Here is a 71,856-nt window from a genome sequence, read left to right on the forward strand (position 1 = left end):
AAATTGCTCATGATCTGACTCCCCTCCTGGAAAGCAAACTTGGAGAGTGTCTCCGTCTTGTTTGCTGCTGAATCCCCTGCACAGAGTAGGTGCTCCGTGAATGCTGCTGAATGAATGAACATCTCATGCCTGATGGTCATCTGAAAGTTGAAACTGAACTTTGCTTTAGGGCCGTAAGTGCAATTTCAGAGATCACATGCTGGATAGTAAGATAACTTTGTCCTGGGCTTGATTGCATCAAGGAAAGTTCAAGAAATGTTCAAGGAAGGACCCAAGCCCGGAGAATCAGAGGGCCTGGGATTCCACACCCACATGCTTCTTGACTCTGTTCCAGTCAAGGTCAGCTGCTGCTTTCCCACGCCTTCCTTTCTGCCTCTGGGATTTTGTTCATGCTGTTCCCCCACTTCTCTCTGTCTCTGTCTCCATCTCGTGTCTGTGTCTCTTTCTCTCGGCATTCTTAGGAATCCACCCCATTGTTGTGAAACCTTTCCCGACCCCTCAAAGCATACACTCATCCTTCATCCTTTCCTGAACTCCTTTGGCAGAATTAATTTCACCACACTTTTAGGCCCTTGCCTTGGGATTTAACCATTTCATTGCCCATTTCCCCAACCAGATGCCACCTTTCCTGAAGGCCATGTGTCACACCTAGTTCAGAGTACAGCACAGGACTGAGGACACTGGAGCTGAGCATGGTCATTCTCAGGACTGCTGATGGAATGCTTGCTGTGTGCTAGGGATGTGCCAAATGGCCTCATGCATCACCTGCTCCAGCCAGCAGTTCTCTTACCACCGCATCTTAGAGATGAGGACACTGGGGATGACAGAAGCTCGCATGGTTCGTAGAGCTGGGACACAGCCCAGGACTTCTGGAGTCTGGACACTTAACTCCTCACGCTCAATGAGTTTAATCCACAGGGACTAGCGGGATGAGGCCTGACCTCTAGTTTTTTCATTTCTCAGATGAAGTGGACCAAGGTCAGGGTCACTAAATGGAAAATGCATCTATTGGAAAGAGTAAGGGCTTTGGAGAGAGATGGTCCTGATTCCAGACTTGGCTGCATCACTTACTGTCCTTTGGCCTCTCTAAAAACATGGTTCCTCTTCTGGAGAGTGAAGACCAACCCCTCAAGGCCACAGAGATGCTTTGTGGGAGGCGTTGCACCCAGTGCCCGGCTCACGGGGAACACCTGACACGTGTTATTCTTCCCGCCTCCTCCCCTTTAATGCTTTTAGCACTTCTTAAATCTTTATCTGATTTTTTGATTATGATCATTGCAAATTTGAGGAGTTAAACAAATCTCCAACTCCTAGCATATGGCAAGCATCCCACAATGGTTTGTGAATTGATCCAATTTATGTTCAGGAGAAACGTCTCGTGGGATTTCATCCAAATGTAGGGTGATGGAGGCTGAGAGATCCAGGTTCAACTCCTGCCCTGCATCTCCCTCACACTGACTCTGTGCCCCAGGGCAATTCATCAGCCTCAGGGAGCCTCAGTTACCTGCACAGTGGAGGTAAGAGAATGCACCCCTTTGGGTTATTTTTACCCTTTCTTTTCTCCTCCCAGCTTTATTGAGTTATAATTGACATATAACATTGTGTACGCTTGAGGTGTACAACGTGACGATTTGACACGTATATTGCAAGATGATTGCCACAATAAGGTTAGTTACCACTTCCATCACTTCACGTAATTACCACCTTTTTTCTCATGGTGGGAACATTCAAGATTTACTCTCTTACTGAATTTCAGTCTGTAATACAGTATTGCTAACTATAGTCACCATGCTGTACATCAGATTCCCCAGAGCTTATTTATCTTATAATTTGTACCCTTTGAACAATGTCTCCCCAATTCCTTCATCCCCAGCTCTTAGCAACCACCATTCTACTCTCTGTTTCTCTGAATTCGACTTTAGATTCCACCTATGAGTCAGAACATATGGTATTTGTCTTTCTCTGTCTGACTTACTTCTCTTAGCATTCGTTGGGTTATTTTAAGACTTAAAGGAGACAATGTATATGATGTCACTTATGGCTAGAATCTGAAAAAAATGATACAAAGGAACTTATTTACAAAACAGAAAGAGACTCACAGACATAGAAAACAAACTTACAGTTACCAAAGGGGAAAGCAGATGGGGAGGATAAATTGGGAATTTGGGATCAACGGATACACACTGCCATACAGAAAAAAGATAAACATGGTCCTACTGTATAGCACAGGGAACTATATTCAGTTATCTTGTAATAACCTATAATGGAAAAGAATCTGAAAAAGGATATACATATATATATATATAAAACTAAATCACTTTGCTATACATCTGAAACAGTAAATCAACTATACTTCAATTAAAAACGACTTAAATGAGATAATGATGATAAAGTAATTTATATAATGCCTAGCACATACTAAGTGATAAAAATAGTTTTGAGAATAATAGTTACTCTCATTTGCATGCTAATTAGTCAACGTGGAAGAAACCAATGTCCGAGAGGTCAGGCTATTTGCCCCTGATCACCCGGAAAAGTCTAGGAAGGGTAGACATCGGGAGCTGGGGCAGAGCTCAGTGGTAGAGCGCATGCTTAGAATGCATGAGGTCCTGGTTTCAATCCCCAGTACCTCTATTTAAAAAAAAAAAAAGGTTGGCATCAAGTGCATTGTCCTTATTTGCACACGCACCACCCAAAGGCAAAAGGGAATGCCTCAGTGAGTGTTATCATTCATTCAACAAACATTTGTCAAGTGCCCACTGTGCACCAGGCACTGTGGTGTGAGCTAGAGGCACACAGTCCACCAGGGCTTAGTCCTTCCCTCAGGGGGCCTCCTGCATTCCCTGGCTCTGTTGCTGGAGGGCCCCCGGACATCTTGTCTTCGTGGAAGGTGTCCTTCCCATGGCAGAAGGCCATGGACTCTGGGGCCTGAATAGGGCTACCTGTCTGACCAAGCAAAGCCAGAGATGAGGCCAGGTTGTGGGCAGCACCTCACTGGGGCATCGCTCATTGAGTGACGTTGATGTGATCCCCAAGGCTGTGGTACCCGAGAGGGATTATCCACTCCTCCCTTCTCATTCAACAGATGCGGACACTGAGATCCAGGGGTGTGGTGGCCACTGTCCAGATGCATCCAGCAGGTGAGGAGAGCATGGCTGTGAATCCAGAACCTTCCTTTTGCTAGCCCAGGACCCTCTTTCCTCTGCCCAGGGCTGCATCTTCCCAGAGGGCTTTGGAAACACCCCGGAGAATGAGCCCAGCTGTGAGAGTAGTGACACAGAGAACAAAATCATTAAGTGGTTGCCTGCCGCCCCCTCCCCTAATCTGGGACTTGTGACCCTCCAGTCCCAAGTGAGCATCAAGGTGATGAAATCATCACACCTGTTCCCTGGAGAGCAGTGTGCTCTAAGCTCTGGGTCAGGTGGCTCAAGGAGGGAAGATTTCCTCGCCTGTGATGGAACAAACTCATTCTGGGTTTAACCTCACTGGAAGTGCTCTCGGGCAGCATTTCCTACCGCTGTGGAAGGGAATATGAGCCCGTCTACAGAAAACAGTTTGCATCGGTGGGAGTTTGTGAGCTGTGGGCCCAGGGACTCTGCGGTTGAAGTCTGATCTTCGCTTGGGGTGTAAAATTCCAGTTTATCAGCCTCCCTTTGAAAAAGTCACAGAGGTGGGCATTTTCCTTGCTCTTCAAAAAGGTAAATGGACAGAGCAAGTCTGATTGGGGAAAATTGGTTGGGAGATGCTGGCCCTCCCGTTAACCTGAAGAATCACAAAAGGCTTCTGTGGTCCCCACGGTGGGAGGCCTGCGGTGGGGGGTGGGGGATGGTTCTTAGCTTTTTTGAACCATAGACTCTTTTGGCTGCCTGGCGAAACTCCTGGCCCTTCCTCTGAATGATGCTTTTAAAACTGATGAAATAAAATATAGCTTTTAATGGAAATTAATTATACTGAAATCCAGCCATTAAGATAGTAAAACATTTGTGATACTCTATTTTCTTTATTAATCCATTGGATATTTTGAGGCACCTGCAGGTCAGAGGTACTGCGAATACACCATGCTGTAATTTGCTGTCTGCAGTCTTAATGGAAGGAAATGCTTCATTTTAGTTAGAGGTTCATGAAAATACAGGTGCACACGCCTACGGGATGTGGATGAATAATAAGAAAGTAGTCTGAGCCAAAGGCTCAAAACAGGTTGGTGTTTTGAATAAATTGATTGCAGTAAGGTTAAATGGAAAAGGACTAGATAATACCCTTGCTTGCTTTACGAGATCATTTTTTCTCACTCTTTTAAAAACTTTTTAACATGGTAAAATGTGTTAAATATGTATTTTGTAATAAAAATACCCTTTTTTTCGAGCTTAAGAGGGAATTTATACTTATTTTTCCCTCTGTGAAGCCACAGCTAAGGTGTAAGTGTTTTCTTTAGTTCTCATGTCTGGGAATATATTATATCCTGGGGTGGGGGGAGAGAACCCCCTATAAGGAAATGATCTCTTGAAGGCTAGATGCTCCCCCCGCCTGCCCCCTGGGAGATGGTGTGGGTCAGAGGGAAGCCCTTTGGAGTCTGAAGCTCAACTATTTACTATGAGTGACCATAGATTTTGCTTGAGCCTCATTTTCCACAACCCGTACAGTGGGGATTATAACCCAGACCCCACGGAGATGTGATGTGGGTAAACGCAGCAGAGGTTAAATAAATATGAGTCCCCTTGAGGTCCTATAGCGGTGCACAACCTGTCTAGCTGTGTGTGATGGCCCTCAGTACCCTCTCCTTTATCTGCAAGGCTTCCCCCCCCAATTTTACTGGGGTACAATTGACACAAAAAAATTCTATGTATTTAAGGTGTACAACGTGATGGTTTGATACACATATAGATTGTGAAGTTATTTCTGTGGTTAAATTAGCATATCTATCCCTCACATAGCTTTTTTCTTTTTTCCTGTGTGGTGAGAACACTTAGGGTCTATTCTTTTAGCAAATTTCAAGAATACAATAGAGTATTATTAACTATAGTCACCAAACTGCACACAACGTCCCCAGAACTTACTCATCTTAGAACTGAAAGCTTGTACCCTTTGACCAAGGTCTTTCCAATCTCAACCTCCAGCCCCTGGTAATTATGGTTTTAGTCTCTGGTTTTATGAAATGAACTATTTTTTTAAAATGGAGTTACTGGGGATTGAACCCAGGACCTCACGCATGCTAAGCACGCACTCTACCACTAAGCTATACCTTCACTCCCTTGAGTCCAACCTTGTTATATTTCATTTCACACGTAAGTGAGAGCATACAGAATTTGTCTTTCTCTATCTGGCTAGTTTCACTTAGCCTAATGTCCTCCAGGTTCATCCAGTTTGTTCCAAATGGCAGGTAATCCTTCTTTTTCATGGCTGAATAATATTCCATTATATATGTATATATGTGTGTGTATACATACATACACACACACACACACACCCCCCATATCTTCTTTATCCATTCATCTGTAGAGAGACACTTAGGTTGTCCCATCTCTTGGCTATTGTGAATGATGCTGCCATAAACATGGAGTGCAGATATCTGTGTGAGATACTGATTTCATCATTTGGATATCTACCTGGTAATGGGATTGCTGCATCACATGGTAGTTCTATTTTTAGTTTTTTGAGGAACTCTTCTAATGTTTTCCACAATGGTTATGCCCAATGTACATTCTTACCAATAGTGCACAAGGGTTCCCTTTTCCCCACACCCTTGCCGATGCTTATCTGTCGTCATTTTGGTAATAGCCATCCTAGCAGGTGTGAGGTGATATCTCATTGTGGTTTTGATTTGCATTCCCTAATGATTAATGGTGTTAAGTAGCTTTTCATGTACTTGTGGATCATTTGTGTGTCATTTTGGAAAAATATCTTTTGAGAACATTTGTCCATGTTTTAAATGGGTTATTTGATTTGTTTTTGTTTTTGTTTTGGTATTGAGTTGTAAGAATTCCTTGTATATTTTGAATATTAACCCTTTATTGGATATATGGTTTACAAATGTTTTCTCCCATTCTGCAGGTTGCCTTTTAGTTTTGTTGATGGTTTCCTTTGCCATGCAGAAGCTTTTTAGTTTGATGTAATCCCATTTGTTTATTTTTGCTTTTGTTGCCTGTGCTTTTGGTGTCATACCCACCCCCCCAAAAAAAATTACCATTGCCAAGACCAATGTCAAGGAGCTTTCCCGCTATATTTTCTTCTAGGAGTTTTATGGTTTCAGGACTTACATTTGTCTTTAATCTGTTTTGGGTTGATTTTTGTGAGTGGTGTAAGAGAAGAGTTCAACTTCACTCAAGTTTCCAAACACCATTTATTGAAGAGACTATCCTTTCCCCTTTGTGTGTTCTTGGCATCCTTGTCATAGATTAGTTGACCATATATGTGTGGATTTATTTCTGGGCTCTCTATTTTATTCCATTGGTCTAAATGTCTGTTTCTATACCAGTACTATGCTCTTTTGATTACCGTAGCTTTGTGATATAGTTTGAAACCAAGAAGTATGATGCCTCCAGCTTTGTTCTTCTTTCTCAAGATTTTTTTTGGCTACTTGGGTCTTTTGTGGTTTTATATGAATTTTTGGATTTTTTTTAAATTTCTTTGAAATATGCCATTGGAATTTTGATAGAGATGACTGCAGGATTCCTGGTTATCCAAGGCTCTGGTAGTAGGTTGTATTTATTGGTGCTACATGATTCAACTGAGTAAGTCCTTACTGAGACTCTATGAGGAAATGTAGATGCACCAAATTGGGAGCTCTGAATGTGGGGGTAGGGGAGTACAAAGATCGTAGAGAATATTTTATTTACGTCTCCTGGAAACTTTTAAAGTTTTTAAATCTAAGCCTACAGTAGCTATGATGTTCTATGATGTACTATGTATTAGATATTCCAGGGGCCTCTCTGTGCCTCAGGGATAAGACACTATTAGTATTTCTATTGATAAAATAGGGATTTTATCAATAATAGTGTCTACCTTCTAGGGCTCTTAGGAGAGTTCGATGAGTAATATTATAACATGTTTAGAATGGTACATAGTGCTGTATCAGAGCTTGCTAGGTAAATATATAGTCACTTATCTGTGTAGCATTTTTGCAAAGTAGGTTTATGACTTCCAGTTGCCAGATGAGGAGACTGAAGCTTGCGCCTGAGATTGTGGATGTGATTTTAGGGAGAGAGACTCTGCGATCTCATTTTGATCAGTCAGGGGAGCCATCGCGAGTCTCAGAACCTGCAGGGTGCGTGGGGTTGTCTGTGCCACTGGGTGCTCGCCTGTGCCGTACCTCTCTGCCCTCATCCAGTGTTCTCCCACCCCCACTCACCATGTCCACCATGCCAGCCTTCCTTTCATTCTTCAAAAATGCTCAAATGTTTTCCACTGCAGAGCCTCTGGACGTGCTGAACTGTACACTCGGTTCACTGCTCCAGGTCTTCTCAGGCTGTCTTCTTCTGTTCACTTGGCTCTTGGCTCAGATACCTAGGTCCCATGGAGGCTTTGCCTGGCCATCACAACTTAACTAGCCTCTCTCCCACTGCTCTCACACCACCCTTTTAAGATCTTATAGTTCTCCATAAATTACATTTATTTTTCTTTGCTTGGCTCTTATCTGTTTCTCCCCATCCAAATGTAAAGTTTCAGTTCAGCAGAGAATTTGCTCATCACAGTTTTCCTACCTTCAACCGGTGCTTTGAATAGTGTAGATTCTCAAATATTTGCTAGTTGACTGAGCACTCCTCTCCTAAGGGGCTGTTACAGCTTCAGCTTCCATGCACATATTGTCAGGGAGCTCATTCCTTCCTGAGCCCATCTGTTCTGCTGTCAGTGGCTTTGACTGTTAGACAGTTCCTTCTTTAACTGGATCAATTCTGCCCTCTTGATATCCAGAGACTGTCTCTTCCTATCACCTTTGGAGGTGGATTTCAGTTGGTGGCCTGATTTTCGGTTTGTCAAAAGATTCTCCCTTTCCTTCCTTTTTCCCTTTCCCATGGCCTCTCATTTAAGACGTAACAATGGAGGTTGTCCCCTAGGATCTTCCAAAGGTCTCTGCAGATGACTGTCTGCACACAGTTGAGCGCAAATAAGTACCTGTCTTAACCAGAGGCATGTAGCCGAACAGAAAGCCTCTCAGTTTAACTTCAGCCCAAGAATGAGAAGAAAACGTAGGTAAAAGATCGATATTTCTAGAGGCTTCTTGTGCCATTAGTAGATTTCCTGTGGGGGTGAAAATGTTCAGTGGTCAAAGTCTGAACACACTGAGTTTCACTGATTTAAGCTTTCCTGTAGATCCTGGTTTCCTTCCTAGAGATCTTGCCAGAAACTTTGAGATGCAGTGGGCTCTGTGATTCTCTATGAGGAAGTCACAGTTTATGAATTTCCCAAACCCATTCATCCCAGGAGTATGTTCATTCCATACCCATAACATCTCACAAACCATGGATATCCACGGCTTCTGATTTGGGAAATACTTTCCTAGATGTTTCTTTAGCTTTTCTAGCTAAGATTTCATGGTTCTGGAGAGGAACCTTCTGAGGATAGAACACTTTTCTCCTACAAAATCCACAAGGACAGGCCTGCTTTGCCCACATCTGATGAAGGACCAGGTACCTGGATGGAGCTTTAAAATTTTTCCTCTTTGCCCATCGCCGTGGGCAGCCATCTTCCTTCCTTGTCCTCTCTCATCATCCCCTCCCCCAACCATGTTCTCAGTTTATGATCCCCTCTAAATAACATCTCAGGATTCTTGGGGAGATAAGGATCACCAGGTAATTGTTTGAAAGCTGTAAATGACTTAAATTGGTTAGGATTCTAATTACCATGAAATGGCTTTATTGCCTTTTGGTGATAAAGGGGCTGTAACCTTCCTCCCCTGGGGAGTACAGGTCCCCACCCCGAGGGTCACACAGCGGTCAGAGCCCTGGCAGCTGGGAAAGAAGAGAGAGGCCTTCCTCTCCCAGCCTCCCAGCCCCATATTCTGGCAACACCTAGGAGCCTCCTGGACTGGGGGTGGCCACTGCATTGGGGCCTCGTGGGCAACTCTCCACCCTCTGTCACCCCATGGACTTCCTGGGGACCTTGGCAAGGCCCTGCCACTCTCTGCCACTTGTCTGCAAGGACTACTCTTCTGGCCCACGTGGAGTCATGGAACCCAGTCCTGTTTATTTATTCTATTGCCCAGAAGTTTCCCATGGTTGTGGGGTACTGTGGGGAGAAGTCTATACATCACTAATTATAATGCTGGATTTATTCATTCATCTATCCCTCCATGATCAAGTATTTATTGAGCATTTACCATATGCTTGGCAGTGTGCTAGAAAGGAAAACAGACTCAATGAATAAGGGGAGGAGTGTATACACACACACACACACACACACACACACACACGCCATTTATACATTCATAGTATAAAGAAAAGTATATATATGTTTAAATTTTGGTATCGCAAATCTGAGTTGAAGTTGGACCGTTGCTGTGTGACACTGAGTAAACTGCATCCCCTTGGACACTCAAGTTGCATAGATTCTGGAACTGGGGTGAGAATGAAAGCCTTTGGCACACAGTAGGCCCTCAACTCCTGGGGGCCACGATTATCATAATAAAGGCACACAGTGCTGTGGGAGGGAAAAGGAGGAATCATGATAAAAGGTAATCTGTAACTCATCTTTGATACCTATCCATAAAGATACGCATGGAACAGCCGCCAGCAGATTCAGAGCAATTCGAGGATGCTATTACTTCGAGGAGAGATCAAGGCCGAGGAGGAGTGGAGCCTTGAAGCCTGAGCAGAAATCCAATCCTCGGGGAGAGGGGAGGGCATTCCTAACCAAGGAAAATGCGGGACAAAGGGCGTGAGATAGGAAGGTGCTCTGTGTGTGTCAGGAGTCTCAAGTGACATGGAGTGGTTGGAACGTAGGGCTCGTGGAGGGCTGTAGGAAAGAGGCTGGAGAGATGCAAGGGGAAGAAGGGACTTGGGGAAAACCTAGCCCTAAAGTTCTTTGCCTTGACCTTAAACTTCTCTCCCCCTAACTTCTGTGTTGGTCCTGATGCTGCCCTCTGGGGCACTGGCACAGCGCAAGTCTTTCCTCTTCTTCCAGACAAGCCCTTCAAACATTGGAACGTGGGGCTAGATCGCTTGGGATCCCCGTCTGTGTCTCAAACATCCCTGGTTCTTTCACGTGAGCCTCCGGAGACCTGGTTTCAAGAACCTGTCCCCCTATGCCTCCCAGATCTGTAGGTGAGTTTGTTTGCTGGAGTAGTATAAAGCAAATCCCAAACATCACGTCTTTTCATCCATAAGATTTTAGTACGCTTCCCTAACAAAAAAAGACGTAAAAAAAAAACCTGACCATGTTATTTTGACAATTAACAAAATAAAAAAAAGTTTCAATATCCTCTATTACTCCATCCATATTCAGAGTTCCCTGAGATTTTATTATTTAAAACAAATCAGGATGCAAAAAAAGATTCATATATATATATTTTATTATTATTATTTAAACTTTTTATTGAGTTATAGTCATTTTACAAAAGATTCATATATTGCATTGGCTTGTGGGATCTCCTAAATTTCTCTTACTCTGTAACTGTTCCTCCCCGCATCTTTTCCATGCTATAGATTTGTTGGAGAAACATAATCGCGTTTCCTGTTGACTCTCCCATAGTCTGAGTATGGTTGATTGCTTCGTGGTATTTAATTTGTTCTATCTTTTATACTTCCTGAAATAGGTAGTTCAGTCTGGAGCATGACTGGAGTCAAGTTCAATTTTTTTTGTTTTAAGGGACGAACAATTCACAGATGGTGTCGTGTACTTCCTACCGCCTTACGCCAGGATTCACACAACAGAGGACTGCTTCACTCTTAGTGACATGGAGGCTGATGGGTGTTCAGATAGTATTAGCCTAATCTTCCTAGAGATCATCTCTTCTGAACAGAGTCCAGTTTGTCTATGAAGCACCGAGAAAGGAATGCACTGCTCCAGCTGTTGCTGGATTATAGAGGAGTATCACCTCCCTCAGTCTGTACCTCATACTTCTATTCATGCAGCCAAAGGCTCCATTAACTCATTCCAGGGCTGCAGCACATTGCTAACGTCCACTGAGCTCACTTTGAATAAAGCACCCAAGCCTTTTTCTCACGGGCTATTGCTAAGCTGTCTCTCTTTCTTCATGAACTTTCCTGTTTATTTTCTTGGTCCGAAGTGAACCTCATATTTATACAGGTAAACCTCATATATCTTATACATATATAATATTTATCTATATACTATATTATTCAAAGTGAGTTTTCATTTTGTCTCAGCCAACTCTTCAAGGTTCATTTCCATTGTGATTTTGTCATTATAGGAAGGCTGATAGGAGAAGGGATGGCTGAGAGCCTTGATTTTCAGCTCTATCTCTTTATAGATGAAGAAAATGAAGTACAGAGCAATTTCCTTTCTTGAATTAAGTTGCTCATGGTCATGCGTGGTGGGGTAGACTGTTACCCTGGTGACCCCCGGTGAACCACACTTCCGGATGTTCACTCTATTATGTAGTCCCCGCCCACAAAAGGGATTGGCCATGAGATTCTATTTGGCCAATGAGACATTAGCAATGTCAGCAGAGGTGCCATGAGCACTTAGGTACTCCTCCAATGGCTGGGAGCACAGAGTGATGCAGTTAGAGAGAGACCAGAACAGCTGTCCACACTACCTGCTGCTCCATGAGCAAGGACAGCAAAGGGCCGACCTTCTTTGGAGCATCGGGAAGCTTCAGAGTCTTCTATTGAAATCCATTGGTTTAAATATAAACTCAAGTCTTCAACCTCAACTTCAAGCAAGTGAACTAACAAAGATCAAGACGTGCTTTTGAGGGCCTGGAAGCAAAGACAGAGATCCCAGATGTGATAGCATGTTTTGAGCATGGCTTGGGACACACAGGGTGATCTAAACCACACCAGATCCATTCTGTGGTCACAGTGCTGGAAGATCCTCATTAGGACTTTAGTATAAATAGCTGGACATCACTCCTAGGAAGCGCATCCTGCCCTTGGGAGTTGGCTGAGTCTAAGTTTGCAGAGAAAGCTTCATTGAGTTCTCCTTCCAGGAGAAGGAGTTCTGTGAATTCTGCCATCTGCAGCCAACCCTTTTGTTGTCTTCCTGCAACAATGCTTGGGTTGCAGAACCCACCCAGGTACTGGCTGAATAGGTGCCTGGATTGGGTAGATGCCTCCTGTCTAATTACCCCAAGGAAGATTTTGGGATCTAGCTTGGCAAAGAAGAAAAACGCAGCTCCCAACATCCTTATTCCTGTGTTCGTGTGGCATTCCTTAGATTTGGGGGCAGATTCGGGTTTTATGGAGTCTGAGGTTTCTGCAGTTCAGAGACCTTTCCAAAGCAAGAGAATGTAACCTTACGAATATTAAATTCAGTCCTCCATCTCAGAAGAAGCCCGTGCAGAGGAGGAGCCCTGAAACTTAACCTTCATAGCTTTTCAGTAAATCCATCTCTACTCCCATTTATGCAACCATTTCTTTAGCCAGAGTGTTCTTTCTCCTACTTCTTTGCCTCTTAAACTCCTACTCCTACTTCAAGGTCCATGTCGAATGCTCCCTCCTCTAGAAGTCTTCTCTGGCTTCCCTGGGCAGATTGAGTCACCTCAGTATGGTGCTCCCACCTGGCTCCATTTAACCCATATCCTCCCAGATCTAATGTTCTGCTTAAATGTCTGTCCGCTTCTGTTGGACTGTCCACTCTTGAGGTTGGTGACTGTGTCTTCTAGGTTTTGCTTCTCTGGGACCCAGAGGAGGACTCTGTGTTTCTGGGGTGGATAAACCCTTGTTGAATCTTGGAGGTTAGCTATTCTTTTTTCAGGCTCAAGGTCAACTAGTAGCTTCTTAAAGCTGGAACATGCCTGATGTGGAGGAGAAATACTGAAGATAAATTGTGGTCAGAGGTCTTCCTTTACTGCACACACACACACATGCACACATGCACACACACATGCACTCCCATAGACTCACAGCTTCTCAAGATGCTACACAGCAGAGCTCTGCTATAAGAAGTAGAAAAGTCTTTTGGTTGAAGAGGTGAGTTTCTTCTGCTAGTTCACTGCATCTAACTCCAGATCAAGGGAACCAAACAATTAGCTGAAGTGACTCAGCCCTGAGGGGGACCATTCTGTTAGCCGTGACCCCAGAGAAAGATTAGTAAGTAATACCACCCATTTGGAACCTTCCTTCAAGGAGCCTGAGGCTCACAGTGAACACCCTTATTAACCCTGATCTCCATCTTTCTTGGGGGGAAAGAGGTCAGGGCTTATTTGAACCAGTTTCCGACCAGGACCCTGGGGACCAGAGAGGAAGTGAGTCAGTGTCTCTTGCTAACTCAGGCGATGAGTTGGACTCAAACCCTGGCTTTCTGAGGAACAAAGACCCTCAGAAGTGGAAGAGGCCCCAGGAACCATCTTGACAAATGTTATTTTACAGATGATGAATTGAGTTGCAGACGGAGAGCGAATTGGTCACTGCCACGCCTGATGGGGATGGGACCAGGACTCAGGCTCCCCGAGTTCCTTTATACTATGAAAGCGTGAATAAAGAGCACCCAGAGACCTTATATGGAAGAGGTTAAGTCTGACCTGAGACCCGGGAGGGGAGAAAGAGGGAGAGGCAGGTGACCTGCCACTCATCATCTCCATCTTTTGGGGCTCGTTATCTTTTAATCGTGTGCTTCTCCTCCTCTGTGTCCAAGAAAGAGAATTTGTGTATTTGGTTGCTCTTGGCTCCCAGCCTGGTTTTCAGAGAAATCAAGGCAAAGGAGATAGAGTCATGGCTCTGGATTCAAAAGGCCTGCGTTCCAGACCCAGCTCTGTGCTTTCTAACCTTGTCACCCTGGGAAGTTACTGTCTAGGAGCTTTCTAGGCATATACAGATTGTGTGTGGGTGTATGTGTGTGTGCACGTGCGTACACACACATAACAAATATTGAGTGCCTACTATTCAGCAGGCCCTGTTTTGTTCACTGTTTTGGGAAGATAAGAGTGTACAAATCAAATAAGATCCATGAACCTCATGGAATTTGCATTCTACTGTTGGGAAATAGACAATAAATAAATGAATGCATAATATGTCAGGTGTTGATAAGTAGTATAAAAATTAAACAATGGGATAAGGGGAAGGGAATGACAGGATGTATGTGTGTGTGCTGTTTTAGATGGGATGTTCTGCTCTGAGGGTAGCTCTGTGACTTCTATTTGAGTGGAGACCTGGTGAGAGTGAGGGAGTGAGCCAGGCAAGCAGCTAGAAAAGGATGCTTCAGGCAGAGTGACAGGAAGTGCAAAAGCCCTGGGGCAGGATTGTATTTGGCATCTTGGAGCTGCAGCGGGTAGGAGGCCAGTGAAGCCGGAGCAGAGAGTACTGGCGAAGTGGTGAGAGCCACAGAACCTTCCATGTTGGCCACAGGGAAGATTTTGACTTTATTCCACATTAAACAGAGAAGAACTTGAGGGTCTGAGTCATGATCAGACTCACATTCTCCCAGCGTCTCTCTGGCTGCAGAGTGCAGAATAGAGCCCAGGTGGGGCCAGGTAGTTGCAGGAGACAGTGGGGAGATGATCGTGGCTGGCATCAGGAAGGTAGACTTGGATGCTGGATTTGCTGCTTGGTTAGCAAAGATATCAAGAGAGCTGGGAGGATTTAAGCCTGAGCATCTAGAAGAAAGGTGTTGCTGTGTGCTGAGAGGAGGAAGGCTGAGGAAGATGCAGGATGGGTGGGGAGGAAACAGAGTTTGGTTTGAGACGTGTTAAGTTGTAGATGACTATTCGACATTCAAGTGGAGGTATTGAGAGAATTCAGGGAAGAAATCTTGATGAGATGTTCATCTGGGTTTAAGGTAGATTATAAATATGGCCACACACTTTGAAGCTCTTCCTGTCCAGTCAAGAGGAGGACTCTCTTTTTCCTTGAATCTGGGCTGGCCTTGTGACTTGCTTTGATCATTGGAGGCAGCGGAAGTGACAAGTGAATTCTGAACCCAAATGTCAAGAGCCCTTGTACCCTTGGAATCATGGCCACTCTGAGGAAGCCTCGTGTGGCCCAGTCACCCTGTCACTTCAGCTAACAGCCTGCCAAACCCCAGCCTGTCTGTGAGGGAAGCCATCCTAGATGACCCAGAGGCCACCCGGACCACAGACACATGAGCAAGTCCAGCCAAGATTAGCCGAGTCAGCCCAGCCGAGACCAAGAGCCCAGTCAAGCCTGAGCCGTGAGCCGAAGAAACCATTGTGTCAGGCAACTAAGTTTTGGTGTGATTTGTTATGGAGCAAAAGTTAACGTGTGCAGAAACCATCATATTCTGATGATGTTTTTCTATATAAGGATCTCTTGATCATTTTCTTACTCAAATGAGATCATAATGCTGTTCTGAAGCTTGGCTTTTCCATTTAATGATGTGTCTAATGACAGTTTCCCATGAGGTATATTTCAGTCTCTTTCATTATTTTTAACATCTGGATGAAGACGCGATTCAATCGGTCTTATTTAGGTGGTTTCCAGTATTTGGTGTCACAACGCCTCGGTGAACATTCTTATAGACAGTATTTACATACACGTGGATTTATCAGATAAGTTCTTGCCAATACAATCACTGGGTCAAAGAGATGTGTATTTAGAATATTGGTAGCCATCAGGATATCTTCCAAAATGATTTACTAATTCATACTTCCTTATATATGTGAGTGGCTATTTCACCAACCCCTCACCAACACTTTTAAATATTTGTCAATTTGAAAGTTAAGAAAATTATCTTTCATTACTGTTTTATTTATGTTTTAAAATTATGGAGGAGGTTGAGACAATTTTCATCTGTTTCGCACCCATTTGTATGTTTTTCCTGTGAATCTTTTTTCTGTTCTTTGCCCGTTTTCTATGGCTTGTTTAACCTTTTAAAAAGTTGAACCATCAAAGTTCAAGGAATCTGAAAGAAATGTTACTGTAATTCTAAACACTTTTCTAGATGCAGACTTTTTAATTTGAGTTCTAGAGGATTTGAAAGGCAATGAATAATAATTTCCTAACTTCATAGTGTTTTCTGAACGCAAAACACTTTGCTCCATCAGCTAATAGAATCTCACAGCTAACTTCTAAGGGTAGGTCCTCTTATCCTCAGAGAGATTACGTCGTAACTTTGGGTCAGGAAAAATTGTGAAAGCCTTTGAAATGAGCATGAAAAGATTGTTGGGTGTAGCACATTCTTCCAGCATCTCAGCACCTTTCATTGTCTTTGAGCTATTTTTCTGCTCTTTAAATTGTAAAAAAAAAATCTGGTAGTAATGCAAATGAGTCTTGTCCATAGAAATGCAAATGAACTATGTCTGAGGGAGATACCTTTGATTACCTCCCTGTGACCAGGGCCCTTTTTTGTTTTTTTAAAATCTCTGTCTGTAATTCATTTCAGCTCCTGATTGTCTTTGTATGCACATCTGTTCTTTGAATTCTCCTTTGAACTGTTCTGATGGCTTACTGGCTCCCTCATTAATAACTGAGTTGAATAAAATTTGAGTACTTGTTCATTTTATATCTGAGTGATTTTAACCTTTAAAAAAGTGACCCTTTAACTTCTGACATTCTGGTTTCCTGAACTTCTTCTGCCTGGCCCAACCCAGTTTCTAGAGGAGGGAGGGTATGTGACCAGGAAAGGAGATGGGGACTGTGTCAACCTGACTGGGCCACAGGGCGCCCAGAGATATGGTTAGACATAATTCTGGGTGAGACTGTGAAGATGTTTCTGGGTGAGATTAGCCCTGGAGTTTAGACTGAGTAAAGCAGATGGCCCTCCCCTCTGCCCCCAGGCCCATGTGGGTGGGCCTCATCCAACCCATTGGAGGCCTGAATACAACAAAAAGGTGGAGGCCTCGTTCTCTCAGCCTGATTGTCTTTGATCCTGGACGCAGGTCTCCTCCAGCCTTTGGTCTTACACTGGAGCTTGTACCCTCTGCTCTCCCAGGGTCCCCATCTCCAGTTTGTCAACTGCTAGTCACGGGACTTCTCAGTCTCCATGACTGTGAAAGCCAATTCCTTATAAAAAAAAAAACCACTCTTTCTCTCTTTCTTAGGCTTCTCAGGACAGAGTGAGGCTGGCCCCTTGTACAAGTCCTGGGAGGATAAACTCTCAGAAGAGCTTACGCTCTTACCCTTCCTTCAAACCAGGAATCACAGCATCCCTCCCCAATCCGGTAGAATAACCGAAGACACTAAATTCTGTTTACATTTTAAAAGAAATGTTTCTGTATTTCTCTCCCTCTTTAGGACATTAATATCAAAGCCAAACAGAATGTGTTAGACGTGGGCCTCTTGCAAGGTCACTGAGAGAATGTTCTGCTTGCAGGGGAAGGTCATTACCATCCCTTTGATCAATCTGGACTGAGCTCCTGGGGGCAGAGCCTCAGTGGTTTCTGCCAATAGTCAGTTCCATTTACGAAGTGCTCAGCTAAATGAACAAACAAGCTCTCCTTGGCCTCCTCTGTGCTGCTGTTCTCATCATGGTTCACCTTACCAAGGTAAGAGCCAGAAGAGCCCTCAGAAGTCATCTTATCCGACTGCCTTGTGTTACAGATGAGGCCCAGAGAGGGTGAATGACCAGCTGGAGGTCACACAGCATGTCAGAGGAAGCACAGGTGCAAGAGGATGACCTCCTCATTCCAGAGCTCATCCTGAGACCTCACACAGCATCTATTGTTCAAGCAGAAGGGCCACACCGGCCAGGAGAGATGAGAGCTTCCTTTAATGGTCATCTTGCTGCTGAGTCTGATGCAACCTTCCAAGGGAAATGCACAGGGTGGCTTCCTGGGCTATGGGTCATCTTTGAAAGATCGTGAGGTTGATTCCCCGAGGTCTAGGCCATCTGCCTTCACCTGGATAGGAGAGCAGCTCCACTGGGGAGAGGATGTCCGGTTCCTGTATGGAGGTGGCACAGAGGCTGCCCCATTTGGGGTGCGGAGGTGGAAAACAAGCAGAGAGCAGGGATGCAGGTCTGCTGGTTGACAGGGCCGAGGAGAGGCTGGGCTTCCCATGGGTGGAATGGGAGGAGGGCCATCCGGGCAGGGATCCAGGCAGGGGCCAGCTGACCTTGGGCCGGTGGATAGCACCCAGTGGGCGGAGCCAGCCTGGGCCGTGCAGCGGGGAGCAGCATGGGACCCTGTTACAAGGAAAGGCCAGGAGAGAGCAGTGAGCCCTCAGCTTTATTCCGGGCTGTCCCGCGGCTTCCAAACCTTTCTGGTGACAGCTCAGGGTGGGTAGGGGGACCATCTTGGGGAGAAGTGCCCTGGGGGACTGGGCGGGGCCAGGAAACCTGGTACCTCGGCGGGCATTTACAGCAATTGTTTGCCTTGGAAAAGTCACTCTGCTTCTCAAAACCCAGTTTCTGCATTGGCAAAAAATGAAAAAAAATTAAAAAAAAAAAAAGTCCTACCTCATAGCGTTACTATGGGTATGTACAAATGTTAACCACTGTACTATTTTGTGTACCACTCCCTCCCCTGGGTTTAGCATCGGTATACACTCCAAATATGTGTTGACTCGGGACAGCTAATCCTTAGAGAGCACTTCCTAGGTGACGAGCATTCTTCAAGCCTCCGGCATTTCAATCTTATCCTCCTCAAAACTATGACCCTTCTTTGAGGGGCGCAGTCACTCTTTCAGGCCGCACTGCTGCTACGGGCAGAGCTGGGATTCGAACCTAGGCAGCCTGACTCCTGAGCTGACGTGCTCGACCTCCATGCACCGCCCTTTATTCTGTGACCCTGTGAAGTTTTGCACAAGTAATTCAAATTGGTCCGGGGAGGAGGGAGAGGACTGTGATTGTTACTCAGTGGATGAGGACATGGGGACAGAAAGGCAGCGACTTCCCGCAGACTTTCTGAACATCCATGCCCAGGATCTTTCTGAAAAAACCGCCCCTGCACTTTTCACTGCAGTCAGACTCCGCCCCCCCACCCACCTGCCCCCCGCCCGGTGTTTCCTCACTTCCGGGTCTGGATGGGAGGTTCCTAGACAGCGGCTCCCCCCAGCTCCGCCCCCCACCCGGGGCCTCAGCCACTCACGGCCACGTCCGGGTTTGTGGGCGGGGCCAGGTCGGCCTCACTCAGCTGCTGCGAAGCCCCCAGGCTGCCAGTCTTCTCCTGCTTCCTCCACTTGGCTCGCTGATTCTGGAACCAGATCTGAGATGAGGGCGAGAGAAGATGCAGATAAGCAAAAGGGATTTTCTCCATCTATTACCTACCCTCGAAATGTATAATAACAGCGCCTTCCAAGGGACTGGCCCTTTGCAGTTTAGAAAGCTCCGCGGCCCCCAGGATTTCTTTGGATCCGGCCCGCCTTCTGAGAGGGGACCCACCCCGGATCACAAGCTTCAATGCCTCCGGGGCTGTGAGGGCTCCTGGGAGGAGGAGGGGAGTGAAGCAGCTGGGAGTCGGATCTCTGGGCATGCTGGGGTCTGTGGTGAACAGAGGCTAAAGAGGGCAGCTTCTCAGTTCTCAACCAACAGTCACCATGTGGACATGTGAGCGCAGCGTTGCAGCCTCATCCAATATCTAAGGCAGAAATCTTGATTTTTATGTGAAAGCTCTGAAATTTAAAATACCGTGCAGCTCAAATGAAACCCATCTGTGGGCTCTTTCCTGCGGGCAGGGCACCAGTTTGCAACCCTGTGGACCCGGGGGCACCTGTAGGTTGAACGTTGGCAGTTCCCTGTGTCCGTGAGTGCCCTGTTGTTCCTGACACGTGGCCGTTTGTACTTGGTCCTTCTGCTGAGGCAGCCGCTGAATTCTGGGCTTTACAGCAGAGGCAGGTGCTGCCCACTTAGCTGGTGATTGATTTCAGATGGGAAGAAAAAGGGGGCAGTCCTTAGACAGAAGAAAAGTAGGTTTGGATGAAATAAAAGGTGGAATGTTGACTTGGACCCTGGCGCAGATTTTGAATTCCAATGAGTTCATCATATTTGTTTAAAAAATAAAAAGAAGGGTGATTTAGAAAACTTTCAGAGAGAGTGTCAACAGTGTAACAGTTGGATCTGGATTTGCTGGAGCTGTACTTACAGAACTGGGGATGTGTAAGAGGACAGGGTATACCCCTGGAGAGGGACAAGGTACTGACTCTAAACCTCTGAGCGCCTCTGAGTTCAAGGTAAAGTGTTGACAAACTAAGGCCTCGGGCTAACTCTGGCCTCCATCCTGTGATTACACAGTTTGTACATTTTTAAATGGTTGGCGGAAAAATCAAAACAAGAATAATATTTTGTGACACATACCAATTGTACAAATTTCCAATTTTAGTGTCCATTGGTAAAGTTTATTGGAATATCACCACGCCCATTTGTTTACAGACTGTAAGCCATGGCTGCCTTTGTGCTGCAAGGGCAGAACTGAATCACTGTGACAGTGACCGTCACAAAGCCTACCATAATTAGCATCTGGCCCTTTACAGAAGAAAATTGTTGAGCCCTGGTCTAGATTGTCAAGACCTATTTTGTGAATGAGGCCTCGTGGTGAACGACTACAGCCAAGTGGAGAAGAAGGGAGTGGAAGCAGATACAAATGGTCATCATCCAATCCATCTCTGCTTCCACCCACCAAGGGGAGAAACTATCTTATAACTATGGTGACCTCATTTCCTGGAAAGTAATATTTGACCAATATAACTGTATTCAGGGGATAAAGCCGATGGAAGACTTCAGAGTGGGCAGCCCTGGAGGGAGCAGATATGTGGGGTCTCACCGATGGCCCCGAGTGCATGGAGGTGGGGGCTGAGGGTGGGGATGGCTGTACCTGCACCCGAGCTTCTGGGAGTTTGATCCTGGCTGCCAGCTGGTTGCGGATGTGGACATCGGGGTAGTGGGTGAAGTGGAAGATCTTCTCCAGCTCGTGTAGCTGCTCTGTGGTGAAGGTGGTCCGGACCCTCCGCTTGCTCTTCCTCTCTTCTGGATGGAGGAGGGTCCAAGATGGGTTAGTGATCTGGGTGTCAGCATCTCAGCCAAGCCTTTGTGCCACCTTGTCTCGTCCCTTGGCTCCTTGGGCTTGGAGTTTTACAACATTCTCTTTCCTAGAAACCCTGCCCTTAGGCCGACCCGCTCTTCTCCATCCTGGACAGTGTGGCCAAGAATGACCTTCTAGAAACTTCTTTGGTTGTTCTTTCTGCTGCTCAGATGACTTCAGGCAAGTTCCCCTTGTCCACCACCAGGGACGGCAAACCACAGCCTGGGGGCCAAATCTGGCCTACTGTCTGCTTTATAAATAAAGTTTTATCTGAACACAGCCCCACCCATGAGTTTAAGGATTGTCTGTGGCCACTTTCGTGCTATAATGGTAGAGTTGAGTAATGGCAACAAGACCACAAAACTTAAAATAATTCCCATCCAGCTCTTTTCAAAGCTGGCCGACTTTGGTCTACAAAGTAAAGACTGAACTGGTGAGTAGTCAGTGCCTTACAGCCTGTTTCCAGCCTCCTGTCCAGCCTCATGTCTACTCAGGGCCCCGCTGCATCCTATGTGGGGCCGAGTGCAAAAGGGAAAAAAAAGCTTTTTCCTTTCTTCCACAGTCTCTGTCTTGACCTGTCAGGGTGTTTTTTTTATTTGCTACTTAAGGCCTTGCTCTGTCGGGTACAGGGGTACTAATAGGGTGAGTGTAGACCCTCTCAGTCCTCCAGGGCCCACCCTTCAACTTGGCGCCAGCGTGCACGTGCCTGACCGTGACCCCCCTCACATCCATGCCCTCCCCGCCCCCGCAACACACACAGGATTGAGGAGCAGAGGTCCCTGGGTAGGGGCGGGGCAACAGTGGCCGAGAGCCCATCCCAGGCAGGCAGGGAGGCAGTGAGAGGGGCACTGAGTGTGAGTTGGGGGCCCAGGCCTCTGGTGCGTGCTTCCTGGTCCCATTGGATTCACTCACGAAACACAGTTTCAAACGTGAAATTATTAACAATTTTAAGATGGTGACTGTAAGCTTTAAACACCAAGTGCTAGGCCTGCTTCTGAGCACAGGGCCCTGTACAGCTACACTGGTCACACACAGGCCCGTGAAGCCAGGTGAGTGCCCGTGTGCGTGACGGGAAATCAGGTATCCAATCTGGACATGCTAAGTCTGAGAGGCTTACTGGCCATTCAAAGCAAACTATCAAATAGGCAGATGCTTATATGCTTGGAGCTCAAAGGGGGTCTCAGGCCTGAGGTTCAGATTTGGGAATCATCGGCACATATTGGCCTTTGCAGTCAGGGGAGTAGGTGAGATCACTTAGGCAAGAGGTATGTTTGGGGAAGAGTGGAGGGTCTGGGAGTGAGCCTTTGGCCCCTCCACCATTTCAAAGTTCAGCAGCCAGCGGGGAACCCAAGTTGAAGCGCTGCCATTGATAGCCAGGGAGACCACGTTCGTGTGGTCCCGGGGATTAAAAGAAAGGATGAACAGCATGACATCAGGTAAACTCTCCAGCCAATCACTCTCAGTCTATTTTTGGGGAACCTGAACTAAGACAGGAGGAACTCAGACACGCAAATATCCATAGAAACCATGGGAGAAGAGAGGCTTGGACAGAAAAAAGTGGTCATAGACTTCATTTTATTTAAAAAAAAATTTTTTTAAACTTTTTTTAGGGGGAGAGGAAATTAGGTTTATTTTTTTTTATTTTGGTGGAGGCTGGGGATTGAACCCAGGACCTCATGCATGCTAGGCATGCAGTCTGCCACTGAGCTAAACCCTTCCCCTGGTCATAGACTTTACATAAGAGAAATTGAAGAGGAGGAAAAGCAAGAAACAATCTGGTGTGCTTATTGAAACCTATTAAGTGCCAGGTATAGTGGAAGACCTTGACCTTGGCCTGTGTGTATGTATGCATGTATATTTCCCCTGCCTTGTTCCAAGATGGATTTGAGGCTTGTGGTCCTGAATTTGGTATTTAGGAGGTCATTGAGGTCCACAGGAAGATGACTTGGGTAGAATTAGGATGGCAGAAGCCAAGTCAAGAAGAACAATTTTGTGTTATCCCTAAACACACTAAACACATCTGATACTTAGTGGGAACTTCAGCAAGTATCTGTTGAATTAAATTGGATTGAGGTGTGAGTGGTTGGGTTGAAGTGGATGCAGTGAATAAAAGAAGAACTTATATTTATGTCTTGAGAAGGTTCTAGAAAGGCTGGGGAGGTTGGGGAGAAGTTTGGAGTGCGGTGTGGAGCATATCTGAAGATGAGAAGAAGGAATTGAGGAGGAAGAGAGAGGGCTATGGTGGGGTGTTTGGAGCAGGACTGAGAGGTAGGCTGGTCAGGGGCGGTCATATGTTGTTGACTTTTTCAGGACATCACAGCACATTTTCAGGTCAGGGCATCTGTAGAGAGGGAGGGAGACAGGAGGGGTTAGGGGCTGGAGGGATGAAGAAGGGCTTTGGAAAGCCGCTCTGGAGAAGGGCTAGGGAAACTAGGAGAGCAAGGAGAATGGCCCTGCTTGCAGCCTTGCTGTACCTCCTGATGGAGCTAGGACAGGGCGGACACTGGAGGAAGCACCACGCCAGGTGGGGTGGTTTGTCTTCCTGATCATGGACTTCTGAGGCCAGGGTTACAACTCGAGTCTTACTTGGAACAAAGACCATGTGATGTAATTTTAGGAACTGTAGGAAAGATACAGCTCCCCCTCCCCAAATCACCTTCACTTTCGGCACCCACTAGAATTCCTACCATTCTAGTGGACCACCATGGCTCCTGAGTTCTTTCTCACTACTGTAGGAAAAGTTTGCCCTCAGAAAGTGATGGCGAGGTAGGGAGGGTATAGCTCAGTGGTGCAGTACGTGCTTAGCACAAGGTCCTGGATTCAATCCCCAGGACCTTCATTAAAAGTAAATAAAAAAGTAAACCTAATTACCCCTCCCCCCCAAAAAAGAGAAAACGGTGAATCTTGGTACTTTCTGTCTTGGCATCCCTCACTCACGTTGGCAGGACTCAAACCCTCCGGGAAAGGGAGCCCACACTTGCCTGCTCTACTCTGTCTCTCTGTATCTCTCTCTGTCTCTCTTTTTCTACTGTGAGCTCCTGGAGGGCAGGGACCATACCATAGACTTGCTGAGTAACTGGGACCTATGGGGAGCTTAATAATTATTTGCTCTAAATAAATAAATGTGAAATCAACCCACTGGGCAGGTAAGACACTTTCACAAGAAGCAACGCTGAATGATTTATTTGACCTTTTTTGCACTGTCAGATGTCACAGGTCAGATGTCATATGTCAGAGAGATTTCTGAAGACCCGAAGCAGCTGGAGAGGAGGGGGTGGATCTGAACTTCTACTGAGGCCTCCTTTCTCCACTCAGCCCACTTTCTTTTGCCCTCAAATGAGGTAAAACCACCACAAGCTATGAACTGGAGTACGCACTCAGTGAAAAGTGGATTTCACTTGTGATGGTTTAACAGCTGAAGAGATCAACTAACTTTTGTGTGTGTGTACTTAGTAGCCACCCTGGTATCACTGGATGGTAGAAAACCCACTGAACTGGATATTGGAAGCCCTGAGCTCTCTTCCTGGCTCCCCTCTACAACATGGGTCATATTTTATTTACTCTCTGGGCCTCAGTCTCCCTATCTGTAGAATTGGGGTCGGGGAGAGAAGGGTTAAACGATCAAGTCTCGAAGGCCAAATCCACCCTGACACTCTGTAATTCTCTTTTTCTTCAGGTAGAGGCTGAATGGCTTGAAACGCCTTGCCTTGGGCTTGCCCGGGGTACGAATTTGCTTGGTGAAAGCAAGAGGGCCAGAGAGGAGAGATTTCAGCTGAGGATAACTCTGCTGGCTCGGATGATCCTGCATCTCTGTGACTTGACAAGTACACTTCAGAGTCTGCCTTTGGACTTGCCCCTCCCTACCACCCCTCATGTTTACTCTTAATCCATTTTTTTTATCCCCTCAAAGTACTTTACTCATTTTTTCTGACTCTTGGGAGCTTCTTGGGAGTTGCAGACAGTGAGGTTTCAGCCATAATTATCCACTAGAAGGGACTGTGAACCGCTTGATGTGATCTGATCTCCCTCACCCTCCTTCTCTATCTCCCTCCCTCTCCTCAAGTCCACCCTACTTTTTAAATAAAGAAAGAGATACGTATTCTCTGGTTAGAACTGGTGGTGTATTTAAGGGATAGAGCCAAAGCAAACCAGAAGTGATGTAGAGAGAAATGGAAGTGTTAATCCATTGCCAAGATCTTACTGAATGTCTTCTGTGTACCCAGCATCTAATAGGCACTGAGGGCCTGTCTGCAGAAGTACAGAAATTAACAAGCCATGCTGACAGTATCTCATTCATTCATTCATTTATTCGTGAGCTCAGCATTTTAGATGATACAGTGCAGTTCTATAGAATATTGCAAAGCAAATTCACAGAATGGAAGATTTCAGGTTGGATGGGTAAACTGAGTTGTCAAGGATACGATGGAGCTGGGATTCCTTTGAGAACACAGAACTTTGGAATAGAGGCTACTGAATGGAAGACGTAGTGTGTAGAATGGGAATAAGGGAAAGTAAGCAACATGGAGAACAGAGGATTAGAAACAGAATTTAGGTTATATCCAGAATAAAGCAACTCTTCCCTTTTCCCCAGAAGGAAACCTAGGCAAACAAGGGTTCATGACCAAGTATAGATTCCTTAATAAAATAACTATTTCAAAACTTGCATGTGTGTCACTAAGGGAGCCACTATTAAGATATATACGGCTTTCCCTGGGACGAAAGAGGGGAGTCTAAAATTCACACTGGTGGGGAGATGGAGGCTGAGCCCCAAGGGGACCAGCCTATAGGACTCAGAATGTCAAAGCCCCTCCCCTAAGACCAAGCGTGGATTTTTGGGTGTCAACAGTCAACACTGACTTTCTCCATACAGCCCTTCTTGGGATGTTACTTGAGCCTGAATATCCCCAAATTGGAGAACTATAAAATGGAGTGGTAGGGAGAGGGGTCCTGGAGCTGACGTCACTCTCAGTGAGCGGGGGTCCCTGAAACATTACTAGTGACACTCAACCAGAGAGCAGCTTTGGGAGACAGATAGACTTGAACTTGAAGTCAGGGAAACAAGATTAGGATCTAAGGCTGGAAATGTTAAAAGTTCAACCCCTTAGATCTGCATTGTTCAACATGGTAGCTACTATCTACATATGGCTATTTAAATAAAATAAATAAAATAAAATAAAATGCAGTTCCTTAGTCACACCAGCCATAGGTCAATAACTACATATGGCTACCATATTGGACAGTACCAGTATAGAACATTTCCATTATCAGAGAGAGTTCTATCGGACAATGCCACTCACAGTTTTCCCATTGGATTCTTCACGTTCGGGGTCTCACATTAAGTTTCTCTTTGTGTTGCAACTTTCTCTCATTGCCACGTATCTCCAGGAAAGAGTACCCATCAGTCATAGAGCTGACTTCGATGGTGTCGGAAAACCGGAAGTGCAGGGAAAGTAAGAGGAAGGGAAGGCTGACCCACCCCCATCTCTCTGCTGGTGCCTAGGGACAAGGGGAATGTCCAGTGGAGAGGACAGTGCCCAGGAGCTCTGGGCGGTGACTCAGAGTAGAATGGCCTGCCTATGGGCCACAGGACCGGGAGGATAGGGAAGGGCAGAGTCTGAGAGGTCAGCTCAGGAAGGATGAAGGTCAACACTGAGGTTTTCCCACCATGTGCAGGAGGAGGCTGCTCTAGGAAAGGAGTGAGGGGAGCCAGCAAGGCTGACAGTTGGGCTACAGACCACAGTGGGTGATAAGAGAGAGGAAGCAGGTGAGAGAAGGCAAAGCAGCATCAATGGCACATGGAAGAGAGAAGAAGGCAGAACTCAGGACTCTGCAGGTAGACTTTTGGAACCAGAAGGGACCTCATTAAACAAGAAGCTGGAAGTACCAGCTCACTGATGGAGCTGCTCCATGCACGGGATGATTCTTAATTCCGGGGAAGGGCTGGAGTGTTCTGGGCCCCGGCTCAGAGAGGAGGACGGTGGGGTGGGGTGGGGTGGGAAGGAGTGGTTGGAGGAAGGGGGCGGGGAACTGCCACCCTTTCAAGTTGCTCCTCTTGGGGTTATTAATTGTGCGAGCTGTGAATCACACTTCAGTGGGTCTTCGAAGAGAACGAGTCAGCAGAACTTAATTAAACCTGAGCCGTTTAGCACATCGATCATAAGAAATACACAGTTTACACAGGTGATTAGGCCACCTAATTATAAACCTATGTTTCTTCGCGCTCGGCTCCATCCCCGGGATCGCTCCTTCTCTGCGGTCTGCTAATTGGCCCTGTCTGCTCAGTTAAAGGCCCCAGGGGCTTTGCCAATGGGCTAGGACTCTGGAAATGGGCCTTGTCCTAGTCTTCTCAAGGCAACAAGTTCCCTGTGGGGCCCTCCTGCAGGGATATCTCCTGGCCAAGACAGGTGGGGTGTGGGGAGGAGCCTCCCAGGGCAGGCGGTCGGTCGCTGGCCAGTGTACTAGGCGAGCTCGTTGGCGCGGCACTCAAGGCCCTTCTTTCCCTTCGGTCCTCACTTCTGTTATTTCAGTCCCACTTGATGACTTCTAGATTCTAGATTCTAGACTTCTAGATTCCCCACATTGACCATGCCCTTTACCCTCCGATGTTTGTTCTCACTACCCCGCATCTGGAATGCCTATCCTCCTCCTTTGGTAAACTCCTGCTCATCCATCAAAGTTCAAACCAACCCAGGGTTTCCTTCTCGCCAAGGTCTGTTGTGAATCTCCACGTGGAAACACAACAGGCTTTAAAGATATATATATATATATATATATATATATATATAATATAAAAAACACATATATATATAAAATAAAAAGTATATATATAATGTTAAATTTCAGTGTGCAACAAACCAGCCTCCATATTTGTAAAAAAAAAATAAAAACACACACACAACCAAAAAATCTGTCTCTACCTATGTTTCACAATGTTTAACCTATACTGAAAAAGAATATGAAAAAGAATATTTATGTATGTATAACTGAATCACTATGCTGTTCACCAGACACTAACACACATGGTAAATCAACTAAACTTTAATTAAAAAAATTTAAAAAACCCCAAAATGTTAATGGTAGTTATTACTGGGTATGAGATGGTAGAGTTATAGTTACATTTTCTTTTGTCTTCTTTTTGTTTATCCGAGCTTAAAATTTTTCTGTAATAAAGGTAGATTACTTGTGTCAATAAACAACATCAAAGAGAATTCAGCCAGGGTGGAAATAGATGAGACCAAATAAACTCCGAAAATAAAAATGGTCAAGAGACCAATGGGAAGCTCACCAGCCACAGATGTGCGCCCTGCTCCCAGGGGTGACTGGTTTACTGTCTCCTCTCTCAGCAGTGTGAAGATTGTTATTTTCCACATGTACGGTCTCCCTTTCATAATATTTTTTAACTTATGGATCTCAGCATATTTGTCTCCCCTCCCCCCACTCTGCCACAATTTTTATTTTTTATGTCTTCTTTTCTTTTGTTAAAATAGCAGTTATGCCTTTGTTTAAAGGACATTGTGTGAGAACCCTACAAAATGAATAGCGGTAGGGCTCGTCTATTGATGCCTGTCGGGGCACTGGAGTGCAGCCCACTGGGTCTCCCCTTCACCCAAGGCCGCTCTGATCATGCATCTCAGCAGAAGTCTGAAATTTCCAAACATAGGTTTTAAAGATGCTGATGGGTATAGATAAAGAGCAAGGCTCTTAAATTGGCACACATGACCTTCAGTCTGTCTTGTTCCTCTCATCTCCTCTGGCATCGCAACATGGTTCCTAGACTCCAGCCACCCTGAATTTCTTTGTTTCTCAAAAGAAATATTTCTTTTTATTTCTCCAGGCTGGTGCACATGCTTCCCTCTGCCTGGTGAGCCATCTCAGATGTCCCCACCTTTCTGAAGCCTGCCTTCAGATAGAGTTTGTTACGCCCTCCTCTGCATGCTCAAAGCACTCTGTCAGGTTTGTATGTTTATCTGTGTGATTACAGTGTGGCTCCTGTGACAGTGTGCTTGGATCTGGGCATAGAGTCCTGGGACAGGGTAGTCATGGGCTGAATTCACATGCTTTCAAAATGCCATCGTATTTGAACCGATAGAATTGTTTTGCTTGCTGAGAAGTTGTGCGTGTCCGTGTGTATGTTCTCCTCCTGCCCTCATGACTTTCCATTCTACATTTGTGACAATGCTGGGGAACAAACAGACCACGCAAGCTGTGAAGCTGGAGGAAGTTTCCTGATGTGACACAGGAAGTGTCACAGAACTTCCTGTCAGTGGAGGACTCTATCTTCAGTTACCCTTCCTGCTAAGAATTGAGGAGGAAGTTAGCTAACTCTTCTCTCTATGAAAATACATACAGAAAACCAACCCAAGTACAGGTACGCAGAGTGCCCAGATTAAATGTATTCAAAGGGTATCCGAAGCCCCAGGGAGAAGAGCCATTTCTGGTCAAAAAATGATTAACTCCTGCCACCTTACCAGGAGTATTTGGTGGAGTAAACCTCTTTAGGAACATACCATTGATTTAAAAAAGAAAGAAAGAAACTTTCTGAGAGTTTTATATATGGAGACTGAAAATGACCTGTGAAGAGTTATAAGGGCCCTGAAATAAGAAACCATCCTCCCAGCATGGAACAGTGTGAGAGAAAAAGAGGATCAGCAAGAAGAAGACTCCAGACCAGGACCAAAGGCACACTATTCTTTCAGTCATACCCTCTGGCTTCAGTTGACTAGTTTAGAGATGGACATCTCACTCCAGCTGGGCCAGTAAGTCCCTCCTCTGGGACTTCTGGACTTGGGACTTTAGAGAGCTTGAGGGAAGACACTGGAGGTTGATGTAACTCTTGGAGCTACTGGGGCCCACGGGGAGAATGATGGCTGGAGTGAGAAAGGGTTGAGCCAACTCTCAGAGAGAAGCAACAGGAGAAACTTGATGATGTTATAGATTTTGGCTCCATCTGGCTTAAGCCTGCATAGGATCCTGCCCTTCCTGTGGCTTAGTTTGGGAAACAATTTCTTAATTTTCTCCAAGGCAACACATTTCCTCTTCTCTTTTAGCTAACCCAAGATAGTTTTTGTTAGCTGGAACCCAAGCATTCTCATTCATCTTGGTCATTGCACATTTTCTTGCCTGACCCCCTACAATGGCTCTTGATTCCTTTTGGGCTACAAATCAAAGCAAAAGCAAAAGCAAAAAAAAATCCCCACCACGGTCTACGAAACTTAGCATGGATTGGTTCCTTTCTGGCTCCCAGATTTTATCTTGCACATTTGGACATCTCGTCTACCACGAGGTCCTTGTCCTCGTGGTTCTCTCTGCATGAAACTCATTCCCTCTTTCCCCCTACTCAGCCTTCAGATTGCAGCTCAATTACGGCCTCTTCTAGGAAGACCTCACTGGCCTCCCTGATGGACCATATCTCCCTTGGAATAGGCCCTCAGGGTACCACGTCACTCTCTCTAACACTTATCACCGTTGTCATTGTACTTCCCCTTGTGATTAATCAGTGGCCACCGCAGCCCCTGCTAGATCATATGCTGGATAGGGCTGGATAGGGCAGGGCTTGTGTTTTGCTGTCTAATATCATCCCACTCCCAACTACGTACCAGTGGTGGTTTTAAGGTAGGTTTGCAAATTCTTAGACATGCCTCCCTTTGAATTCTTTTCTCCTTTGATGCAGGCCCCACTTAGCGACTCACAGAACAGACGGACGGCAGTGGAAGTGCTGCTGTGAGGTTTCTCAGGCTGGGTCACAGAGGATGCAGCTCCCACTTGGCTCTCTCCAAGAGAGAAGCCACTGCCATCTCGGGAGGACACGCAAGCACACGTGGAAAGCCTTGCCTGGGGAGGAGCTGAGGCTCCTCCAACAGCTGGACCAGCTAACTTGGAGCCATCTTGGAAGCAGATCCTTTATCCCAGTCTAGACTTCCAGGTGACTGCAGTCCCAACCAACATCTTGCCTGCAGTCTCAAGAGGGGCTCTGAGCCAGAACCACCCAGGTAAAGTCATTCCCAGGTGCCCCTGAGCCCTGTAGGAATGTCCCCATGGCCACGTTTGGTTGTGGCTCTGTTAGCTGGAACTGAGAGAGGGTGTCCGGTGGTAGGAGACCAAACCACGCTTATTCCTGGGGAAATGCAAACTTAGCTCTGCATCCTTTCTGCTCCTGTCTGCTCTCGTGGAAGACACTGGGTCTATCTGTCTGAGAGCCAGAGTCTTTACTGACAAGTCAATGAGACGCACCTAGGTGGTGGCCACAGCCCTAAACCAGGGCTCCCTTTCCCAGGGCTTAGAGCAGAGTCTCTGATTTTGGTTCTAGGCAGTGCAGAGGAGGAGGAGGAAGAGAGGGACAGGAAGGAGAAGAAGGATGGGAAGGGAGTGAAAAGAAAGAGGATGGGGGCAGGGGAGAGAGGGGACAAAGAGGAAGATGGGAGGGACAAAGAAGTGAGGGAAGATGAAGTGGGTTGAATTGTGTTCCCTCCGAGAAGGTAGGTCCTAGTCCTAAACCCTGGTACCTGCGAATGTGACCTTATTTGGAAATAGTATCTTTGTAGGTATAACTAAGGCTCTTGAGATGAGATCCTCCTGTGTTTCAGGTGGGCCCTAAGTCCATCGGCTGGTTCCCCATGAGGGAAAGGAGAGGGAGATTCGACACAGACCCAGAGGCGAAGGCAGGTGACAACGGAGGCAGAGGTTGGAGTGACGTGTCTATAAGCCAAAGACAGTGTGTTGGCTGCCACCAGAAGCTGGGAGAGAGGCACTGAACGTTTTCCCTCAGGGCCTCCAGAAGGAACCAGCCCTGCCAACACCTTGGTTTTGGACTTCTGGCTCCAGAACTGTAGGATGATAACTTTCTGATGTTTTAAGCCACTCAGTTAGTGGTAATTTGATACAACAGGTGCAGGAAACTCAGACAGAGGGCGAGGATGAGGGAAAGAAGAGGAAAAGGAAGAAGAGGAAGGGGGACAAGAGCAAGGGCTTCTAAAGGGCAAAGGACACGAAGGTTCAGAAGTCGGTCAGAGGGATGCTCCGTGTGCCTGGAGGATCTCTGCCCTCTGCCTGTTCTTGTTCCAATAAAGTTAAATTTTTTTTCTTTTATTGAAGTGTATTTGATTTACAATGTTAGTTTCAGGTGTACAGTAAAGTGATTCAGTTGTACGTATACATACATATAAACATCTTTTCTTTTTGGATTCTTGTCCATTACATATTATTACAAGAAATTGAATAAGCAGTTCCTTGTGCTATACAGCAGTTCTAATAAAGTTTTATTGGAACATAAACATACCTGTTCATTTACACCTTGTCTACTTTTCAGCTATGACGGTAGGGTTGAGTAATTGCAACAGAGACCATCTAGCCACCAAAGCTTCAAATTACTATGTGGCCCTTTGTAGAAACACTGCCAAACCTGCAACAGGATATTCTCCCAATCCCAGGAATTCCATGGTACCCCTGGTCACCCCGACCCGACAAGACGAGCAGAAGTCGGCACTGTCCCAAGGTAGTGTCGCCAGGACTCTTATTGCTGCTGACCCCACCCCCACTCTAGGTGGGTGGTCACTACGTCTGGTTCTGTTCACCACCGCCTCCCCAGCCCCCAACCTGGCTCAGAGTAATCAGTCAGCGGTGATTCACTGAGTGACTGAATGACCTATGAATGGAGGACAGAAGACATCTGGGTCTCCTCCAGGCCCTAAGATCTATCCTGCTTTACCCACTGAGGTGGTCTCTTCCCTGCGCATCTCCTCCCCTCTTCCCCCCAGGTGTCACCATGTCCCTGCAGAGGGCTGTCAGTGGGACAGGTGCAGAGATGATCTCTCTCTTCCCAGGGTCTGAGCCTCCAGTACAAAGTGGCTTCCTCCCACCTGGGTCTTCCTTGACTTTGGAGGGTCCCCGGGCTCCGGGGACCTTGCCTCTCTCAGGAGGCATGAGTGGGCAGCTGAGCTCAGCATCCCTTCAAATTGGGAGACCCTCTTGAATTTCTCCATGGGCATCAGACTGGGGAGGGTCCAAGCCTTAGATTATGAGGGTCCCTATGAGAGAGGGAAGAAGTAGGGAGGTACAGCCTTGGTCCCTGCCATGAGAAGTGACGGAGGGCCAGCACCGGCCTTGGCCTGGGTCACTGCCCTGGCCCTGGGTCTGGGGCGTACTGGCTTGGAGCACAGAACGAGCTGCTTTGCCTCCCTGGGCTCCCGCCTCCTCACAAAATGGTCCTTGGACCACCTGCATCAGAATCATTTGGGAGAGTTTGCTGGAATTGACTCCTGGGCCCCGCCCTAGACCTAGAGGCAGAATCTTAGGTGCTGGGCGTAGTCTGTAGCGTTTCCATGAGCTCCCTGGGTGATTGGGACCCAGAGGTCCCTGAGGCACTCCCTGAAGCCCTTTAAGTTTTAAGTGGAGACAAAGAGGAATTTATTCTCTGTTGTTATTGTCGGAGGAAGGGAGGGACTTGGATGCACCATTTCTGTCCTGTTGCCCATTCCCTGAGGGGTCCTGCATACTGTGTGTGGGTGGGGGGAACAGGACAGAGTGGTGGAGAATCATTAGCTCGGCCACCAGCCCTGGTGGGGGTGGGGCCCCCTGGGGGGCAGGGAGGGAGAGGGAGGTGGTGAGCCGGTTTGCCCTGCCTGGTGTGGAGACATCCTCTGGAGACAGGAAGCTTCTGCTGTGGCAAATGACCACGAGTGACCCTACCAAGGCTTTGCAGCCACCGGCTCCTTGCAGAATTGGCCATGGCATGTCAGAGCAGGGAGGGAACGTTCTAGTTCTGCTCTCTTGTGTTTCAGAAGAGGAAACCAAGGCCCAGTGAGGGGAGCGGCTTTCCTGAGATCTGCCTGCGCATCAGTGCCAGACCGGCTCTTAGAGGCCAGGTTTCTGGAATCCCAGCTCCCCGCCCTCCCTGCCCCTGCCCAGCATCTCACGGATTCCTGCTCCTTTGTAGATCCTGCAAGTTACCTTTACAGTGTCTGACATGCTGGCTTCCCATCTGCATTATTATTTGTGTAGCATTGACATGGACTTTTTGCTTTTACCTAAATAAATATTTATTTGAAAAGAAAACCTCACCTCATGACCATCAACGGGTAAGTGGTATCGTGAGTCAACAACAGAAGGTGAGTGTAACTGGAAGGATAGACTAGGGGTTGGGGATTTGCAGGTATTAACTACTATACATAAGACAGAGAAACAGCAAGGTCCTAAAGTATAACACAGGGAACTACATTCAATATCTTCTAATAACATACAATGAAAAAGAACCTGAAAAGGAATATATATGTATATATATATACATATACATATATATACATACACACACACATATATATATATACATATACATATATATATGAATTGCTATGCTGTACTCCAGAAACTAACACAACATTGTAAATTGACTATAATTTTATTAAAAAAAGAAAAAAGAAAGAATTACAGAACTATTGACCTAAAAAAATCTTTGCCTGCCCCTCCGAGTCATCTTGCAAACCACCAGGGGGACCCTCGCTAGTCTTTCGGAAATGCTGGAGTCCAGCCTAGCGGGGGGACGTGTGGATTTAGGCCACGTTCAGGAGTAACCTAGAATGGATGGTCTCAGGCCACCAGCATTCGATTCTAGTGCTAACTCCTCATGCGGTTTTTGCGAGTGATTGGTCTTCTCGTCTTGGTTTTATCATCTGTGAGGTGAGGCTCACAGCTGTGACAGGTGCATGGAGCAATGGCCACGAGACGGCCGAGAGAGCCACGGGGCACCGTCTAATCTTACAACTAACATTTTGTCAAGAACTTACTGGGGGCTCTGCTCTGGGCCCAGCAGGCTCGTTGATATGGGACAAGCCAGCATCTTCAGGGAGGTTTGGAATGAATGGCTTCCTTTATTTTTAATTTTTTTTTTTTTGTCCTTCGTTTTGTCATCTGCCATTGTCAGGCTAGGGGAAGGGAAGCTGCTCTGGTAGGGGACGTAAGAGCTTTCCTCTCTCTCTCTCAGATGTAGATTTTATGTAGCTGCAGCAGGAGAGACTCAGGTTAGACTCTCAGAGGCATTGTTTCTGTGAATGCTCACTCAATTCACTGGAAGATATTAACAAACTTCTGAAAATTAAACTGGGACCCTTTCCTATTGACAGGCTCAGCTACTGGGAAACCCTCCTGTTCCCCGGAGATGCGTGGGCCCCACCAGGGTCTTCCCCTTGCTCTGCTGCTACACGTAAGCCCCATCTTGGGAATCTGGAGGAGGGAGAGAATGGGGCTCCGTGGATAATTGGGGAAGACATCACAGCCCCACTGAGCTTCCGTTCCTTGGACTGAAAGGGTGGAAAGACCAGAGGACCAGGTGAGTCTTGTGAGATCCTCTGGGCTCATCGCCTATCAGATTCCAGTGGCCCCTGGAGACATCCCCGGCTCCTCGTCCTCTTCCCTCACTCAGCCATCTCCCTGAGGATGAAACCGAGGCCAGAGTGGGCAGAGACTTTGCTGAGGTGGCGCAGCAGGCCAGGGGGAGAGCCGAGACTGACCGTGGATTCCTAACTCTCAGTGGTGTGTGTGTGTCCCCTTCCATGCCCTCCTTGAGCCAGCTCTCAAGGAGAGGCCTGAGATCTGGTCATTGTGACTTGAGGACACGCTCTGGGGCTGGCACTGGCCTGGGCTGTGAGCAGGGTGGGCAGCCGCAGCCACTAGAGGCCGTGCCGGCTGCCAACAAGGGAAAGAGCCCACCAGACCAGGCAGGTGTCTGGGGGCAGTGGGATCTGGGTCCTCTGCTTTGTGACTGTGTGACCTGGGGGCATCACCCACCTCCTCCCTTTCACGGATGAGTTTCCTCATCTGTCAAGTTATGATAATTACATTTTTCTGCTGAAGTTAAAGAAGAGACATGCGCAGCCTCTGGGACGGTGCCGACCACACCAGAAGTGCTGAATAAGTAAGTAGTAACTAGAGTTCTCCACTGTGGCCTGGTTACAGGGACAAGGCCCAGGTCCCCACATCTGGCCACTCACTGAGCATTGGTGTCCACGTCGGAACAACCACAGTTCTGAGCTAGTGAGAAAGGTATTTAAGATGACCAGCCCAGTGCCTGACATCTCTTTGAATTCTGAAGTTTTCTCTTTTGTTGATTCAGAGCAACTTTCTGCCTCAGCCCAGCTGGATCTGGGAGACCCAGGAGTGGATAAGAAGTGGCCAGAACACACTTACCCTGGGGCTGGTCCTGCGGGGGTCTCTCAGGCCCGGAGTCTGCCGCAGCTGCTCGCCCAGGGCCCTGTCCACCTGCCCCTTCTGGCCTGGCCACATCACTCCGCTCAGCAGGCCTCCTCAGGATCTCCTCAATAGAGAAGGACAGGCCCAGCTTCTTCGGGGCCTCGCAGCACCCAGAGTTCTCCATAGCCCCCTGGAGAGCAGGGCCCACCTTGGCGCAGTTCCCAGGCCACAGCGAGGTGGGCAGGGGGGCTCTGTGGGTGCCCCGGGCAATGCCAGTGGAGAGCGGCGTCCTTCCTTTCCTGAAACTCCTGGAATCAAGGGGGCGAGCAGAGGTGGGGAACAGGGATCCTCATGTCAGTTTATCCAAACATGGGACTTCCCTGGGTCACCTCAAAAACCCCTTGGATCAAGGAGGGGGGTCACGTCGGGAAAGCTGGAAGGGGCTGGACCCCGTGCCCAGGGACTCAGAGCCCTCGGTGGCTTGATGTCACAGGAGACAGCACTGCCAAGCTGGGTTCAGCCTTACTTCGGAGGATCTTCTCCAGGGCGGTCACTTGCACTGTCCCCAGCCTAGGCCGGGGCCCTGAGGTCACGGCCGGTGGGGAACACGACAAAGAGCTGGCAGGAAGAGGGCGCCTCCCCTCCTCCCCCAGGGGATCCGAAGGCCAGGTGTCCACCTTTGCCCTTCCCCCGGCTGGTGGCCCTTCCTGCTGGCCCCAGCCAGGCCTCTGGAAGGCTGGCGTGCCACCAATGGGCCTCAGGAAACTGTCCTGGATTTTTCTCGCTTCCGTTGCTCCCAGATTCCAGAATAGGCCTTCCGGAGCGCAGTACTTCCGCTGTCCTGCAGGTGGAGGCTGAGGAAGGGGGTCACTGGGTCAGGGCTAGGCTGTCTCCCTGGGACAGGGCTGGGCTGAGCACTGGTGTCTGAATCTCCCCTGGCATCTCTGGTCTGGCCTTCACTTTGTTCCCATCTCTCTTTGACTTCAACTGCACAGGTCTCTCCACAGGCTCCTGGCCAGAAGTGCCTCTCCTTTCTTCTTGGGATCCTTTCTTCTCTTTTCCTGCTTGCATGCCCCTTACCTGCCTCCCAAGACAGCACTGAAGGGACCCTTTCTCTCTGTCCAGTAAACCATCGGCTGGGAGCTGACAGGCATCGACCCGTCCTTGCCAGGAGTTCTGTTCCCAATTACTGTGTAACCAAGGAGGAGGGGGCAGTAAAACGGCTGATAAGAGAAGAAACTCTCCACCCACTTCAGGCCAGGGATGCAGGTGTCGGGGGAAAGGAGTCGGAGGCAGAGGGAAGACGGAGGATGGGAACTAGGGGCCCTGGGGAGGTGCCGTGCTGAGGAGGCAGCCAGGTCTGAGCAGGACAATGGAAGAGGGGGTGAGCTGTATAGCCAGGAAGTGTCCCCGGGCCCCATAAAATGTGTTTACTCAGCCAGGAGAATTTATAGTTCATGTATAAGTGGGAGGTGTGGCCAGGGCGCGGTCCCCCGGGTGTCGGCAGTGGGCAGTCCCTGACTGATGTGCTTTTTCTGGGCTTGCAAATATCAGAGTGGGAGAGGTCTTCTGTGGTCCTTATGGTGTGTGTGGAAACCGAGGCCCAGACCAAAGGAGTATAGTGGATGTCACTGCATGGTCTCATCTAAGCACTCTCTAGGCAAGCTCCGGAGTTCCATGCTGGCCACAAGGTACCATCTACATGAGGGTGACAGATGCCCTGGGAGGGCCTGCAAACCTGAATTGGGATGTTAGAATCCAGACCTTCTTGCAGAGGGTTGGGGAGGGGAGGCTGAGCCTCAAGGAGAGTCAGGAGAGTGAGGGACTCACCCTGAGATGATGGGAACCAGGTAAAGGCCCCCTGTCCTGCTTTGGGAGCTGTGCCCCTTGGACATGTCAGGCTGTCTAACTGACCTAGGGGAGTCTGCCTCTGATGCAGTCACAAGAAAACCCTCAAATCATGGGAGCTTCATTGCTTACCTATGTCATGGTCAATGCAGCTGGACAGTCATTAGGGGCCCCAGGCTCCCACCATCCTCAAATTGTGGGCTTCAAGTTTTCCAGGGAAGAGGAGAGATAAAAGGAGGGAATTTTAATGAGTCAGCCATGAAAGTGGTTAAGTAATTTCTGTTCATAATCTGTGGCCAGAACGAGTCATAAGCCCCCGCCTAGATGCAAGGGGGCCGGGAGAGGGAGTTCTCCTCTGTGCCAGGAGGAAAGTAACCCAGTGGCTGATGCACAGTGAAATGCCTGCTGTGTATCCTTTGTGGTCAGGGGGCCAGAGTCCCACAGAAGCCAGCCCCCTCCTTGGCGGCTAAAGGAGTTGTTGCATTGGGAGGGGGGCAGGTTTCCTTCCTCCTGCAGCAGAGAGAGCTGTGATGGACACCTGCGGTGGCAGGTACGAATGAGGATAGGCTCTTCAGGGGCTGAAGCAGCAGAGAGGAGTGGAGGCCATGGAGCCAAGGGCTGTACAGGAACTGCCTCACTTAATCCACCCAACAGCCCAGTCAACTGGGGTCACTGACACCACTTTATAGCCGAGGAGATGCGCCCAGAGAGGTAGCAGGTCACCCAGCTAATCTGCTGAAGAAGCAGCGGTCAAACCCAGATGAGACCAGCTCTGGAACCCTATGCTCCGTTCGCTTTGCTGTAACCCCAGAGATCATCTGGTCCAAACCCCTCACTGTACGGATGAAGAACCATGCCTCTAAGAGGGAAGTTTCCAGAGTTACACCTTTTCTTTTCAGCATCTCATTTGAGTTCCTTATATTTTCTCTCTCTCTGGGGTGAGCCTCTCCCTGAGGCAGGCTAAGAAAATACCCTACTTGCTCTCCTTCTAAACCATCGTCCCCATGGTTAGCCCCACAGCCCTGACATTCACATGTGTGTTCATCCCACAAATGTTTCTTGAGCATCTATTATGCGCCACCCAAGAGGGAGATGCAGATGAATGAGATATAGACCCTGCCTTGAGGGACTCACACTCTAGCAGAGGGGGGCGGAGGGGAGAAGACACAAGTTAGCTGGGCATATCTTAGAGGCACCCTAAAATGGAAAGTGGCTATATGTAGTGCCTAGGACAGGACACAGAGCTCTTTCCTTCGTGGATTTGGGAACCAGAGAGGCTGGACCTGGTTTAAAGTTGATTCACATCTCTCTGGTCTGGTATGTGCAGTCTGCTTGGACCTTGGGATGTATGTGATGGTCAGAATCCTCTATTTCCATCACATAGTTGAAGTCAGTTATAACATCTGAGACCAGAATATCAGGATTGGTGGAGGGCTTGCGGGGCCAGCTTGAACCACTCCGATTTCCTAAAGATCATATCTCCTCTAGACAGCTGTATCAAGCTGACAGGACAATTCCTCACCAATGGATTTATAGAGTCTAGTATTTCTGAGTGGCGTGGATCTGGGGAAATTTTCCATTCAGTCTTTCATTCACCAAACACTGACTTGGTGCCTACTATGTCCCAGATCCTAGGCTAAGTAGGAAGAAGGTGGCTCCTGCCAGGATAGGGTTGTGATCAGAGAGGAGATGTGAAAAACAAGCAGACAAGTAGATATTACAAATTATGGTAAGCAGCTTGAGGGAGACGGTGCTGTCCACTGTATTGCAGTTAGCCTGTCTTATTCAGCAGGAAGACGATTCTCAGGCAGGGACAAAGTGATGATATCCCTCCCACCTTAGTCACAGGTATGACCAGGTTTTTCGCACTCATGGTTGCATCTCAGAGAAGGCCGGTATTGCAGAGAGGAATGGAGTTTTCAAATTGGTGGAAGTTACTTTTTTGAGACCCTCTTGAAATGCCAGGAAATGTCCTCAGTTTACCCCTCACCCACTATCAGTGGAGCGGTCAGTGACTTAAAACGGGCTTTGCTGGCTCATTTTGGTTTGGGTCCAGGTGGATTTTGTCACGGTAATTCTTGGTTTGATAAAGACGGTCAGCAAGGAAAAAAGAAAATAAAGGAACTAAAAGATAAAAGAATCCTTAAACTGTGAGCCAGGAAGCGAGCTGATGTACGACGAGGAGTTTTGAGTTAGTTATTATCAAATTTAGGTCTTGCTACATGGTGGTGGTGTATCTTGCCAGGGTGGGTTCTCAAGGGTGTTACTCAGGTGATGGTTACTGTCCTCAGCATTACTGTTGGGACTCCCTTAGGAAAGCACCTCATTGAGACGTACATATTGGCACTGGGTAAATCCACGAGGCAAGTTTCCCTTCTTTAGAGTTGGAAGAAATTGCTGCTTCTTCATGTAAATTCTACAGGGGGCAGTTGGCTTGTAGGATTCGTGTTGAATGGAAACAAATCATTTTTAAACTCTCGACTGCCAGTTTTATGGTGAGATGAGTGACACAGAGAAAGAATGGACTGAGAGGCAATTGGGGGCATCTTCCGTCTTACCACCGATGCTGCAGCTTAGACTACCCTGGGGAGAACTTCCACAAGATTCTCTGTGGCTCAGCCCCACCCACACCAGTTATGTCAGAATCCCTCTGTGAGGGAGCTCATGCACAAGTCAAGCTTAATAAATGCTTATGGGAGAACAGATTCTGGAATATGGTTGCCTATAGCAGGAATCTGGAGTGTGAGAGTTCTGAGGACCGGTTCTGAACTGATACCCTAAGTCAGTGCTTCTCAAACTACAGTGTGCATCCAAATTCCCTGGAGATCGTATAAAAATGCAGGTTCTGGCTTGGTCCTCCTGGGCTGGGGCCCAAGAACTGGCCTTTCTAACAGCTCCCAGGTGGATTCTGAGGCACACTCAGAGTGGCCACGCCTCAGATGATCTGTAGACTTAACTTCTATGACATTGGAGAGTCGATTTTTTAGAGCAGGGGTGTCGGCCTGGGCTGAACGCTCACCTTACCCGGGTAACTTTTACAAAATCAGGTGCTGAGGCTCCAACCCAAGAGGCTCTGACTCAATGGTCTCGGGTGGGACTTGGGCATCAGCTATTTAAAAAAGTTTTTCAAGTGATTTTAATGTGCAGCCAGGGGTAGGAGCCTCTGCTCTAGAGGATTCCTTTATTTTTCGTTTCTTTTTTAAGTTCAAGATCAGTGCTGCTTAATAGAAATAAAATGTGTGCATATTATTTATTTGTTGCCATGTAATCAATTGACTGAAGTGTAATATTTATGATGTCATCTGGCTTCTGAGGACCAGAAATCTGGGAGTGGCTTAGTTGGGTGATTCCAACCAAATCAGGGTCTTTTGTGAGGTCATAGTCAAGATGTCAGTTTGGCTGTGGTTATCTGAAGGTTATCTGGACTGTGACTGGAGGACCTCCTTCTAAGACAGTTCATCCATGTGGGTGTTGGCTGGAAGCCTCAGTTTCTCACTGTGTAGGCCTCTCCATGGAGCTGTTCACAAACTAGTAGCTAACTTTCCCTAGAACAGAGAGAGAGAGAGATTGAAAAAGAGACCAAAGTAATGTCTTTTGTAACCTAATCTTGAGTGACATGCCATTACTTCTGATACATTCTATTGGTCACACAGAGCAACTCTGATCCAATGTGGGAGACCACATGAGGATGTGAGTATCAGGAAGGGGGAAGCACTGGGGGTCATCTTGCAGACGGCTACCATGTGTGCATGCAAGTAATTTAAAACTTTTCAGTAGTCATATAACAAAAGTAAAAAAAAAAGGATGGCATTGATTTTAACAATACGTTTTATTCACCCAACATATCCAAATAGTATCATTCTGACACATAATCAATACAAAGTTATTTTGCATTCTTTTTTGGTACTAAGTTTGAATTCTGATGAGCACATTTACAGCTCATCTCCATTTGGACTCACCATGTTTCGAGTGTTCATTAGCCAAGTTACTTGTTCTCCTTAATTCTACAGGTAGTCTTACCTGGATGGACCCAAAGGGTTGATTAGCACACTTTGTTAAGGACCACCCTTTATTCCCTCAAATGATAGACGTTTTGGTTTACTTGATATTCCAACTGAACCATCTGTCAATTTCCTCTTTTATAAATTGCAAGTGTGGGTTTCTCAGGCTAATATTTTGCATGAAGAAGCCCTTGAGTTTTCAGCACATTACTCCACACTATTGACCTTTTTATGCCACTTGTGCAAAAATTTGTCAGGAACAATATAAGAGTTGCAGCAGCAATGACAGATTTTGGCCTTATACTCAGTGGAGAGAAACGAATTACATGGAGAGAAACCAATTATGGGCTAACCTACAGGCGCCCAGTATTAATCCCCACCCCTGACTTGGGCACTTATACAGAACCTGCCCCTTAGCACTGCCTGAGGGCTGCCATCAAGAGGAATCGTGTCTTGACGAACCAGATCATGATTTCAAGCACAGCACAAGAGCCATGTGCTGTGGTCGCCTGCTCTCTCTAATGAGTATTTTATGACTTGAAAGAACTTTTGGATAAGCTGAATGAATTGCCCTTTGCTATGAGGAACAGAAAGTTGAAAGTCTTTTCTATGCAGATGACACGGTTTTATTGTCAGGAACCAGGAATGGCCTCATTACTGTCAGAAAAAAGTGGCTCAGAATGAACTGCTCCAAGCCCAATTGTCATTGTTGGCAGATGTCCTCCAACATTGAATTGGCTTTTATTCAACAACCTGTGAATTGTATTCACTCATCTAGTCTCTTAGGGCTACGTTTCCCTAGGAAGCCATTTGTGAGACTCACCAGGAGGAGATACTTGCTTGACATTAGGTGTCTGTGGATGCAGTAGTAGGATTTTTCTAGGACTTTCTTGGGAGATTTGTAAAATGTACTTAGAAAAAAATTTTAAGCTAAAATTATTCTGGCTCAGCTAGATAGACTAGGACATTATTTCCTGGTGTGAGAGAAAATCCAGAGCTGTTCTTTTTAGGATTACAGCTTCCCACAGGCAGCCCCACAAGCTCTCCTGCTGGAATTCCCACAAGAACTCTCAGGTACTCTCACAGGTACTCTCAGAGGTATTCCCACAGGCACTCTCAAGGTATTTCTGTAGATAGTTCCACAAATATTATCACAGGTGTTCCCACAAGTATTGTTGTGGAAAAATGTGTTACAGCTTGGTGTTACAGCTCAGTTGTGACAGCAACCTGTATCTGGGCGAGAGACCAAGAAGCACTCCAAAGAGTTGGAGAACTCAGGTTTATTATACCTCCCCGCCGAAAGAAGTTAACATTCCAAGCTCTGGACCATATCTGTCGGTTTATACAGGCCTTTATAGGCTGCCAGTTTACACTTTGCAACATCATATGCAAATAAAGTGTAACAGAAGTTGACCAACCAGGAACAAGCTTTGTAGAACTAGACCAATCAGGAGTGAGAGAAATAACCAATCAGAAGTGAGCTCAGGGAACCAATAGAATTTTAGGGGTAAGTAAGCCGTTTCAGAGGCAAAAAGTGAGATAGAGCCTGTGGGCCAGGGAACTGGGTGGTGCTGGCAGGAGAGTAGTGGCCCTGCCTGGAGGGTCCTGCCGGTCTTTTTATGGGGCTTCCCGCCTCACTCCCAGGGGGTATTCCCACAGGTACTCTCAGAGGTATTCCCACAGGTATTCCTTTGGCTACTCTCTGTGTAGGGGCTGGTCTACTGGATTGTTAAATGTCCATAGGTCTTCCCTTAGCTGGCAGAACAGCATGTCTGAGCTACAGGTCCATTTTCACTCCAACCTTTAACTTCAGGTTTTCCTGCTTACCACATCATATCTACAAAGAGATGAAGGGGAGAGTTGTGCTCTGAATTCCCCGGAGGGACTGGCTCTTGCTGAGGCTCACATGATGTTTCCTTAGTGAGAACACACAGTTGAGTTCTCAGACCACCAAGCCAGGAAAAAAACCCACTTCTTTTGAGCACCTTTAGAATCCTTGTCATCCCGACCACTTGCAGGTGGTCATGTTTCTCTTTTCTCCGTGGCTCCTAGGAAGCTAAGTTAAACACCTCATTTGGCCTCTTGGGTCTTAGAGTGTGCTGGGCTGCCTTTCCTTCACTCTGGTTCTAGTCCTTCCTGTAAAACATGTGCGGGTTGTCTGTATTCAACTAAACTTCCTCAACTCTTCTGGGATGAGGCTGAGAGGTAAATAATCACGAGCATGAAGAACAGGACCATCCATCTGTCATTCTAAAACAGCTCATTGGGATTGAGGACTGGATCCCAGGTCTCCTGACTGCCTCGCTGATGTTTTCCTGTCAGACCGTGATCTGGACAACGTGAGTCTAACAAGAAAAGTTTAGCTTTTGTGGAGGCAACACATTCCTGTTCCAACAGATGGGCATTCTGGATAAAAAGTAACCACAGATTTTTGGATACACCAGTGAACTTCAAACCCAAGCTTCTGAAACCCGAGGGACCCCAGCAGAGGCAAAGGAGACGTTGCCCATGGGACGATTCCACTGTTCAACAGCACAAAAATTGGCTAGAGGTGAGCTCTTAGTGAAAACCTGCAAACCATGTGAGGATAGGGAGCCTGTGATAAATGGTGGGCAGCCCAAGCCAGAGGGGAAGGTGGACCTCTGGTCACACTGGCCTGGGAACTGGGGAGGGGAGGGGACTGGACAGAATTCCAGGCAGGAGGGAGCCTGGAAGGATTGGAGGACCACAAGAGGTTTGTGTGCCTGCATGCTTGTGTGTGTCTTCACGTGTGTGTGTTTGTATAAGGTGTGTGTATAAGTGTACGTTCAGGTGTAGGGGTGGGGAGAATTCAGCCTGGTGAACACTCTTCCACATTTGCCCAAGTGAATCTTTTTTCTTGAACATGCAGCGTGTCCTTTGGGTACTTGTCTCTGCCCTTTCTGGCTGAGTCACAGCCCCTCCTCTGTGTCCCTCGGCTCTCCAAACTTCCCACTATTACAATAAAATTAAATGGAGACCAGACTTGAAAGTCCCCAAGCAGACCAAACCATTTAAGCCACGTAAGCAAAACAAATTCTAGCTTATGTCATGAACAGAGGCTAAACCTCTCAGGTTATCTATCTCTTGTCAATGTTCCTGATCATCATAAAATAAACCGAAGTCATCTTCCTAAAATGGTAGAAGCGCATCACTGTAACCAATCCCCTGCCGTCTGGAAACCCCCGTGGTAACAGCCCATCACTGTGAAGGTCAAACAACTTCCTCCTCTTCACTCTAAACCGTCCTGGAACGTCATGCCTCTCAGCTTCTTATCAGCTTGGGGTTTGAAGTATCCCTGGTCACAGTTTGTTTCTCGATCAATAAAATAGTCATATCAAGTAAAGCCCTTGCAATTTTTCTTTTGACATTGTATCATGGTTTACTGGCAGAATCCCCTGCCCTGAGAGACCCTTAAAAGCAAGGGCTGAGGCTTACTGGTGTTTCACACCACACCCCGGACACCACGGCTTGGCCACAGCAGTGAGGGTCTGCTGAGCAAAAACTCATATGTCAACACATTAATTAGCATTATATTTGGCCGCATGTCACAGAACACAGGAATAAATGTCTCAAAAATGTAAATTAAACCAACCCTCCCAGTTTATCCAATTTCTCCCTTCCTACACCCCCCACCTCTGGCAACCACCAATCTGTTCTCTGTATCTGTGAGCTTGGTGTTCGTGTTTTTGTTTTGTTTTGTTTTGTTTTTAGATTCCACATATAAGAAAGATCACATAGTATTCATTTATTTTTTTCTGTCACGTAAATGGGGCCAAGAGTGTCAGGCCAGGGCTCGGCTGCAGATTCACTATCATTAGGTCTATCTACCTTAGTGCCAGCTTCCAGCCTCAAGGTTGCCTCACAGTCCAAACTGGCTTCTAGGGTTCCAGAAATCAGGTCTGCATTCCAGATGGAAGGGCAGAAGGACCAATCTCTTGGCTTCAGCCCCCTCTCAAAAGCCTTTTTGGAGGGAAACTCATCTAATGATTTTTTCTTTCATCTCATTAAGCCTCCTCTTTTAGCTGAAGGTGGGATGAGGGAATGTAGTCTTTAACCTGGGAACACTGTCACCCTGCATGAGATTGGGGTTCTATTGTTAACAAGAAGGGAAATATGAATATTGGCTATATAACTAATAGCCTGACTATAGCTTGTAGTTGGGAGCTACAATGAGCAATTCTCCTAAAAATCTGGAGAAAGGAAGCGGGATGTCCTCTTTGGTGACAAACTTAATAATGAACACGTAATATGCTGAAGCAGAGAAGTGGGAAGGCAACTTCAGAAGACACAAAAGCTGTAACCTGTTAAGAATGTATCCATGTGAAAGGGGCTGGCAGCTGCCGGGGCACAGAGAAAACCCTCAGAGGGGCAAACATAGGAGGTCCCACCTCCCTCTGACCATTGCAGTCAGGGAGTGCAGGCAAGGAGAGAATTTAGCAAGTGGACTTTAGTTATTTTGGGACCACTGGGAAGACTATATGCTTGAGATGTGTGTGTAAACAGCTGTATCACTTGGTGTACAAGTTGGTGTAAGATTAAACAGTCCAAACCCTCAGCTCACAAATGTGAGCATACTGGGATCCAAAAATGTAAATCCATAACATGGCAGGTAATGAATGCGATGAAGGAAAGAAAAAACAAAAAGAGTGAGGAGACGAGAATGACAGAGAGTCAGGGCAGTATTTCAGAGAGAACAGAATAGATATCAGGATGCTAGAGTCCTCATACCAGCCCTGCTGTTGACTTACATGTGTGTCTCCATCACTGGGTCTCAGTCTCCAGCTCTGTGGAATGGATACATTGAACTGGTGGCCAGAAAAGTGCAGCGATTAAGAACATGGATCATTGGGTGGGTGCCTCCTGCCTTTGAACCCCAGCTCAACTGTTAAATGAGCCAGTGATCTAGTCTCTCTGAGCCTCGGTTGCCTCATCTATAAATGGGAATCAGGGCAGTTATCACACAGATGCCTCTCGAGGGGCTTAACGAGACAATGCAAATAAAGTGCCTGCACAAAGCAGCTGCACAATTCTTCCTCTGCTTACCCCGCTGGACCAGAAAATGCTGTCCTTCCTTGATAATCTGCTTCCAGCTGTCACCGCCGCCAACTCCAGACTCCCTTTTGCAGCCATCTCCCTGGTGACAGTTGCTATGATTGTCTCAAATGTTCAACGGCTACCACCCAGCGTGCTCACAGAAGGCTTCATGTGTTGCTGTCTGGAGTCCTTTTAACCTATGATTTATTACATTTGTTGCCCCTGATGACTTCTCAAATGAGCCCATAAATTAGAAAAATTAATAAAGCGTCCCTGGGGTCTTAAACTGATCATTTGGGTTGTGAAGTCCATTTTTGGACCAATTATGGTCAATTGACATTTCTGTTGGCATCACTGTCCATCAGGGTGCAAATGGTTCTCAGATTTACTTATGCTCTGGGGGATGAAGGGAGACCTCAGTCGAGGGGTGGAGGGTGATGGAGCTACAGTGATATGGGTCCTTGTTTCTTCTGCACACACAGGCTCCATCACTTTGCAGGTGTAGCACTTAAACACGCTTCACATCCTCCTGCCCCCCTTCAGCATTCCAGAGCTTTCTGTGGGTGGGTGATGCATGCATGCATTCATTCCTTTGTTCATTCGTTCTTCATTCACTTCTCCTTCCTCCCTTCTCGCCCACCTTCCATCCCACCTTGGTTGAGTGTTTACTGAGTATCTCTTCTCTTTTTGGGCAAGTCTGTAATTTTATGAGTAGTGATGATGAAGTTGAGAAGGATTAAAAAAACACTCCTATCTGTTTTGAGGATTAATACATGCTAGACACTCTATTCTCTGGAACAGGTAATCAGGACACACAAGCAGTAAATTAACTTGTGCAAGATCAGGGAGATGAAGTGACTTGACCAAAGCCACATAACAAAGAAGGAGAGGAGCCAGGGAACTTTGGGTAAGTTACTTCAACACTCTTTGGCTCAGGCTCCTCTTCTGTAAAATGGGTTTATTGATAGAACCCAGGTCACAGGGCTGCTGTGAGAACTGAACACAAAGGGCTTCAGACAGTGCCTGGTCTGCAGAAAGTCCTCAAGACGCAGTCGCTGCTGCTATCAGCACTGCACCTGACACTGATCATTTAGTTGAAACCTCCCAATAGCTTCATGAGGAAAGGGGGACCCGGAGAGCATCTTGGCGTAGGATTGGAACCCAGATCCATCTTGCTCTAGAGCCTCCACACTCAGAAAGTGCTTTGCCTTCCCGCTCTCCTCCTAGAAGCCAAAGCTGAAAGTCACCTTCAGCAGACACAGAAAGGAAAACTCTTTCCCATCTCACTTCCCTGTGGAATCTAAAAAAGTTGACTCCACAGAAGCAGAGAGTAGAATGATGGTCACCAGGGGCAGGGAGGCAGGGAAGTGGGGAGATGTTGGTCAAAGGAACAATCTTGCGATTACAGAGGATAAGTAAGTCTAGAGAGCTGACATGCAGCATGATGACCATGGTTAATAATAGCGTAACGAATGCTGGAAATGTGCTAAGGGTAGATTTCAGGTGCTCTCATCACACCCCCGGTAAGCAGAACTAGTGATGCCCACCTCACAGGCTTGCTGAGGGCATCCAGTGAGACCCTGCTGGGGGAGCACAGGGCCTGGCACCCCGTAAGTCCCCAATGGGTGCCATTATTGTGATTGCCAAGGCTGCACATAGCGAGCGGCCGTATCGTGGGGGCGCTCTGGTGGAGCCCGCACCGCTCATCCACCCTTGCTTGCCCTGCTGGCTGGCTGTGTTTCCGTTTGGTGAGCTGACCTGAGCTCCAGGTTTGATGCGCCAGAAGCAGAAACCTAGCAATCATCCCACACCTTTTCCTCTCAGCCCACATCTAATCCATCAACAAATCCTACTGGTTAGATCCTTCAGGTGTGTCTGGAATCTCATCACTTCTCTGGCTGCCTCAACTATCTCCAGGGGTGAGCCAGCTGCAGCCCTGCCTTGGACAACAACATTCGGTTCCATGCTTTCTCCTTTCCCCTCCAGTCCTTGCGCCGTACAGTTGCCATATCTGGCCCTTTTTGCTCAGGCTTCTCCCCTACCCCCCAGTGAATCCAGAGGAGAACCAACAACTTATGAGGCCCTGTGAAATCAGACTCCACGGCCTCTCTGTGCTCCAGCTACATGGACCTCCTGGCAGTTCCTTTGAACGCACCAGACACCCTTGTGTCTTTGCATTTGCTGTTCCCTCTGCCTGAAATGCTTTTCCCTGCACAGTCTCATGGCTCACTCTCTCATTCCTTCTTGCCTCCTCAAACAGCACTTTCTCAGCTAGGCCCTGTCTGCTTACCCCTGCTCTGGTACCCAGATCCTCCGCTCCCTTTTCTATAGCACTTAAGTGCTACATCATTTACTATTTAGTACGTCTATGGCTTAGAGCTTAACCTCCATCCCAATTAGATTATAAGCCCATGAAGGTTGGGATTTTTTGGTCTATTTTTCATGCCTGTATCTCAAGCATCTAGAACAGTATCTGGCACAATAAATATTTATTGATCCAAAGAAAGAAAGACAGTCTCCTGTTTCCAGTTTCTCCTGGCTTGAACCCCGTCTCCAGCCACATTAGTATTTATGCCACCCAAGGGCAAACTTGGAACCATGCACTTGGACATCAGTGCCATCTCTGCCCAATGTCAGCCCGTGTATCATACCCTTGGGATGAGGCCAACCTGTCACTGAGACAGAAAGCAAAATAGAATGAAAGTAAGTAAATTGTATGTTACGTTTAACACTATTTTAGTATAATTAAAATAGTGCCCTTGAATTTTTAGAATGAACAAAGACTGAATCACACATTTCTCTTTTGGGTGGAATTTTTCTGACAAGACGGAATATTGGTGCATTAGAACCACCTTCACTTCATATTAGATTTTCACGGCACAACTATAAAGAGGATTGCATTTTGCAAAAATGCTTGAGGGCTTCGTAAGTTTTCCTAAGGGCCTCTCTTAGTGCTTTGATATTGAAATTATTCTCTTTGGAGGCACTTATTCATTATCCTCATTGATTTCCTCTTTGTTAATTTTTAACTGGTCTCGCCCTTCTACACAGTACTGATAACTAGCATTTTTTGAGCTCATACCATGTGCCAGGCTCTTTGTGTACATCAATGGATTTATTTTTACTGCAACTCTATGTGGCAAACATATTCTGTGTGTTTTATAAGGAAATTAAGGCGTGGAGAGGTTAATAACTTGTTCATGGATGTGCAGCAAGTAAGGAGGAGGAGGGACTTGAAATGCAGAGGCTGCTTCTTACTGACTCGTTTGTCAAAGGTTCTGTGTGTGATCTGAGCCACGCTTTGATGCCCCTTTCATTGAGCTCATGAAATCCTGCCTCATTTGTGAGATACGCATTTTCAAATGCAATTGATCTTAATTTCCTGGGCACAGCATCATGGGATGCTGATGTCATTCTGTGAGGTTGACTATCCACTGACCAGATGGTGTGATGAGCCCCAAGGGACACTGGTGTTAAATGGGGTGGGACAGTCGAGCAGGGATGAGTATGTAAGTTGCCAGATCATTGATAATTTCTGTGTTTGGCCACAGAAGGAATTGCATGAGAACTGCTCCAGGGATAGGTAAACTCATAGCTGTGTGTTCAGAGTAAAGAGCCCAGTTCAGGGCATATATCCAGAGAAAACTCTAATTTGAAAAGACACATGGACCCCAGTGTTCATAGCAGCACTATTCACAATAGCCAAGACATGGAAGCAACCTAAATGTCCATTGACAAATGATTCAAAAAAAAGATGTGAGAATGGAATACAATGGAATACTACTCGGCCATAAAAAAGAATGAAATAATGCCATTTGCAGCAACATGGATAGACCTGGAGATGATCATATTAAGTGAAGTAAATCAAACAGAGAAAGAAAAATATCATATGATATCACTTATATGTGGAATCTCAAAAAAGATACAAATTTTATTTACAAACTGGAAATAGACTCATGGACATAGAAAACAAACTATGGTTACCAAAGCAGAAAGGGGGGTGAAGGGATAATTTAGGAGTTTGGGGTTAACAGATACACACTACTATGTATAAAATAGATAAACAGTAAGAACCTACTGGATAGTACAGGGAACTATATTCAATTTCTTGTAATAACATATAGTGGAAAAGAATCTGGACAGGAAAAAAATGTATGTATGTTTATAACTGAATCACTTTGCTGTACACCTGAAACTAACATTGTAAATCAACTACACTTTAATAAAAAATAACAAAAATAAAATAGGTTATCAACAAGGACCTACTGGATAGCACAGGGAACTATATTCAATTTTTTGTTATAAGTTATAATGGAAAATAATCTGAAAATATATGTGTATATGTACATATACATGTATATATGTATATGTATTTACATATATATATGTGAAGAAAGAAGAGAGAGTTCAATCCCAGGTTTTCCTGGATTCATTCTTTGACATAATGAAAAGCCCTTGGGGACAATCTGATGGAGTCGGGGATGTCGGGGGAGCTGTCAAACTAAGCTTTGTTGGACACCAATGCTGTGCCAGGCCTTCTGGGAGATTTAATTAATCCTCCCCACAAGCCAGGGAGAATGGTTTATGTGCCCATTTTATAGATGAAGAAACTGAGGCATAGGGAGGTGAAGTCACCTGGCTTAGGGACTCAGATCTAGATTCTGTTTTGAGTTTGTGGGTCTCCCAAACTCAGACTTTTCCCATGGCACTGCTTCCTTGCTAGCACAGAGAGATTAGCTGAGGGGGACCCTGGGGATCGCTGGTGGAGTTGGGCTGGGAGGTAGCCAGGTGGCAGTGGTGGCAGGAAGTGAGAAACAAGGCCTGTAGGAAGATATAGCCCTGAACAAACATGGCAGGCCCAGCTTGCCAGCACCTGTTCCCATTGGATGCTACCTGGCTTCTCCAAGTCCTTATATTTGGAAACAGACTCATTCTCCAGGAACAAAAAAGGAGGACGGCCCTCCCATATTTGATGGCTGCCACTTACAAAAGCCTGAGACTATGTTTCCCCCCAGTTTAGGGGCTGCAACAAAATGTCTTCTCTGCCAGCTCCAGCTCCAGAGAAGTCAGGGTGGCCAGCTGGAGATGTGCCCGAGAGAGGCAGAGGGACACAGGAGGTTACTGCAGAGCCTGGGGAACATAAAGGGAGTGTGTCTCTTGATCCACGCACCCATTACACCCAGTGTATTACATTACCAGGCTAATAGGGAATAAACCAGAGGAGCATCTGTCTGTGCCCGAGCCCACGCAGGCCTCTGATTGCTCAGTCCTGGCTGGTCACCTCCTGGCCTGGCCCCTGGAGGCTGATGGAGTGGATAATATTTGAGGCACATCCAGGAATGGTTTGAGAGGGGCCACACACATCTCACAGTCAGTCTGCTTGGGCTAGAAGAACTCCTCTCTCTCCCTTCCATTTCCCTACATGGTTGGGGAGTTAACAGCATCCTTTCGGTCCAGAGGGGTCTTTGGCTGGAGAAATGAAAGATGGGCCTCCGTGCACCCTTTCTCCTCCATAATAACAGGGCTGCTGCCAGCCCTTACAGGGCCTGGGGCCAGTCCTCGGGGCAGATGTGGGAGGGCACAGAGCCTGGTAGACAGTGAGAGCTGGGGTTTCCTGGCCCTCCCAGTGGGCACTCCTGTTTAGAGGCAACCTGCACCATCACAGGCAGGCAGGAACTTGGTGGTGGAGGTGGTGGTGGTTGGAAGGGAGGCAGAGGGAATCGCCCTGCAGGATGGGACCTGGTCAGGACCCTGAGGCTGGGATTGGACTTGGGGCCTCTCTCACCTTCCTCACTCCCTCCCTCTATGATAACTTCCTTGGTTTTCCCCTCTCAGCTCCTTCTAATCTCCTCACCCTTGGCTAAGGTGACTGCATTAGGACTTTGGGAAATAGTCTTGGGGTTCGAGTGGACTCTGGAGGAAATGGAAATGATTATTATTAACAGTTTAAAATTATCCAGTGATTATTAGGGAAATCAAGGAAAAGGGCTCCCCATCATCAGTCACCCAGGAAATGGAAATTTACATGACAACCAGGTACCTGGAAATTGTTCTATACTAGGGAGGGACGGGTCAGAATGCTTTCTGAAGTACTCGCTTTGGTTCAGTTAGAAGTTTTTATTCAGCAGATAACTTTCTGAGTATGCCTCAAGAGGTGAATGATTCAAATTTTGTATTTTTCAAAAAATCGGGAATACCATAATACAAAAAAGGGGATCTTTCATTACTGGTGGCCGGTCCCCAAGCCCCTGCAGAGTGCCGGGCTGCTCTGAACGTGTCACGGTCTGCAGCAAGGACAACACAGGAGCGAGGGTGACTGGGTGGCAGACTGGTGATGGGCAGAGTTCCGCAGGCCAGCACCCCTGGACGGAAGCCTGCGGTGGGCCCTTCCTGGGGAGTCAGTTATACATATAGGTGTATATACATTCCTTTTGAGATTTTTTTCATTACATGTTATTACACGATATTGGATATATTTCCCTGTGTTATACTGCAGGACCTTGCTGTTTATCTATTTTATATATAGTAGTTAATTCTGCAAATCCTGAACCCCCAGTCTATGCCTCCAATTACACTCACCTTCTATTGATAACGTGTGATATTCGTTACCCATTGATGTTTAAATATCTCCCCTGACTATTCCATTTCAAGGAAATTTCTGCCCCAGTTCCCCCTCTTCATGCTTTCATTTTCTCCCTAATACTTACCTTGATCTGAAATTATCTTGTATTTTATGCATTTCCTTGTTTCTGCTATAAGAACATAACAGGCACAAAGAGATGAGGAATTATGAATATTCTGCTTCCTTCTGTATCTCTAGTGCCAAGAACAGGGTATGGAACACAACGGGAGCTCAGTAATCTTTGTTGTATGAATGAAAATCGGCTCTGAGACCAACGGGACCTAGAATGTGTGTGGGAGGAGGCATCAGGGTGTTGAGTAAAAGCGAGTCTCATCCCTTGCCCCTTGGTCCCCAGGTCTGGTAAATAAACCTCTGGCTTGTTCCTGAAACCCAGCCCCCACATTCCCAGCTTGTTTGTTCATGCCCTCATTTGTTCAACAGTCACCGAGAACCTATAATGTGCCCTCTGATGTAATAGGTGCTGGGAGGCAGGTTTCAAAAACGCAGCAGGGAGAAGCACAGAGAAGACATCTACTGAGACCTGGAGTGGGAGGAAAGCATGGAGGGCTTCCTGGAGGAGTGATGCCTGAGCTTGCCTCTTCAAGGAGGGCTCTAAGTCGGAAAGGCAGGAATGGAGGAGAGTGGAGCGTGGGAGGACGTGGCCACCAGGCAGCAAGCCTAGGGGAGCAGAGGAGGGAGAGTAATGTGCATAGACGACACTTCCTCAGGGATAGTCTCACGTGTCCGCCTGGCAGTCCTAGAGGCAGGTACTGTACCATCCTCATGTGGCAGAGATAGGAACCGACAGAGAGAGGGGCTCAACTGTGTGTCTGAGGGGACACAGCTAATACAAGGTGGGGATCGGGCTGGGGCTGCTCCCCTCTCCGGCTGGGAGACTTACCTCTTCTCCCACGTTGCACACCAGGAAATGGCTTGACGTACATCTTGGTTCTTGCTCCTCTACCCCCAGTTCTCCCATAGGGCCCCCCACTACGTTTCCAGGCCCCCTCCCTATTCAGGGATCATGAAGGTCTTCCTGGTGGTGACAGCCTGGCTGCCAGACCTCTCTGAAGCTCGACTCTCCAAATCTTGGCTTTTCCTGGATTCTGAGCTGTTCTGCCCAGGACTTCTTGCCTGGCAGACCCTCCCTGTAATTCAGTTATGATGCTTTTGGCAGCAAGGGAGGGAAACTCCAGCCTAACCTGCCTTGGAAAAGAGATTTTTCTTATCTCCGCTAACAGGTGCGGAGTCCCGCGTCTACCCTGCCTCTGGTCGTCACTTGCTGCATCCACGAACCCGTCGTTGACATCCTCATTAGACAGGGAGGGGAGCTGCTGCGGCCGAGCACTGAGTCCTGGGGCCTCAGAGAAAGTGGCCCTCTGCTTGAGAACACAGCCACTGAAGTGGTTAAGTGGCTGCGGATGGGCAGGGAGATTCAGGAGCCCGGGAAACACCCCTCTTCTCGACCCTCACAGCCAGAGAAACCACCAGGATGAGCCCAACACTCTCGCAGCCCCGTGTACAGCAGCCACCATGAGAAGCCAGGACCCCAGGTCATCACAGTGGGGCCCAGTGCAAGGCAGGTCACACAGGGGTCCAGCCCAGAGTCTGGAGCCAGCCAGCTCTTCCACCTGACATCTGGGGATCGTCTAGCACGTCACGTGCCTCTCAGTGCCTCAGTTTCCTCTTCCATATTATGGGGCTGTAATTCCAGAGCCCAGCTCGTAGGATGGCTTAGAGGAGTCAGTCAGTTGCTTTGTGTGAAGAAGCCCTTACAAGAGGGCGGCACACGTGGGTGTTAGCTGTTCCAACCTCTGCCTCCATCATCTCATCCCTACCGCTCTCGGGTGTGCAGCCCTAACGGACTCAATTTCACACATCTCCGAACTCCCCAAACCCGCAGTCTGCCCTGGGTTCAGGCAGGAAGGGCAGTCGAGAATTTAAAACAAGAATAAAACCCATAAAACTCAGCCTGCTTTTCACGGGCATCACGCATCTGCAATTCTGAACAATGTCAGCAATAAAGAGTTCCTCCCTCCCCGGCAGGCAGTCCCGCCTCCCCTGCCAGGGATGCTGCTGCCCAGACTCCTGGGCTGTGCCCTTTAGAACTTAGCGGCGCCGACACTGTCAGTGAGATTCCCTGCACATTCAACCTCCTCCCCGGGCCTCCCCTTGTCCTCTTGGGCTGGGGGACACCTGGACCCCTCCTGAGCACACCCGTTCCTGGAAGCCTTTCAGGCAGACTTTTTTTCTCTCCCCTACTCTGTACAGTGGGGAATCCTTGCCCATCCTTGCTGTCCGGGGTCAGCCACATACTATGAAATTTAAAACTCCTGCCACCTCTTCTTCCTTGCAGTCATCACTTCAGCCTTGAGCTTGTGTCTCAGAGATTGAAGCCTTAGCACCTGCCATGACTCCAACTACTCAGCCATAAAAAAAGAATAAAATAATACCATTTGCAGCAACATAGATGGACCTGGAGATTCTCATTCTAAGTGATGTAAGTCAGAAAGAGAAAGAAAAATACCATATGATATCACTTATATGTGGAATCTAAAAAAACAACAAATGAATTTATTTACAAAACAGAGACAGACTCACAGACATAGAAAACAAACTTATGGTTACTGGGGTGGGTTGGTGGGAAGGGGGGGAAGGGATAAATTAGGAGTTTGAGATTTGCAGATACTAACTACTATATATAAAATAGATAAATAAGTTTATATTGTATAGCACAGGGAACTATATCCAATATCTTGTAACTTATAATGAAAAAGAATATGAAAATGAATATATGTATGTATATGTAAGACTAAACTATTATGTTGTACACCAGAAATTGACACAACATTGTAAACTGACTATACTCCAATTAAAAAAAGGGAAAAAAAGAGAAAAAAAAGAAGAAAAAAAGTTGTGTTGTATATACACAACGGAGTATTACTCAGCCATAAAAAAGAATAAAATAATGCCATTTGCAGGAACATGGATGAACCTGGAGGGTATTATTCTAAATGAAATAAATCAGATGGAGAAAGACAAATACTTGATTTCACTCATAAGTGGATTAAAAAAACCAAAAACATACAAACCAAATCAAACCAAAACAAACACATAGATACAGACAACAGAGTAGTGGTTACCAGAGGGGAGGGGTGGAGGACAAAATGCGTGGTGACGGGTGGGAACTAAACCTTTGAGGTGACCATGCTGCAGTGTATACAGAAGTCGAAATATAATGTTGCATACATGTAACTTACTTAATGTTGTAAACCAATGTTACCTCAATTAAAAAAATAAAAAGGGAAAAAGAAATGCTGCTTTACAGAGAACCATGGGGGACGATATTGTATGCTAGACAAAAATGAAAGTAATTTTGAGTCAAAAAGTGATTCAGAACAGTTGGTCTCTGGATACGAAGAGGTTTTGGGGATACCATAATCAATTTATTTTACATTTTCTTTTTTTATGTTTTCACAAGTGTGATCCAAATCTAGGTTTAAACAGTCTAAATAACTTCCAATAAATGTAAAATAATAAAATCTAAGTAATATGAAAACATTATGGTGTGGTTTAATTGGCAGCGTTTTTCCTTGTTAACGGTACATAAAACCGTGCATCTGACAAATCATGATGTGTTAAATCAGGGGTGGGCAAACCATTTATGTAAATGGTCAGACAGTCAATATTTCAGGCTTCTCTGGACATCCAGTCTCTGATACAACCACTAAACTGCTTCTGTGTTGTGCCAGCAGCTGCCGACAATCCTTAAAATGAATGAGCGTGGCCGCGTTCCAATAAAGCTTTATTTATGGAATTAAGATTTCGTATAATTTTCATCATGAAATATTGTTCTTTTGATTTTTTTCAACCATAGAAAAATGTAAAAGAAAAACAAAAACAAAAACAAACCCTCAAACCTCTCTTAGCTCACAGGCTGTACAAAAACAAGCAGGCTGCAGTTTGCTGAATCCCATATTAACTCTGGAGAAGGTGTAAACCTGTTTTACAGATGGGGAAGCTGGCCCAGAGCATCCCTGAAATGCCTTTGTTCAACAGCAAAGAATCCTAGATCCGGGAGCTTTTAGACATTGTCTTCTGCAATTCCACCCGGTCTTATCCCAGAGAAGCCAGATCCGGGCGCTGATTACACGTTCAAGGTCCCACAGTGAGCCCTTGGCATTGCTGGGTTAGGATGCTGGGTGTTTTAAACTGTGTTTTGCATATAGTAACAGGTTTAGGAAAAAAGTGCGGAGTGCAGCCAAGTCACGCATTAAACTCTTACCAAGTGTTACTCCCCCTCCTGCTTGCTCTCTCCTTTAGCCAACTTTCTATTCTTTTTGTCAGGGAGTAGGAACCCCCCCACCCCGCCCCGTCCCCACGCGTGGCACCCGGGGTTGGGGCGCCGACACGTGTCAGGAGCGGGAGGAAAAGCTCAGCCATCTGCGCCTCCTGCCCCCGCCCCTGCCCCCTCGGAAGCTGTTTGTGCTTCTTTAAGCCATCACCGAGGCGCTGCCTTCCTCCCCTCACCTCTTTCTCGCTCAGTCCGCTCTCTCTCTCCACTTAGTGGTTCATTTACTGCTCAATCTGTGATTAATTAAAACAATTTAAATAACGGCGCGGCTGCTAAATTCATTTACAGCCACCTCCGCCGCGCACGGCTGCGTGAGCACAGGGGAGCCGCGGTGAGGGCTCCAGCCGGCCACCAGGGGGCGCTGTCGCCCCAGGTTTGGCCGCAACTTGAGACGTAGGCTTAGGGTTGATTGCTGGCAAGGAAAGGGTTAAAACGGGCACACTCCCCGACCACCCCTAACCTCTGGGCTAGCCCAGAACAGGAAATGGCAGGGAAACAGCTGCTTTCTCCAGCCCTGGATCAGCCCTGGGATGTTACCTGGACACTTGGGCCCAGACGCTGGGAGGGCCCCTGTTTGCGGGAGGGGAAGCGGCCTCAGACTGTGTGAGCAGAAGGCCCACAGCTGGCCGTCCTTGCTGGGGTATGGGATCAGAGATACAGAGAAAAGGCCCTGGCCTGGGTTCCTCGGCCATGCGGAATAAACTGGGTAGAATAGTGGCCCCCCAAATTCATGTCCACACAAAACCTCAGATTATAACCTAACTGGGGAAAAGGTGTTTGCAGAGGCAATTAGTTAAGGATCTCAAGATGCATCATCCTGAATTTACGGCGAGCCTGAAATCCAATGACTAGAGTCCTTGTTAAACGAGAGGACACATTGAGGCGGGAACCCCATAAAAAGACCAGCAGGACCCCCAAGCAGGGCCACTACTCTCCTGCCGGCACCATCCAGTTCCCTGGCCCAAAGCCTCTATCTCGCTTTTTACCTCTGAAACAGCTTACTTACTCCTAAAATTCTATTGGTTCCCTGAGCTCACTCCTGATTGGTTATTTCCTTCACTCCTGATTGGTTATTTCCTTCACTCCTGATTGGTCCATTTCTACAAAGCTTGTTCTTAATTTGTCAACTTTCCTTATACCTCACTTATATATGATGTTGCAAAGTGTAAATTGGCAGCCTATAAAAGCCGGTGTAAACCTACAGCTGGGTCCAGAGCTTGGAGTCTTAACTTCTCTGGGCCTGCTGGCGTAATAAACCCGAGTTCTCCAATTCTCCGAGAGCCCGGTTCCAGGTTGCTGTCACAACGGAGCTTGTAACGCGTTTTTCCGCAACAACATAAACCGGCAGGAAGGCCAGGTGGAGACGGAGGCCGAGATTGGATGCGGCCACGAGCCAAGGAACCCAAGGGCCGCCGAAACCGGAAGAGGCGAAGACGGGTTCTCCCCGAGAGTCTCTGGAGGGAGCGTGTCCTTACCAACGCCTTCCTTTCAGACTTCTGGCCTCCAAAACCGTGAGAGAAGAAATTCCTGTGGTTTGAAGCCAACGAGGTCGGTGGTAATTTGCTCCAGCCTCCACAGAACAGGAAGACAAGGTGTTCAGACAGAAAGCAGCCTGGAAGAGGCTGCTCTGTGCCAGGCCCTCCGCTGCGTGTGTTCCCAGATGTCTGCTCCCTCAAGTCTCACTGGAGCCAAAAGGTAGGTTAAAATCCATGCCCCTAACTTTGCAGGGTGAGGCCACCAGGAAGCGGTAGGACGAAGTCCAAGCCCGGGTTTGCCTGGCTGCCCACTCAGTGAGCCTGCAGTTTACTTGCTCAGGGCTCTGCGGCCCTGCACTGTCCCGGGTCTTGACTTGAAAGCAGTGAGACTGAGGACCTGGATGTTTGCTAGCTGTGTGAGGGACAGGTGTATGAGATGCTCTCAGGAGGAGCAAGCCCCATGGTGGGACCAGGAACAGCTCGAGAACACTTGGTGTCTGGACCTCCTCTGGTGGAGGAAGCAGCAGTCAGTCAGGGCTGGTCCCACTCTCAGAACTTCCGGGCTCTGCACTCTGCCAGCTGCCCACTTATAAATCAACAGGAGATGAGATTTTAAAAAAATTTATTTAAAAAAATTTTAAGGATTTTTTGTATTGAGGTATAGTTGCTATACAATACTGTATAAATTACAGGTGTACATTAGAGTGATTCACAATTTAAAAAATTTATTTTTAAAATTGAAGTATGGTTGATTTACAGTGTTGTGGGCTGGTGTAGAGCCTAGGGATGCAACGTACCTACAAAACAGAAAGAGGCCCACAGACATAGAAAACAAACTAATGGTTGCCAAAGGGGGAAGAGCGTAGGGAGGGCTAAATTAGGAGTTTGGGATTAGCACATACAAACTACTATATAGAAAATAGTTCAGCAGCAACAAAGTCCCTGGCCCTGACTGCCAAGAAACCAGTGTCCCTTTGCCTTACCCGGGGCGTCTCATCTCACTTGACCTTGGCATTTGCCCCCTCTCTTCCTTCGTCTCCCATCGACCAAGCCCATCCTGCAGAACTCACTCTGACAATTGCTGTTCTGTTCCAGTCTTCTCTGGGGGACATCTGAGGGCAAGGATTCTGAAGAGAGGAGCTGGGGGGACTTGGGGAAAAGTTATGGGGACAGAACTGCCACCAGGACAGCTCCGGGGGGACGGAGGCACCAGGGCCTGGCCCAGATGGGCAGGCACCAGGTCTGGAGCCTGGACACCTGCCAGCCGGGAGGGGAGGCTCAGCTGAGCAGTGCTTGCCTTGCACCTGTGTCAATATCATGTTTTATGAGGCCTGAAAAGAGCAAGACAGCATATGTCAAGGGAGATGCTTTGGAAGAGCTGGGAAAATAAGCTCTTGCCTAATTTGTCTGACCTAACTGAAAACTGGCAGTCGGTCTGTGAAAAATCAGGGTGTGCATTTGGAAGATGCTGACTGGCCAGTGTCTCTTCTGGGGCTCTATGTGTTGGGAAGTGATGTCTGGGGAACCAGAATCGGCTGGATGGGAAGGGATGCTGGCACCCCAGCCTCCATTCAGAGGATGAGGGTGGGAGGGTGAGGAGCTCGAAGTGCATGCCAGGGTCAGGAGGGGGTGCTGAGGATGGAGAAAGCTATCGTGGAGTGGACAGCAGACTTGATCGCCGTGGGCATATGGGCCACAGCAAGGACTGGTGAGGGAGACTTTACAAGGAGAGGGGAGCTTCAGCTCAGGATAAGCTGGAAAATTCCGAGGACACTTCCTGGAGGCCTAGACAGCCTAGTGAAGCAGAGCCATGCTGTCCCGAGACACATCCAGCAGGGCCCCAGTGGCCAGCTGGCTCCATACCCAGAACATCACTGATCCCCAATGCAGCAGTGAAAGGTGGGGCTGGACCCAATTTCAAATCCTGGCTCCCCATGGACTTGCTGTGTGATCTGGGGCAAGTTGGTTAACCTCTCTGTGTCTTAGTTTCCTCATTGTTAAGATGGAGTAATACTGTGCCCACCTCACGGGGCTGTTGTGAGGAGTACATGAGTGAGTTCCTGGAGAGAGTCGGGACTGCCTGGTGTAGAGAAGGCACTACATGGGCACCACTGCTGTTATTTTTCCATTTGGAGCCCTCCCCTTCCAGCCCTCAGTCTCAGCCCTGTCCCTGGCCCTGCTCTGACCTTTAGTTCAGATTTCTCTGGGCTTGTTCCCTGGCTCCACACAGTCAGTTCCCCACACGTGGGTCTCCAGTTCGAATGTTGGCTTACCTCAGTTTCTCCTGCTGCATCTCTAGTGGGCACGGCTGGTCACTATTATAACATAGTGTCAGTGTATTACCAACTAAGAGCATGGGATCTGGAGTCAGAGAGATCCAGGCTCACAGTCTAGTCCTGCCACTTAGTAGCTGTGGGATTTTGGATCAATTCCTTAAACTTTTGGGCCTTGGTGTCTTCATCTACAAAATGGAAATAAATTACGATCCTTACCTCCTAGGCTGATTGTGGGGGTTATGTGAGAAAATTCACGAAAAGTGCTTACAGTCATGCCTGGCACAGAGTCAGAGGACTGGAGGAGGTCACTGTTCTTACTGTTATCATCACCACAGCTGTTTCCAGGGTGCTGTTTGCGCTGGGCTGAGAGAGGAGAATTCTGGGTTCAAATCCACCCTCTGCCGTAGCCTGGCTGTGTGACCCGGAGTAAGTTGCTGTCCCTCTCTGGGTCTCAGACTTACCATCTACTCCCTGGAGAATTCCCTTCTGGGGCTGCCTTTCCATTATCCAAGCTCTGATGTCCTGGCCTCCCAGCTGCCTTCTGACCCAGGTCTCCTGAGTGACCCACTCTGGCGTGGGTATCTGAGCTCCCAAATTTGAGCCCTGGGTCCTGGAGTGTATGTGCTGCTGGTCTGCATCCCGGGGTCTGCCTCCTAATCCCCACCCCTCACTTACTCTGACTGCCCGGAAGGACAGGAGGGCTCCTTCACTGGGAGGGAGACTGGAGTAGCCAGTCTTTCTCTTCCTTTCCAGCTCGAGGCAGCAAAGGCTGCTGTCAGCTGGGCTGCTGTTCCTTCCAGCTCCTGTAGCCGGGTCTTTGGATATGTCAGGTGCCACCGAGCCTGTCTCATCCCAGACAGCATCAGCCCCAGCGCACAGAGCCTTAGAATTAAGTCAAGTTGCCATCCCACCTTGGGATCCAAACTGCTATCCATCCGACAGATATTCACTGAGCATCTAATCATACTGGGCCCTGTTTTGGGCCCTTGACATAGAGAGATAATAGAACAAAGTTCCTAGCCTCTGGCAGACTGGTTACTGTTCCCCAAACTCCACCTCCCTTCCTGGAGAAGGATTATACTGCCCCATCCTATTGAATTCAGGCTTGGCCAATGAATTTGAATGGGATTATGTGTACCAGCCAGTTCATGCTTTGCCACATTCTCTTTTCCATCTGGCCAGTCACCTGCCGTATTCCAGACAGTGGTGTCCGTTGGCCTAGGTCTCAGTGAGGACGATGATCACGCGGGAGTAAAACCCACAGCTGATCCATGTTGGACAAGGTGTGAGAAATAAACCCTTGTGCTTCTAAGCCGCTGAGACTGGCTTATCCCGACTGGCACACCCTTCTGTGAAGATTCCATTCCAGTGGAGAACAGCAATGGCAAATGATGAACAGATACATGTGTAGTGTAACGTCAGGCACTGTGGGGACACATGAGGTAAGATAAAGTGATGGGAAGCTATTGTAGGTGGGGTGAACAGGGGGAGCCTTGTGGAGGAGGTGACCTTGAGCTGAAGGAAGTGAGGGGCGAGCCAAGTGGGTCTCAGAGGGAAGGGCTTCCAGGCAGGTGCTAAGAGTCTGAGGTCAGCGTGTGGCCCGTGTGCTCAAGGAGCAGCAGGGGGCAGGACGCCCAGAGCACGGAGGTGAGGGGAGAGCAGCCAGAGGTCAGGTCCTGTAGGGCCCAGTGGACCACCATAAGGACTACGGATGTGGGACTGGGTTCCAGGTGTGCTGGGAAGCACTAGGGGGGAGAGAGCGGGGAATTGACATGATGTAACTTTCTTCGCAAAACGGGTGCTCTGGCTGCTCTGTGGGGAGCAGAGCATGGCGGGTGAGGGGCTAAGTAAGGAGACTGGTCAGGAGGCTGTGGCAGCTCGTAGCGGCTTCCTCAGTGGTGGTAGAGGATGGATGGTGAGAGGGCCCGGGACTCAAAGCACCTCATTTCATGGTGGGTATTGAGGGCTAGACTGGCTTTGGTTGGCATTTACATTCTCCAGGGTGAACATGCATTTCCACTTCTCTTGGGATGCTATCATTTTATGGTTCTCCCTGGTTCTCTGACTCATCCAGAACATGTAAAGTGGAGATGGTCAGCATCACCCTAGATCCCCATTCTGTGGGTTTGGAGGGCAATTCAAGCATTTTTTTTACTTAAAAATGTTTTATTTTTATTTTTAATTGAAATGTTAAAATTTACAATGTTGTGTTGGTTTCTGGTATACAGCATAGTGATTCAGTTATACATATATATTCTTTTTCATACTCTTTTCTATTATAGGTTATTACAAGATACTGAATGTAGTTCCCTGTGTTACACAGTAGGACCATGTTGGTTATCTATTTTGTATATAGTAGTTTGTATCTGCTAATTCCAAACTCCTAATTTGTCTCTCCTTACCCCTTTCCCTGTTGGTAACCACAAGTTTGTTTTCTGTCTGTGAGTCTGTTTTGTAAATAAGTTTATTTGTGTAATTTTTAAGATTCCACATGTAAGTGATACATGATACTCGTCTTTCCCTGAGTGACTTCACTCAGTAGCATAATCTCTAGGTCCATCCATGTTGCTGCAAATGGCATTATTTCATTCTTCCTTATGGTTGACTAGTATTCCATTGTGTGTGTGTGTGTGTGTGTGTGTGTGTGTTTACGCCATATCTTCTTTATCCAGTCATCTGTTGATGGACGTTTAGGTTGCTTCCATGTCTTGGCTATTGGAAATAGTGCTACTATGGACATCGGGGTGCATGTGTCTTTTTGAATTAGAATTTCCTCCAGTTATATGCCCAGGAGTGGGATTGCTGGATCATGTGATAATTCTTTTTTTAGTTTTTAAAGTAATCTCCATACTATTTTCCATAGTGGCTGCACCAAATTACATTCCCACCAGCAGTGTAAGAGGGTTCCCTTTTCTTCACACCCTCTCCAGCATTTACTGATTAGAGGAATGAATATTGTTAAAATGGCCATACTGCCCAAAGCAATCTACAGATTTAATGTGATCCCTATCAAGTTCAAGCATTAAAAATAAGAATCCTAGGAGATCCTGTTGCGTCTGACCTGGAGACCATACACTGAGAAACACTGTCCTAGGTGATACGTAGAAATCATATAATTTAGGGATCTGTCTGACCCATTGGGGTGGGACCTGGAGGAGACATAAGCAGTCTCTTCTGTGTCAAGAAGCTGAGTAAATGATTGATCATATGGAAACTCTTTGAAGCTCACAGTAGTGGTGTAAAAGGCTGAGATGTTCCCCCCAAGATAAGAACCCTGAAAGGAGGACTTGGGGTGAGGACCATTCCTACCTGATGTACCCTGCATCACTTACGAGATATGGCGTGTTTCAGGGAGTGGAGGTGGGGGAAGAGGCTGGAACTGTGTGAGGACTGGGAAATGTTTGCAATGAGAGATGGTTTTTTAAAAGTTTTATTGTGATTGACATCCACCTTGGTTCACTGAGAAACATCCAGAGTATTGCTCCCATCAGGCCAATAGGCTTTAAGAAATTAGAAAGTCTTCTGAGATTCTGTTAGTCAGGACATCTCTCTCATTTCCATTTATCCCCGAATCCCAAGGGCCATTGCTACCCGGAGGGCAGATCTGGTACCAGGGGCAAAAGCACACACTCCAAGTTCACATCATTTTCAGTAAAAGTATTTGGATCCAAAACATAGGTCAAGAGAGTTAAACTCTTGGGCAGAGAAAATTGAACTATAAGAAGAAGAGAGTCCAAAGAGAGGTCAGTACCAGGTGGTTCATCAGTCACGCTTTCCGGACTCTCAGCTCCTGGGGAGTGGAGGCAGAGAGTGCCAGTTTTTGTCTCAGCTGTTATGGTAACATGAAACCAGCCATTGGCAATACATAAGCACGTGAGTGCAGCTGTGTTCCAATAAAACTTTATTTACAAAAACAAGTGATGGGCTGGATTTGGCCCATGGGCTGCAGTTTGCTGGTCCTGTTGCAGACAGTCAGGGCTGGGGATGCTGGAGAGTTCTAAGTAAGAGAAGAACCATCTGGGTTTTAGTGTTAATTGATTCATTGATTCAGTCATCCACTCAGCAAGCGTGTATTAACTCCTAATATGTGCTCGGTGTTGTGCTGGGTGCTGGAGATCAAAGATAAAAACTTAGGTTCCTACTTCCAGAAACTCACAGTTCAATGAGGGGACAGACTCGCATATGAGCAGCTAGACTGCTGGCTCCATGAGGATAGGGTTCGTGTCTGTTTTGGTCAGTGTTCTGTCTTCAGAACACGGTGCATAGTACCATGCTAGTCAGCTCAATAAATATTTCCTGGGTGAATGAATGAGTCAATGAATGAATGAGTCCGAGTACGGGCTGACTTTGGCTGGTGCTGTGATAGAAATACAGGACACCTGGAGGAGTGAGAGGTTCACTGCCACTGGGAACGTGCGTGTGTGTGAGCGTGCGTGCGTGCGTGCACTGGGGATGGACTCTGACGTGGCCTCTGCAGGATGGCTGAGGGTGTCATGCTTGAGAAGCATGGGTCTAGGGAAGGAGTGGGTGGAGGGGAGGGGATTAGCCGATTTCACTTTCCCGTTCTATCTCTCCCATTTCCCTTCAGTTCTTTGGTTGTTCTTGCCACCAAGGCAGGTGGGTCCCTATCACTAGAGCGACAGAAACCTTCAGGAAGTATTTTCAATCTGCAGAAAATGTCACTCCTCCCCCTATTAATTAGGAGCACCCCCCCCCCCACCCCATGCCATCCTGAATCATCTTGTCCAGCTTGCCTTTCTGTTAGGGGAGGCCAGATCACAGTGTGGTGGGTGGGCTGACTCCATCAAATGGAATAATTTCCTACAGCCACCTTGAGCCCGAGCCGACTGCTCTGTAATAATGATGCCATAAATGGGAAACCAAATATTATTACATTTTAGAATTAAGATTTATGTGCTAATTTCCAGGGCATGGAGAGGCTGTGGCTTCTTGCTTTCAGGTTTTCCAAGCATAAAGCATGATGTTGAGCCCAGAGTGGTGACGGAGAGAAGCCAGGGCCTCGCAGGCTCGGACACGGCCTGGGCTCTAAGCCTGGGTGGGTGGTGGAGTCCAGGGAGCATGAACCTTGGAGTCAAATGAAATTGGGTGCGGACACTTTGCCTCTTACAGCTTCAGTGTTCTTTTGTGCAAAGAGGGTTTATTTACCGAGAACCTACTATGTGCCAAGTACTGTGTGATGCAGTCCTCACAGCGCTATTGAAGGGACCAAAAAAGATGTGTGAAGGGCCAGTTGTAGGCATTAGAGTTGCAGGTACTAGAGTTACTTGAGTAACTCTAAAGAAAGATGGTTATTACATTAATCCCGGGATCTAGACTTTTATACATTCCTCATTCATTCAATAAACTTTTTAAAAACAAACTTTTCATTTTAGAATAATTTTAGGTTTACAGAAAAGTTGCAAAGATAATTCAGAGAGTTCCCGTGTACCCATCCCCCAGTTTCTCCCATTGTTAACATCTTCCGTCTCCATGGTACATTTGTCGAAGCTATGAAACTGATGTTGGTATGTTACTTTTCACCAAACTGCAGACTTTATTTGGAGTTCACCAGTTTTCCACCGTTGTCCTCTTTCTGTTCCAGGATCCAGTCCTGGCTACCAGACTGCATTTGTCTTGTTGTGTCTCCCCTTTGATGTATGATGGTTTCTCAGAATACACTTCTGCTGAGTACTTCCTGCATCCTGATGTGTGCGTGGAGCTTCTGTTTTCGCTCTCTTAAAGCCTCTTAACGTCCGTGTTTTCAGTTTCCCCTGCTGCCTGTGTCTCAAGTGTGACTTTGGCTGACACGTCTGTGACTTGGGTTCATACAGCACTTTTCCCATGGTGTCTCAACATAGTGATTTTGGGACAAGCACTGGGCTGGCAGATCTGTCACCAGGTTTTAACTTCTACCCGCTCGTTGCATCCTTTAGGACAAATCAGCCTGGACTTAGGAGGCAGGAAACTCAGATGACTGGAGCCATGAGGAAAAGGCCGTGCCTCACCTCATACGACGTCCTGAGGTTGGAGGGGCCAAGGCTGGTTCACTCAGTGGGTCAGTGAACTCATCAGAGACTCAGGTTTCTTCGCTCTTGAGTTCTTCCATCTTTGGCTTGTCTCAGCTCCCCTCAAGGTCACAAGATGACCTACTGTCCACTTAGGTTTCCTTCCTTCACATCCGGGAATCTGGCGGTATAGACAGCTCTTGGGGTCACCTTGGGAAGACTTCAGACTGGCTTTCTCCCAGTGACCCAGATCTGGCCCATCCTTGCCCTCACCTTGTAGCTGTGTAGCAAGATCCTGACATAGCACATCTTCCTTTCCTGCCTCCCTGTCCAGGCCTATGGCCTCAGCCTCTCACCTCTAGACTCTTTAGGTAAGCATCACACAGAAGCCGCAGTGTGCCAACCTCCCAAATCCAGTGGACGGTCTCCCACTGGCCTCCTCGAAGCCCATCTCTCTGGGCTTGAGATGAGAAGGAAGTACCCTCACCCCCATTCCATTATCTTGGGTAGAGGTTGTCTCCCAGCACCCCCGAACACTCCAAATAAAAGTCACCCAATATCTAGACCCTCCCAAGGCTGCTCCAGCATTTAACAGGTCAGATGGGGTGGTCAGCCAAGGGTTGCAAAACAGGTGTTCCGTTACCTTCTGCTTCACACGTCCTGGGGAGAGGGTCAAACACTCCCCTTAAAATACAGAATGTCCTGGGGCCTGAAATTGAAACAGCTAGAAAAAGCCCATGTAGCCGCTGTCATGCTGTTACTATTGATTTTGTTGCTATTGACTATAGCTTAAGGGGCAGAGTAGGGACCAGAGTCCAAGTCTCCTGACTCCCAGAGGGGTCTCCGTATCCTGCCCCACACTGTCTCTCATGGTAGGTTGGGGTCATGGGCAGACATCCCAGGGGACGAGCGCATCTTCTGGAATCAGTCCTTTTCTGCCCGAGCCACTGAGCGAGGCTCTCCCAGGGAACACGCACACACACACACACATACAGATGCTCACACGCAGGGAAGGCAATTAGACGAACACAGAGGCAGTCTGTCAACTGTGCCAAGTTGACAAATTTTGCATTGTAAAAACAAAAACAGGAGCTTAACCCCCTCCCTCCTCCTGCTAAGAGTGTACTGGAAAAGAGCATCTCTCCTCCCGTGGAGTGGAGGCGAGGTCTGGCAGGTGAATGTGGGCCCTTGCCTGGTCGGAAGGTTCAGGGAGAGGACTCTGCCGGGACCCCGAGAGGGGAGGGGACGGACATTTACTAAGTACCTGCAGACACCCAGGGGAGCTTTTCTGCCCCACAATACCCCTTACGTGGGATGAGAACTCTCACATCGCGGATGAGGAAGCAGTTTCCCATAGGTGAGGGCCACTTCCAGACCATGGCCCTGTAAGTGCTCAGACCCAGTTTTTTTCTGATCCCAAAACCCAGACTTTTCAGGTCCCAGATCTCTGCACTTCACATTTTTGACAATCTCTTCATATTTCTTCCTAGTAGAAGAGATCCTTTCCTTCTACTGCCTCCTGAATCTTTCCTGCCTCTGCCATGTTTTGTGGAGGAATGTGTGTTGAACAAATATTCTACAAATTGATGTTGGATCAGTGCCAGGAACTCTTCTAGATGCTGAGGATCTGGTGGTGAACAAAACAAAATCCCTGTCCTGCGGGGTTTGTCTGCTGGTGGGGAAGACGGAAGGAGCATGTAAGAATCTAAGGAGGACTAGCTCTTGCTGTGTGCCAGACATTCTGTCTTTAGATCTTTGAACTCATGTGACCCTTATGACAACCCTATGGGGCAGGTGTGTTGGGGGCAAGTAAACAACTGGGATTGGAACAGAGTCATCTGGGCCTGGATGCCCTTGGCCCGCACACCTCACTCCCTCTCCCTGAGATGAAGAGCAGGTCTAATCCTCGTTCCACCACCTGCTAGCAGTGTGACCTTGGGGAAGTTACCGAATCCTCCCTTGCCTCAGTCTCCCCACCTGCAAAATGGATTGTGATAGTGGAGATGTCTAGTGTGCACCTGGCAATGGTGTTGGGGAGAAAAATTATGCCTTGAGACAGATTTTTGGGAGCCATGGGTGCAGAGGAGGAAGCTCAAGCTTGGTGAGCAAAGGAGATTCCACTACGAGTATAGTGAGAAGAGCTAGATGGTCCAAGCAGGGAAACTGGGGATGCTGATAAATAGGACTTGTGGAGGGATGTGAAAAGATGTGGTCCAAGATGAGTGCATAAAGAAGATGTGTATACACACTCACACACACACACAATGGAATACTACTCAGCCATAAAAAGAATGAAATAATGCCATTTGCAGCAACATGGATGGACCTAGAGATTATCATACTAAGTGAAGTAAATCAGACTGAGAAAGACAAATATCATATAATATCACATATAATTGGGATCTAAAAATTGGCACAAATGAATTTATTTACAAAACAGAAACAGACTCACAGACATAGAAAACAAATTATGGTTACCAAAAGGGGAAAGAAGGGGAGGGATAAATAAGGAGTTTGGAATTAGCAGATACAAACTAGTATATAGAGAACAGATCAACAATAAGGTCCTACTGTACAGCACAAGGAACTATATTCAATATCTTGTAATAACCTATAATGAAAAAGAATATAAAAATATATATGTATAACTGAATCACTATGCTGTACACCAGAAATGAACACAATGTTGGAAATCAACTATACTTCAATAAAGAGATAGTCAAATTGTTGGAAGGAGAAAAGGAGTGATCCCTCATTATGACCTAAGTCCTCTTCACATGCATGTCTCCTTAATTAGATTTAATTTCTTGAAAGAAAACATATTAGTTATCTCTCTATTCCCCAGATTTGACAGTATCTAATACATAGTAACTGCTCCAAAAAAAGGTTAGTATTCAACCATGCCCTCTCTCACCACACTTCTTGGACTATCTCTTACCTGCTTAGTTGCTCTGCAGTTTTATTCCCATTCTTGACCCTGCCTGCCCCGCTTTGCCTCAGAAGGCCCATTTATAAAACTCTGCTCCAGAATATGAGGCATGAATCTCCTTAAGGCAGCATAGCAGACATCACTCACCCCATAACCTCTCCCATGGCAGACATCACTAATCCCACTATACCCTCTCCCATGGCAGACATCACTAATTGATCACTGCACTCTCTTCAAAGTCTGGTCTAAGCCTTCAAAACCTGAAATTCAAATTCTCGACTCCATGTTCCATTAACAGCCAGTACCAGTCCAGTCAATAAATCCTGAAATCCGAGGTGAAGCTATTTGCCATCCTTTCTCCAACGGTGCTGTTTCAGAGAATCCAGGGCCTGTCAGGCTCACCCTGGCTCCTGAACCCGCCGCTAAGCTGGGTGGGCCTCACCAAGCCCGTGGTGGCTCTGGCCATCTGCAAGGTCTGCACTTCGCAGTTTTCTGGCCTACTTTTTTTCACGCCATGGTGGCTCTTAAAAATATTTTCCTGGCAGCAAAGGCGGGGGTCTTCCCGCTGGGAGGAAAAGGGAAGAAGAATTAGCAGGTTCCCATCTGAGAACTTGCACTGGAATTGATTTATCCCAGCAGAAAGAGCCCGGCATTTTCCTTCCAAATTAATATGCAAATGAGTGTAAGCAACACCTCCCACGGGCAGGTTCAGAACACAGCAATATTATCCTGGAACATTTATTAGCACTATTAATAGAGTTCACTGCCTTACTCCTCCCCTCTTCTTTTATTGCCATTCTAATTACGGACCGTTTGGTTTCATTTAATTTCTTTTCTTGGTTCTGGTGCAGGCCGCTTGGCCCCGGTAAGGAAGGAGGCTCTGCCATGCGGGTGGACTTGGAGGGTGGGCTTCTCTCCAGGACGTTGCTCTCCTCGTCTGACGCCCCGTATTTCTGGAGGATGCTGTCTCCATACCTCTGACACCATAGTAACGGGGAGAGGGAGGATGCTGAGCTGGAGGGAGTGAGGATCCGGAGTGCTGTTTAAACTGAACAGCCTCTGCAAAGGTGAAAAGGCTTTGGG

At 47.2% G+C, this 71,856-nt stretch overlaps 1 protein-coding gene and 2 long non-coding RNA genes across 3 annotated transcripts; 2 read left to right on the top strand and 1 right to left on the bottom strand.

The window, feature by feature from the left end:
• Window positions 1-17,410: 17,410 nt before the first annotated feature.
• ISX (intestine specific homeobox) lies at window positions 17,411-37,362 on the bottom strand. The gene is given in 7 exon segments (XM_064491297.1): window positions 17,411-17,640; window positions 17,912-18,005; window positions 18,007-18,195; window positions 19,100-19,216; window positions 20,822-20,973; window positions 36,206-36,516; window positions 37,289-37,362. Coding segments are annotated over 7 exon segments (1,167 nt in total).
• LOC135322520 (uncharacterized) lies at window positions 21,883-25,127 on the top strand. Its single transcript, XR_010383119.1, has 2 exons — window positions 21,883-24,369; window positions 24,705-25,127. It is a non-coding gene; the product is annotated as an uncharacterized LOC135322520 (long non-coding RNA).
• LOC135322465 (uncharacterized) lies at window positions 30,832-32,113 on the top strand. Its single transcript, XR_010383035.1, has 2 exons — window positions 30,832-31,017; window positions 31,612-32,113. It is a non-coding gene; the product is annotated as an uncharacterized LOC135322465 (long non-coding RNA).
• Window positions 37,363-71,856: the final 34,494 nt, after the last annotated feature.

This window comes from Camelus dromedarius, chromosome 11 (assembly GCF_036321535.1).
Source record: "Camelus dromedarius isolate mCamDro1 chromosome 11, mCamDro1.pat, whole genome shotgun sequence".
In the NCBI taxonomy this organism is placed as follows: Eukaryota; Metazoa; Chordata; class Mammalia; order Artiodactyla; family Camelidae; genus Camelus; species Camelus dromedarius.